This window comes from Anopheles gambiae, chromosome 3 (assembly GCF_943734735.2).
Source record: "Anopheles gambiae chromosome 3, idAnoGambNW_F1_1, whole genome shotgun sequence".
Taxonomy (NCBI): domain Eukaryota; kingdom Metazoa; phylum Arthropoda; class Insecta; order Diptera; family Culicidae; genus Anopheles; species Anopheles gambiae.
The window spans coordinates 54,239,539-54,311,627 of NC_064602.1; the positions used below are offsets into that span (position 1 = coordinate 54,239,539).

Below are 72,089 nucleotides of genomic sequence, written 5' to 3' on the forward strand. Positions count from 1 at the left end.
TGAGGATGGTTGGTGAAACACAGCCAAGTTGCGAGCAAAAAGTGACCAACACCCAGAAGAGCAAGACAGAGTGAAAAATTTTCTGAATGTTAGAATGAGAAAAATGATAGATACACATAAAAATCGCGCGATAATGCCGGTTGGGTTGTCCTGGGGGTCCCGCTTGGCAAAATGTCGCGCGACATGCATGCTTGGAATCGATGCTTCCCAACCGGCATTATCGCGCGATTTTTATGTGTATCTATCATTTTTCTCATTCTAACATTCAGAAAAATTTTCGTTCTGCCTCGCTTTTCTGGGTGTTGGTCTGGTTTTGCTCGCAACTTGGCTGTGTCACACCTACCAACCTCATGTGTCATATGGTTTTTCTCTTTCCATCGTTCGAGAGAAACTCTTGTGTCTCGCTTTTCTGGGACTTGTCCAATTTCGCTTGCTACACCAAGCGTTCACGCAAGCGATCTTCTCTCGTCCGCTCTTTGTACCATTGTACAGGTACTCCCCGATATACGCTATTAATGCGGACCGGAGGCAATAGCGTATCTCGAATATAAGCAAATGTCGAGTTTTCAGTCAAATTATAGCTAATTTTCGTATAATTTTGCTTGAAGTGGTAGGATTTACCACTAAATTAGTTATTATATCTGATTTCAACTGAAGATTACAATTGTACACCTTTTGAAATGGTTTTTAATATTCGACCAAAAGGGAATTTATTTTGAATTTGATATTCGATATGTCAAATTTGTACAATTTGCTCAAAAAACTTTCAAATTTAGACAAAAAAGCGTACAGCTAAATCGCATATATCGAGGATGGGGCGTATATCGGGGAATACATGTATAGCCACCCGAGGAAGACGCTGCTTCACGTTCACATGAAAATGTGGTAGTGTGAAATCAAGTTTACAAGCGGTAGGCCGCATCGATACGTGCCCGTTTTTTTCTCTCGTGAAATCAGTACGGAAAACATTATTTGGTAAGTACAGCTTTTAATAAAGAATTATATCAATCTGTATCAAACTGAATGGTATTAATAATTGGTGATATCAAATCAATTTCGTTTTCTATAGCAAATCGTAACACACGCACAAACGGAAGTGAGCACGGACCACGATAGAAGTAATCAATTGGTTGGTAAGTATTATGCTTCGCGTTAAATGGAACAGCGGTTTTCAAAATAGATAATATTTCCCTCTTTCATCAGCAGTGCCAAAAACAAAAGGACAGGAGAGGCAGGAACGATCATTCAACGCGTTAGCGCCGGACGAAGGAGAAGCGGCAGGAAGGCAGGAACGATCCTCCAACGTGCTACCGCCTGGGAGAGGAGAAGCAGCAGGAAGGTAGGGACGATCATCCAGCACGCTAGCGCAGCATCTGGGAGCAGCGAGGGGGAGGCAAGCAGGAAGAATTTTTAACGCGAAGACAACGCTGGATGAAAGGAAGAACGAGGAGAGAAGGCAGGCAAGACGGGTACGTGTGTATCCCGCAACGGGTTTTCGGCAGTGTGAATTGTGTGAGTATTGAAAAGTGTATGTGTGAGTAGAGGTAAAGTGGTAAAATAAAGAGCGAATGTGTGGAATGGAAAAATTAGAGAGAGTCTGTGTTTGTTTTGGGAGAGAGGAGAGAATGAAAGAAATTGAACAATAATTTAGCATTCAGAAACTACATGTATGATACACGCTGTCGCACCGTTGCAGAAACGTGCTCTTTAGTGCTGGTAATGAGCACGATTTGAGAACGTTTTGAGCCCGTTTTTTCTCATACAAAATTGGAAATTGTCGCGCGATAATGTCGGTTGGGTTGTTAACATTTTATTTCAAGCATCGTGAGTGTCCCAGCGTGAGCGCGTGAGTGGATGTGTGAGTGTGTGTGGTTCGCGGATCTCATTTTTCCCCGTTTGCTTTTGCATTCTTCTCCCTCGCCCCCTCCTCCCCCTCCCTGTTTCTTTCTTTCTGTGCACATGTGCCGCTGTGCCCCATCGCGAGCACACGCAATTGTCAACAAAAAATTCTTAGAACGTGTAATATACACGGTTTTTAGTTTTTTCTCAAGGAGTTTATTGTAGAAGGTCTTTTCCCCAAGGCTTATTTCTTTTTTCTCCTTTGACAGCTCGCACACTGTCACTTCTTCGGACATCGTATTTGTCAAAACCCAAGATGCTCACAAACCCAAGACTACTATAAACTCAAGATGTTTACAGCTCGGCCTTTCCTGACATGATAAATTGCCCTCAATTTAATTATAGACTAAGTGTTGCCAAAGATACGCAAAAGGAAGTCAATCACTGCCCGGGATCGGCACAATCCACGTTCTCAACTTATTCGCCTCCAACACTCCGTCATAAGGAAGTTGGATCTGCTGGCACCCATCGATGTCCCGAACAACATAACGATCGTTTGGAAGCCGTCTGTGTATGACATAGGGGCCCTTGAATCTAGGGATAAGCTTTTTGTTTGAGTTTACCGTGTTATCTACGTTTCGTATTACCACAAATTCTCCTTCTACAAATTCAGGGGCTGGTTTGCATTTCGACAGGTGTTGGTGCTCATTAACTTGTTGATGTTTCATTATGTTTATTATCTCATCCAAATGATCGGTTAATTCATCGATCACTGGACCTCTCTGTTCAATGCCAAATAAAAGAACTGACGGAGCAAAATGTGTAGATGTGTAAGTAGTATTATTAAGAGCATACTCTACGTTAGGAATTTGAGCGCTCCAATCCGCATGGTCTACCGGGTTTGAAAGTTTGCTCAGTACTGGTCGTAGGACACGATTCACCCTTTCAACCTGTCCGTTCGCCTGAGGTGATCCTGTTGCATTTAAAATATGAGTAATACTACGCGACGTTAGGAAATTTGAAAAAGAATCAGATGTGAAACACGTTGCTCGATCGCTAATGATGCGCCTAGGGCGGCTGTAGTACATAAAATATTGCTTGAGAGCATTACAAACTTCACGTGTGTTTGTAGAAATCGTAGGATACAGTTTTGTAAATTTAGTAAAACTATCTATTACTACCAGTAAGGGCTTCTTTTTTGAATGAACAGATGGTAAGGGGCCTAAATAGTCAATGTGCAAAGTATCGAACGAAATAGGTATTTTAGGTGTACTGTATAAATTTCTATTGATAACTCTTGCTAGTGCAGAATACATTACACATTTCAAGCAATTTTTTATGTAATTAGTGATCCTTGTTTTCATTTGAGGGAAATAATAATATTTGGAAATCTGCATGAAACACTTGTCTACGGCAAGGTGTCCTATTTTTTCATGAATGTGTCGTATTAAGTTATTAATCATTTCTGATGGAACATACATCTTTGCTTGTTGGTGATTGTTTGAATACTACTCCATCTCGGATTGTGAAGCCGCTCACTCCTTTAGATTCTATTTCAGGTTTTAAAGATTTAATTTCAACATCACGTGCTTGCGCTATACGTAGTTGAAAATCTATATCTAAGTCATTAATTCCTGCAACCTGTTCTAATCGACTAAGCGCATCTACATGTGGCATTGAAGACCCAGGGCGATGATGCATGGTGTAGTCATAATCTTCAAGAAACAAGGACCAACGAGCAATTTTTGCTGAGACATTCCGGTTTTTTAAAGTTTGTACCAAGGAGTTACAATCTGTGATAATCTTAATCGGAATCCCGTGGACGTAAGTATGGAACCGCTTCAGCGAGTAAATTACTGAGAGCGTCTCTAGTTCGTAGCTATGCAATTTAGCTTCATCTGCTGATGTTGTTTTAGAGAAGTATGCTATTAGGTGATACTTTCCATCATTTTGTTTTTATAGTAGTACAGATCCAAAGCCTGAAGAGCTTGCATCACAATGCAATTCAGTCTCACGGCTTGGGTCATAGATCGATAAAACAGGTGATTTTATTAGTTCATTACGTAATGTTTCAAAAGATTTGAAGCAGGTTTCCTCAAAATTGTAAACTATGTAAATGTTACCTTAGTTTTATATACGTCTCAGAATCATACGTCAACCATTCAGAACCTTGATTCTGCTGTCACACTGACAATTGTCGAAACGCAACGAAGAAGAACAATAAAGATGGACAGATCGAGTTGAACATTCGAGCAAGAAACAACTTCAGCCTTCCGTTATTATCTTCAGTAATTTTATCACCTTTTACAACTCAGAAGTGGGATATTCAAAATGCCTACCAAAGAGCAAATGCTGAGTGAAATTCAGTCTACCGGAACGCGTGTACCATCGGCAACCACAATAGAGCAAATCCGGATGTTATACGACAAAATTTCTCAAAAATGTGAGCCAAAAGATCTTGTGGACAGAACAATAGCCGGATCGTCCAAGATGGCCGCCTTAGCTTCCCATGAAGCCCCTATTATTCCCATTAAGATCGATGATACAACCGCTGCCCTTGCTGGTGCGACAGAAGAAAACAACATTCCTGAAATTGCCACAACCGATGCTGCTGCTCGTGCAACCATTGACCGAGAAATGATACATTCGCACAAAGTGAACCCCAACTCTGCTTTGGAGGAGCGCATACACCAGTTGGAACTAGAAAAAAGCCTACTTTTACTCCAGAAAGAAATGGCTGAGCTGAAGGCAACGACCGCTGGCGGAACGAGTGCCGACGTAAATGCACTCGCTCCAGCGCGTGACGTTTTCGAGTGTGTTTCAGGCATGGTTGCGCCGTTTTCTGGCGACAAATCAGAAAGTATCACTCCTTGGTTTGAGGAACTCGAAAAGGCAACAGGCATACTTCAACTTCACGACATATCGATGTTAATTGTTACACGCCGGCTTTTAGTTGGAACTCAAAGTAAAGCTAACCACAGCTTTCGGAAAAGGCCCTTCATTGGAATGTGTTTACGCTGAATTGCGACGCCGGCGCCTTCTACCCACTGAAACAACATTTCGATATGTATTGGAAATGGAAAAGATAGCTAAAAAGGGAGCTGTACCCGAAGAAGAACTTATTACTATCATCATCGAAAACATGGGAGATGCAAGCAACACGAGTGGTATGCGTTACGCAGCCAACACACTGGAGGATCTGAAGAAGTTGTTGGGCAAATACGAACAACTGCGTATGCTAAAAGCACCACCGTCAACTCGTGCTTCACCACGACAACCCGTCGGCAGTCTAGAAGCTTCAGAAACTCGATGCTTTAATTGTTCGGCTTTTGGGCATTATCGTGATAAGTGCCCGAAACCGCCTCGTCCACCAGGAGCCTGTTTTCACTGTCATCAGAGGAATCACACTTACAAATACTGCCCAGAAAGGAACAACACTTCAACAGCAGCAGTTTTTACAACCGATAGAGACTCCGTCGTTACACTGCAAGAAACACAAGAGGTGAGTGTTGCCTTTGAGTTAAAAGATTGTTGGAGCAATGTGACTGACTGTGTGCGTTGTCTTTTTGATTCAGGAAGTCCAACATGCTTCATTGATGAATCACTGGTCCCAAAATCCTGTCTAAATGCTATCAAAACATTAAATTTTCGTGGTTTAGGAAATAATCAACTTAAAACACGTGGCCAGTTGAAGTGTCGAATTAAATTCAATGATCAAACTAAAGAACACACATTTCACATTCTCAGTGCAGGAAGCATGGTTTGGCCATTAATTATCGGACGTGACTTACTTATGAAATTTAATATCCGTCTCACACAAATCAAATTTAAATACAATAAAGATGAATTAATGAATATAAATAAAAACATAAATCTTCCCGTGTTACAACCACACATGTTTTCACTGCTTCAACACATCGGTATTTTAAAACAAACAAATATTACTGAGTCGTGGAAAGTTGCACACCATAGTTTTATTGAACAAGAGTCAAATCGTTATGATAAATATGAAGAATGCCCTTTCGAGAAAAACAAAAACTTGGTTTTTGCAGAATTTTGCGCTATTGATATCTCTGAGAGTAAAACACTTAATATAAACCAGAATCTACAAAAAGATCAAATTGATGCCCTAAAAAAAACAATAGCAGACAATTACATTAACGTTCCCACAAATCAAATTAATTATCCTGAACATAGCATGAAAATAAGCCTTACTCATGACACCCCAATATACTGCAAACCAAGACGCCTCTCATACGCTGAACGTAACCAAGTTAAGGAAATTGTCAAAGATCTTCTAGAAAAAAAGATAATTCGTCCAAGCAATTCTCCTTACGCTTCAGCACTCGTTTTAGTGCGCAAAAAGAATGGAGAAATAAGAAAATGTGTTGACTATAGACCTATAAATAATATAACAATAAAAGACAACTACCCAATCCCTCTAATTGACACGTGCCTAGAACATTTAAGTAATAAGAATTTCTTTAGTTTATTGGATTTAAAAAGTGGGTTTCATCAAGTGAAGATGCACGAAAATTCTATAAAGTATACTTCTTTTGTCACACCAGATGGGCAGTATGAATACCTAAAAATGCCATTTGGATTAAAAAATGCTCCATCGGAATTCCAAAGATTTATAAACTCCATTCTTAGAGAATTCATAGACTCAGAAAAACTTGTCGTCTACTTAGACGATATAATTATTGCTTCAAAAGATTTTCAAACACACCTTCAAGTCTTATCGGCAGTTCTTAAAAAAATTCGTCAATGTGGTTTAGAACTGCGTCTTGATAAATGCTATATAGCTCATCAAGAAATTGATTATTTAGGTTATAAAGCTAATTCGAACGGAATATGCCTTAGTAATAAGCATATTTCAGCAATCAAGAATTACCCTATTCCCAAAGATATTAAACAAGTCCAGAGATGTCTTGGACTATTTTCTTATTTTCGTCGTTTTGTACCTTCATTTGCTAACCTAGCCAAACCATTGACAAATATACTACGAGCAGAAAAGCCTTTTATTTTCAACTCAGATTGCCTAACCGCATTCAATAATCTTAGGCAGAAGCTAATTGAATCCGCAGTTTTATCCATATTTGATCCCACCCGTGAAACAGAGCTGCATTGTGATGCCAGTGCTACTGGTTTTGGTTCCGTATTATTGCAAAAACAAGACGATAGCAAATTTCATCCTATAGCCTATTTTTCCAAAACAACTTCTTCGAATCTAAACTACATAGCTATGAACTAGAAACCTTATCGGTCATTTATGCACTCAAACGCTTTCACAGCTATGTTCATGGTATCCCGATAAAAATTCTCACTGACTGCAATTCCCTCGTAGAGACATTGAAAAATCGAAATGCCTCTGCAAAAATTGCACGTTGGTCTCTTTTCTTAGAAAATTATAACTACACAATGCAACATCGCCCGGGTACCGCCATGAGTCATGTGGATGCTTTAAGCCGATCATTTTCTGTAAATTTAATAGAAGAACTAGACATTGACAGTCAGTTACAAATAACCCAGTCTCGTGATCCAGTCATAGAAAATTTGAAAAATGAACTTGAGTCCAGGCCTGTGAACGGATACGTTTTTCAAGATGGATTAGTCTACCGACAATCACCTTCTAACAAATTGCAACTTAACGTTCCTAGGGAGATGATTGATAAAGTGATTCGAAATATTCATGAGAAAATAGGCCACTTAGGAACCGGGAAATGCTGCGATCAGATTAGCAAACACTATTGGTTCCCGGTAATGAAGACAAGAGTCGAAAACTTTATAAAAAATTGTCTGAAATGTATTATATATTCCTATGTATTAGTTGTAATCGATGCATTTACAAAATTTGTCAAGTTGTACCCAACCACAACAACCAATGCACGAGAAGTTTGTAATGCTTTACTCCAATATATGGCTTATGATAGTCGACCTAATCGAATCATTAGTGATCGGGCCACATGTTTTACATCTGCCCAATTTATCAATTTTTTAACATCCCGCGGAATTTCTCATGTTCTAACAGCAACTAGCTCACCTCAAGCAAATGGGCAAGTTGAGAGAGTCAATAGAGTGCTGCGACCAATTCTTAGCAAACTTTCAAGTTCTATCGATCATGAAAATTGGAGCACCCAACTAACTAAAGTAGAATATGCCTTGAATAATACAATTCATGCGTCAACCAAATATTCCCCATCAATCATGCTTTTTGGAGTTAAACAACGGGGTGCAGTAATCGATGAGCTCACTGAATTTTTAGAAAACAAAAATACTACACCCTGTAGAAACTTCGAATCAATACGTCATCAAGCTTCTGAGAACATACATAAGTCCCAACAAACGAACGAAAGACTATTTCTTAAGAAAAATAACCCGGCTCCAGTTTATAGCGCAGGAGATCATAAAAACACAGACACGTCGACTAATACAAATAAGAAGCTAATCGCCAAATTCAGAGGTCCATACATTATTCATAAAGTACTTCCAAACGATCATTCCGTGGTGCGAGATATTGAAGGTTATCAAGTAACCCAAATACCTTACGATGGGGTCTTAGAATCAGATAAGTTAAGACTATGGGTGCAACCAACTACGACTCAAAATACCGATAAATCCAGGCAACACTCAGCATTGCTCCCTCTGAATCAGATAGAATTGAGGTCAATTCGGTTTTTCAGGATGGCCGAGTTGTAAACTATGTAAATGTTACCTTAGTTTTATATACGTCTCAGAATCATACGTCAACCATTCAGAACCTTGATTCTGCTGTCACACTGACAATTGTCGAAACGCAACGAAGAAGAACAATAAAGATGGACAGATCGAGTTGAACATTCGAGCAAGAAACAACTTCAGCCTTCCGTTATTATCTTCAGTAATTTTATCACCTTTTACAAAATCAAAATTTACTTTATCTTTGAATAAGTTTGTTAGAGGCTTTGCTATGGTTGAAAATCCTGGTACAAATCTAGGGAAAAATGAGAACAATCCTAAACATTGTTGAACTTGTTTTTTAGTCTTTGGAACGGGGTAATTCTTAATTGATTCGATATGATGGTCGCTAGGAAGAATGCCTGATGCATTAGCTTTATACCCGAGATAATTCAACTCATTTTGAGCTAATTTGCATTTGTCCAATCGCAGTTCTAGACCATTTTTGCGTAAGGTGTATAAAACTTTCCCAATCAATTCAATATGATTGTCAAAATCATTCGAGGCTATAAGAATATCATCTATGTACACCACCAACTCTCCACGATCAATGAACTCACGGAGTATTGAGTTGATAAAGCGTTGAAATTCTGCTGGTACATTTTTCAGCCCAAAAGGCATGCGCGTGTACTCGTAATGTCCATCTGGAGTAACGAACGCTGTGTATTTTATAGATTCCTCTTGCATGGCCAATTGATGAAATCCACTCTTGAGATCCAGAAGCGTAAAATACTTCTTGTTTCGCAGATGTTCAAGGCAATTGTCGATAAGGGGTAATGGGAAATTGTCTCGGATTGTAATTTTATTTAATGGCCGATAATCAACGCATTTACGAATTTCTCCGTTGCGCTTGCGAACTAGAACTATTGCTGAGGCGTATGGAGAGTTACTTGGACGGATGATGTTCTTTTCTAACAGGTTTTTTACTATATCTTTGACTTTAGCTCTTTCGGCGAAGGACAAACGTCTAGGTTTGGTAGAAATGGGTGTATCGTGTTCCAAATTATTTTTTATTGAATAAGCTGGAGAAGTGACTTCTTCAATAGGAAATTTGTGATAATTTTGAATAACTGAATTGCTTACTAATTTGATTTGATCTTCCGAGAGGGGAGTACCAATATCAATCACACTAGATTCATCAGTAATCTCTATCATACACAGACTCCCAAAGGTGTCGTTGATGTCACATAAATCACGCTGTTTAGAAATCGGCAAAATTGGCATATTGTCTTCCCCCGAGCGCACGATGGACTTCCGATGTATGTTTAGTGTATGGAACTTTTCGATTATATTCTGATCTAGATAACTAACCCTGACATTTTTATTCAAATCTTTAAGTTTTTTCATGTCATAAACGTATTTAAATTGGGTAAGGTGTATTTTAAACGTCCGCAATGCATCCCTGCCTAGAATCAGAGGCCATGCCATGTAATGTTTGGGTAGAATGATAAAAGGGTGTTCTATTGTAGTTCCATTAAGTGTGATACGTAATTCAAGTTTTCCATATGATTTGAGCTCCTGGCTACCTATTCCACGCATATTTGAAGGCTGTGGCTCACCTAACAAGTTTTCCGGAAGTAGTCCTGCATTGATAAAGCTCTTAGGACTGCACGTGTCACAAAGAGTCAATGATTTTAAATTAGTGCTCCATACATCATTACATTTATAGGCAACACTTACCTCCTGATGCGCATTCATCTTAACAATGGTTTGGTTATTGTGAGGTTCTTCCTCTTCCGAATCGATAACGTGCATGGTTGCTGCAGCTTGTTGTACGCCTTGGGGGCAGTTTTGATATATGTGGTCTTCTTTGTGACATCGAAAACACGGACCGGGTGGTCTGGCTGGTAGTCGACACTGATTCTGTGTGTGTCCCATTTTTCGGCAATTGTAGCATCGGGGGGCTGCATAATTCTCCTTACTAATGTCATGCTGTTTGTTGACAATTTTAGACGATTTTTTGGCGAAGTTCAAGAATTTCCAGTTTGGTGCGAAGAGTATGAATTTCATCACGGTCGCTCATGATTGCTACACTCGGCGTTCTTCCTACATCACTGGCTGTTTCGGCATTGTTTCCTGTATCACACATGATGGCAGGTGCTAGCTTCTTCTCTCCCGCTTGAGACGCTTCGGGAATCTCATCGCGGCCATCTTGCTTTTCACTGCGAACACATGGCGGTGCGTATGGTTCGAACAGCTTTTTTATCTGCGACATTGTTGCTGTAGGTGGCACTTCAACGCCATCTTTACTTTACTTTGTAAAGTACACACCATTTCCTCCTTTGTCGGCATGTTCTGAGGTGGATCCCACTTCTGAGTTGTAATATACACGGTTTTTAGTTTTTTCTCAAGGAGTTTATTGTAGAAGGTCTTTTCCCCAAGGCTTATTTCTTTTTTCTCCTTTGACAGCTCGCACACTGTCACTTCTTCGGACATCGTATTTGTCAAAACCCAAGATGCTCACAAACCCAAGACTACTATAAACTCAAGATGTTTACAAACGGTTGGCACGTATGGCCGCGGGGCCATGGGGCTTTCTCAAGCTGAGCACCTCAAGCACCTAATGTATCGAATGGAATGGTGGTTAGGATAGAGTTGCTGACAAGGGATTAGGATGGTAAATGTATGGCCACTAATTTACGTTTTATGTTTTGATGCGGTAGTTCTACCCGTTGGCGAGGAGTGTTATTTTTTACTTTGTAAATGTGTAAACTAGTGGACAATAATTCTATTTCTGAAATATGGTCCTTTGTAGAAAGCTTGAACATCTCCTGTTTCGACTCATACTGCATACCAACGACAACAAAAGAAGAATGTGTCTCCTTAGCTTCCACAAACTGGCAAATATAATTTGTGTCACTAAGAAACCATTGGTTTCTAAAATTGGCTTTTAGGCTAAAGTCGGCTCTAACTTGCAAATTAATACCATTAGGCATCAACTGCGGATAAGTTGGAGCGGGAATGTTTTTAGCTCTTTTTATATGTTGAAATTCCTTGCATCTTGTTATAACCTGTTCCATACATCTGTTGCCTGACTTACAACTACCTTTTAAAATCTGTAAATGATTTTCAAAATCATATGCGGATATATCATTAACCGCTCCAAAATTATCTCCATCATTATAAATATGTATAAGGCCATGTACATTAGTAGTTAAATTAATTCTACCATAAAAATTGCAAAATTTTTTACGTAAATATACATTAATTTTTTAGCAAACGGCCTAAGAGGTTTGTGATGATTAGAGGAAAATATAGTCATAGAACAAAAATAAAGCAAATAATGACTAAATGCCTCCTCCCACAGAAAATCTCTATTCACAATAATACTAACGTAATGTAAAAATGTACGGAACTCTGTCGCCTTCCAAAATTTCATAAATTTTACGTGCCGCAATCTCCTATTGAATTCTACTGGAAGCCTCTGTCCATTTGGGGAATTTGGGAAATTTATGCTCAAGAAATCCTATAGCTAATTTTTTTGAAATGCCCAAATCTGATTGATGCATGCGTTCTGCTATGATTATATGATCTACAATGTTAAAACCCACCACATCTTCCAAAGGTGACTTCCAACTTGTGTGATGTTCCTTATCCGTCCTACCTTTAAAGCTTTCCTCAGCATCCACATCATCAAAAATTCAGCATCCAATTCAGCATCCACATCATCAAAAATGTCTTTTTTCTCTTCTTGTACTCCCACGCATGTACATTTATGACAGCTGTGTTTGCCAACGTAGCTTATGGTAGCTGAAATGTAAAAAAACGGTTTTAAAATTTGTTCGTTGCTTTTTTATAGTACATTTATTACTACAATTACCTTTGACAGAGCAGCGGGCGGGTAAATCAGCGTTAAATATGTGAAGTTTAACACCCACCGTCTTGTCGCCGAACCGCAAGCCGCTTGATTGAAGCTTGTTTACTTCATCAACGAGAGGCCACAAAAATCCTTCCACGTGATCCGGTTTTGTGAATCCACAAAATACACCGGCATGCATCACCGGTGCATCTGGTAGTTCCTCTACCTTAAATAGAATCGGCCATAACTGCCTTGCCGAATTCTTGTAAAGGGGTAATCCATCGATGAAAACCTGCAAAGAAAAAAGATCAACATGCGATATAATCTCCCTATCAAAGATATTCGTATATAGCAAATTATATTATCTAATAAGCTTTATAAAACTTTAGCAAACGTGCACTCATTCAAAATGTTCTCTTATCACGGTCTCTATTCCATGATTCCAAAACTGCCTACCCAAGATTGGTTGGATTTCCATCCCGACCTTGGTGGACGTTTTTAAGCGGGTTCGAGCGTCAGCAGGAAGGCAGAGCTTCAGCTTTCTTCGCAACAGACCCAGAATCATGTTGACCGTAGATCGGGACAGATTTTTCGTTACGGCAACATAACGAAGTCCTTCCTGCAGCGATATGTTGTCAAAAAACTGGTAGTTTGTATCTCTTTCCATGTACACATCTTCCTCATCTTCCTGCCAATCATTTTCCTCCTGTAAATCGAATTCGGCTTCCCGTTCCATGTCACCATAGCCACCATCGCCGTCAGACGCACATAGCTCCGCTTCGGCGTTAGATTCATCAACTGTAAAGATATGTACACGGTTCACATTTATTAGCTTTAACAACTTTAGCAGCTATGTATTTACATTTGCTTACCATTCATGTTGAGATTCGGCTCCTGTCCGCTACGCCGTTACTCCGCTTGGACCCGGAAGATTCGGTTGGTGCTGCTCCGCTTGCCCCTTCGCGTTCCAACTGCTCCAAATACTGTTGGCGTTTTTTCGAAAGACTGCCATCCATTCGCATTTTTTTTTATGCCATTTTTACACGGCTTCACGATAAATTCCTATATCACCGTTATATTAACAAACCAAATACAATTATAAATAGGACCGACACTTTTCTTAACTAAGCTTCTTTTGGTGTGGAAACTTACCAGCGATCTGGTTCACAACACTATCCACGGCAATCAAACACTTTTAAACCGGCACATACACTTTTTGCACACAGTAATCACAGCACAACTTTATTTAACACTTAAATACCACAATCACAGCTAAATATATTGAAAATATACACGAAAACAAGTTAAATTTCGTCAGCTTCTTTGATAAAACAAACCAAGCCAAACCAAGCCAAACCAAGCCAGCTCACTTTGCCAAACCAAGCCAAACCAAGTGCCAAATGTTGAACTCTCAATGTGTGAGAGAGAAAGAACAACAATGTGGAACTGTCACTATGGGACAGCTCGAATCAAATGTCATAATTTTTCGTGCAGAATATATTATAACGAATAATTGTCACAATAAAATTACCAAGCTAAAGACCATTATGCTTGAAATATTATGCATATTTTAATAATCCTCAATAAAGTATTCAATTAATAGTATTTCATAAATCATATATTTGTACATAAAACTATTTTATTTTCCTACCCTAAAATGTCCATAATGTCTTCCGTCCATAGTGCCTCTGGCTAGAGCGGGATCTCGCGGTTCATAACTGATTTTAACCAATACTAATGAGGAGGGAGCGTACATACGTGGGGGATGTTGGTGGCGAATGGAAAATTGCGAGTGTGGGTCTCACGATCAGAGCAAAAATCAGCAATCATCGTAACTGTGTGAGCGTTCAGGAATTGGGGGGGGGGGGGGGGGGGGGGGGGGGAGGGAGTGCGAGAGCTGTATCCCATGCACACAGCGAAATTTTGGTAAACACCTCGATGGTGGGAGCGTTTAGGCATGGGATGGGGTGGTGGAGTGCGAGTGTGTCGCATGACTGCTTCAACACTACCACGCAAACAATGAGACCCCAAATTTTGAGTGATTCAGGCCGAGGGGTATGAGAAAGCTTGAGGAAGCACGGAGAAACGCGCTGCGATGAGAGTTCGCATTCTGTTTTACACGCGCACTTCACTAACACCAATACAAATACCGTGCTTTGACGAGCCGTCTGTGAATGTGTGTGTGTGTGTCTTTTTTCAGCGAGCTCAACTTGAAGCTGCTCGTCACATCGTGTTGTCTCGCTTACACTACAGCATCGAACCATCGCTCCGTATGTCCCCCCTTCTACGCGTACAAAACCACCAGTACAGCGCGACGCTTTGTCGGAAATGGTTGTGCGCGTTTCGTTCTAAGTCCCGCGCGCAGTGTTTGTGCGTTGATGCACATTTCGTTATAAGTCTCGTGCGCCGGTGTGTTTTGATAAAGTGTGAAGTGAACAGTGTGTACAGACGCACATGCAGTGCGTGCATCGACAGGTAAGAATTTGCTGAACAGAGGCAACGCAGATTGTCGACAAGTTTCCCGCAGCTTGGCTCGACCCGGTACTTTACAGTATGACGCCATTCGTGAGTATGAAGGATTCTAAATGTGTTGTGAAAGTGTAATTTATGTTTCAATAAAGTGTTTAATGTAACCAAAAATGACCGTGTTTGTGTTTCTTGTTAGAATAAGTGCGTATTTGCGATCGTGGCAATGCATGAAAGAAAACGAGAAACGAAAGAAACAACTATCTTTGGATGTGTTGGTAGCATGATTGGAAAGAACACAACACATTGAGTACTGTAGAGTGCACCGTGCGTTACGGGTGGGGAGGGGGACCACGCAAACAATGAGACCCCAAATTTTGTGTGATTCAGGCCGAGGGGTATGAGGAAGCTTGAGGAAGCACGGAGAAACGCGCTGCGATGAGAGTTCGCATTCTGTTTTAGGCCGCGGGGCCACGGGGCTTTCTCAAGCTGAGAAAACGTTCTCAAGCACTTATTTAAGTTTCTCAAGCACTCAAAACTTGTTCTCAGACTCAAGCCCGTGGCCGTCGTCAGTTTTTTCTCACCCTGAGAGACTGATATAGACACTCAAGCTTTATTTAGAGCTTTAAATAGAAAAACAGTTTTTAATCGCATATTTTCTTTAACGTTTTCAATAATAAACATTGAATACATTTTCCAAAGTGATTTCCGATAAACAAATAGCACAATTCTCCATATTTCAGTTAACCGATCGCTGCATCGTCAACTTTCTCAAAGATTCTCAAAGATTCTCAAAACCGATTTTGTTCCGATTCGACAAACGCTGAGAACGAGGTTTTCTCAAAAGCACTTATGAGTGCCTGAGAAAATGAGCGTTGAGAATCCCCATGGCCCCGCGGCCTTACACGCGCACTTCACTAACACCAATACAAATACCGTGCTTTGACGAGCCGTCTGTGAATGTGTGTGTGTGTCTTCTTTCAGCGAGCTCAACAACTTGGAGCTGCTCGTCACATCGTGTTGTCTCGCTTATACTACAGCATCGAACCATCGCTCCGTATGTCCCCCCTCCTACGCGTACAAAACCACCAGTACAGCGCGACGCTTTGTCGGAGATGGTTGTGCGCTTTTCGTTCTAAGTGTTCTAAGTGTTTCGTTTAGAAAGTCGTTAAATTCCGGTTCCTTTCCAATGTTATGGAAATGTGCATGGCTAGTGCCTGTACACAAGAAAGGCGAAAGAACTAATGCCAAAAATTATCGCGGGGTGTCATTACTTTGTGCTTCGGCCAAGATTTTCGAATATGTTATTCACTTCTCATTCCTTAAGCGTGTAGTGCATTATATTTCACCTCACCAGCATGGCTTCATGCCCAAACGATCGACCTCTTCTAATCTCATGTCCCTAGTTTCGTTCATTTTCAACAACATGGCTTTTGGTCGTCAAGTGGACACGATTTATACTGATTTCAAGGCAGCATTTGATAGCGTTCCTATCAATTTGTTATTGGCCAAATTTGCTAAACTGGGATTTAATGAATCTATGGTCGCCTGGTTGAAGTCCTATCTAGTTGGAAGATCTTACCGAGTCCGTGTCGTAAATTGTCTATCAAACCGCTTTGTGGGCCTGTCTGGTGTACCGCAAGTGAGCGTTTTAAGCCCCCTTTTCTTTGTCTTGTTTGTAAATGACTGTGTAAATGTGCTTCCCCCCGATGGTCTTCTTATGTATGCGGATGACCTAAAAATTTTCTTTCCTGTCTCTTCTTCTGAGGATTGTTGTGAACTCCAAAATGTACTATCCTCTTTCTCTGTTTGGTGTGAACATAATGGCTTGCGTCTTTGTCCACTAAAATGCAACATCATCTCGTTTGGTCGGTCCACCCGTAAGGTACTTTGGAACTACACGTTGAGAGATATTCCTATCAATCGTGTAACTTCCGTCAAAGATCTTGGCGTCTGGTTGGATGAAAAGCTTACGTTCAAAGACCATATCGACTTTGTCACAAGCAAAGCTTACCGTACTTTGGGCCTTATTACCCGTCTGTCTCATTTTATCCGTGATCCCTTGTGTCTCAAGTCTCTCTATTGTTGCTGGGTACGCCCCATTCTCGATTACGCTTGTGTGGTTTGGTCCCCCAATAATGTGCAGGATATTGCTAGATTGGAAGGTGTTCAACGCAAATTTACACGACTTGCCACGAGGCGTTTTCTTTAGGGTCATGATAATGCAGTAATCCCGTCTTATCCACATCGTTGTCGACTCTTGGGTCTGGACTCGATAAAAACTCGCCACTTGCACTTGCAAGCTTGTTTCATTGCCAGCGTCATCCTTAATGAGCTTGATGTTCCTTATCTCTTATCTGCCATTTCCTTTTATGCCCCTTCCCGCCATCTTCGCAATAGGCCACCTCTCTATATTCCCACCCGGCTAACTCGATATGGGCAAAATGACCCATTCCTTAAAGCTCAGATTGCATTTAATTCATACTATCATTTGTTCGATTTTAACACTCCTTTATCCCTCTTCCGTTCTCGTCTTCACTCTTCCTCATCCTTATCCTTTCCTTAGTAATTAAGAAACATTATTAAGCCCTCGAGTGGGACATTTTTAGAAATAAATAAATAAATAAAATAAATAAATAAAGTCCCGCGCGCAGTGTTTGTGCGTAGATGCGCATTTCGTTTAAACTCTCGTGCGCCGGTGTGTTTTGGTAAAGTGTGAAGTGAATAAACAGTGTGCACAGACGCACATGCAGTGCGTGGATCGACAGGTAAGAATTTGCTGAACAGAGGCAACGCAGATTGTCGACAAGTTTCCCGCAGCTTGGCTCGACCCGGTACTTTGCAGTATGACGCCATTCGTGAATATGAACGATTCTAAATGTGTTGTGAAAGTGTATTTTATGTTTCAATAAAGTTTTTAATGAAATAAAAACTGACCGTGTTTGTGTTTCTTGTTAGAATAAGTGCGTATTTGCGATCGTGGCAATGCATGAAAGAAAACGAGAAACGAAAGAAACAAAAAACTTTGGATGTGTTGGTAGCATGATTGGAAAGAACACAACACATTGAGAACTGCAGAGCGCACCGTGCGTTACGGGTGGGGAGGGGGAGGGCTCGCGCGAGGGTGTAGCCCATTCCTCTAAGAGTAACTGCTAACGGGGGACGGTACTCAAATCACTAAAAAAATACACTCATTTTGCCGGACGGGAATACAGTGTCTCTTCGACCAATGAGTTAAACACTCACGCGAGCACTCCCCCACCCCACCCGCAACGCACGGTGAGCTCTGCAGTTCTCATATAAATACCTCGCAACCGTTCTCATATAAATTTATTTGTATGTTTTTCGGGGGTGTACCACTTACATTTTTGATTTCCATTAAGACCTATTTAATGGTTAAACTAACCGTTTTACAAAATGTTTTGCAATTGCCTTCTAAGCATTAATATGTTCTGCTCAATACATTGGTAGGGTGTTTGAATCCGTAGAATTTTTTTGTTTAATATTAATATCTTAATATGTAATCTATTCTAGCTTACCCTACCCTACATTCGATTTATTATGCCTGGACGGGGCTATTTATTGAAGGAAAAGTCGAGACCGAACAGCGATTGTACAGTTTTTCCGACTGATTTTGGATTTCTTCTTTGAAGGGAAGAACACCAGCAATGGTGTATAAATCTGCATTCCTTGTTAAGCGGCTTGTGTCAGTTATCATACGTAACAATTTGTTAAGCATGATTTGTAGCCTACAGACATGAGTTCCCGCACATGTACTCCATACTGGAGCTGCATATGTTGCAACTGGTAGGATTACCTGTTTATAAACTGCCAATTTATTTAATTTTCGATAAACGAGACCTACGACTGATCAGTGGATAAAGGCATTTCAAAAGAAGATTCCCTCTTTCTAGGATGGATTCGACATGTCCCCTGAAGACCCTCTTGTAGTCTATCGTAAGCCCCAAATATTTTACCGACGGCGACCATGGTACAGTCGTTCCATCAACTAAAAGCCCCGGGCTCAGAGGTGAAGTCAGCGTTTTCTTAAAACGATGGGGAAATACAATTGCCTGGGGTTTGGATGGATTGATTTTGATCTTCCAATCTGCAGCAAATCTCAGGAAGGCATCAAGACATCGTTGCCATCTGCTCTTTTGTTCAATCATGTTTCTACCTTTGACTGCAATGGCAGTGTCATCTGCGAACAGAAACAGCTTGCCATCACAGGGGAGGGGAGGGATATCCGTAGTGTACAAGATGTAAAGTAACTGGGCCAGAAGGCTCCCTTGTGGTACACCTGCTGGCACTGGATTTGGATCAGGTAAGGCAGAGTGCAAGGCCACTCTTAATGTTCTGTGTTTTAAGTAGCTGCTAATAATTTTAACTAAATAAACTGGAAGACCAAAATCAACCAGCTTGTGTAAAAGCCCACCATGCCAAACGCTGTCGAATGCTTTTTCAACATCCAACAGTGCTACAGCTGTGGATTTTGAATCTGCTTTGTTTTGTTCGATGCAACCCTTGACTCGTAAAAGCTGATGAACTGTTGAGTGTTCTTGTCGAAAACCAAATTGTTCCGGTCGAATGAGATTAAGCTCAGATACCCAGTTCGTAGGCGGTCAAGAATTATCCTCTCAAAAAGCTTACCCAACGAGGGGAGCAAGCTGATTGGACGATAACTTGTCGGAAGCGTGGGGTCTTTACCGGGTTTGAGTATAGGCACAACCTTGGCACACTTCCATGTGCTAGGGAAGTAACCTAGTTTGAAACAAATGTTAAATACCTTTGTGATCAGGCACAGTGCCTTACCCTGTAAATGTTTGATAAGGATGTTAAATATCTTGTCAAATCCGGGAGCCTTCATGTTTTTCATGCGACCGATAGCAATCCGTACGTCAGTGATGGTCACTTTTTCTTGTAGAGGTACAGTAAAAACTGAATCTTCCAATCGTATTAAGGTGGTAGCCACTTTAGCCTTGTTGCGACTCGCCCTATTAATACCAACCGAGTGAACATTGGCAAACTGGCTGGCTAAAGCATTACTTTTTTCGCTAGGAGTAACTTGGATTTGGATCTACAGCCTGAAAAAGCAGTTCACCTCAAAGAACCTGTCGCGACGGACGAAGCTGGGACTATATAGTACCTATATAGTACCAGTACTCACATACGCCTCTGAGACATGGACACTGTCCAAATCTGACGAATCCCTCTTAGCCGCGTTCGAGAGGAAGATGCTCAGAAGGATACTTGGCCCCGTATGTGTGGAAGGACAATGGAGGAGCCGCTATAATGACGAGCTATACGAGATGTACGGCGACCTCACTGTCGTACAGCGTATAAAGCTCGCCAGGCTCCGGTGGGCTGGCCATGTTATACGCATGGAAACGGACGACCCAGCCCGTAAAGTCTTTTTAGGCCGTCCACAAGGACAGAGGAGGCGTGGTAGGCCCAAATTGAGGTGGCAAGATGGCGTGGAGGCGTCCGCCATTAAGGCCGGGATAACGGACTGGCAGACGAAGGCGCGAGACCGTGAGCGGTTTCGGACACTCCTGAGGCAGGCCAAGACCGCAAAGCGGTTGTAGCGCCGGATAAGTAAGTAAGTAACTTGGATTTGCCCAAGAGAGGTCAAAGGGGGGACAGGCTTTGGCCTCTGTTTGAGTATCCTTGCCAGTTTACAGAAAGCTGGAGCTCTGGTATCCATTCTTTGGATGGAACGACCAAAATTTTCATTTCGTATTATTTCAACCCGAGCGGATATTTGTTTAGCCATAGTCGACGCAAGTCGCTTGGCAGTGATATCACCTGTATGTTGAAATATTCGCCGGAGTCGATTTTTTTCTTTTATCAGTGCTAAAGTATGGGAATCCATGTCCGAAAACTCACCCCTGATCATTGATTCTTTGACACAAGCCGCTTCTGCGGACCTGACAGCTATTTCAAGATTAGCGATTGCTATGTTTACTTCTGGCACGGAGAGAATTTCCGTCGATTGAATTTGATTGTCTACCAGGCGACCGAAGCGCTGCCAGTTTACATTTTGGTAGTCTTTACGACGTCGGATGGTACCCGCGGAGACGGAACAGTCTACCTCTGACACAACCGGAAAGTGATCGGAAGTAAGATCATCCAGGGTTTCAGGTTTACTGATTTTGACATTAGTCAAAAATAAATCCAGAGTGCTAAATCCCGCAACCCCGCTGAGATGTAGGTTGGAGAATCCGGAAAATCGACTGTGAACCGTCCTGTCTCTGAATGGCGAAAGAGTTATTACGTGGTTCAACCATGAGTGCTTTTATTGAACTGCCCATATAATCTTACACTAACCTGAGCCCTAACACCGATCTCACTAACACCTAGTTACATGCTATAATTTCGCATATGTATATATACTACAGTCTCCCCACTAAACGCAAACTTACGATTAACTATTTACAATATTTCAATCGCGGTTGACCTTTCAATCTATCTGATCTCCTAATGGGTGGAGATTGTGATTCGCTACGTTTGCGTTTATAATTATTCTCTGTATTCAACAATGTATCATTTTGGGACCAATTCTTTTCAGTAATATAACTATAATTCAACTTGCGTTTCAGCTTCCTTAATTGGTTTTTGTGTACTAATCTGATATTTCCATTTATATTAGCAGTGTAAGTAGTATAACTAACTTTCTTTATAATAGTGGCTGGAATCCATCGCACTAAATCCTTAAAATGGTTTCTATACACTACCTTTTCTCCGCTTTTAAAATCGATATACTTATTTTCCTTTCTTATGTTATGAATACGGACCGCTTTACAATTATCTTCGTTATCCTTATTTTTTTCTACTTGCTTTGCATTTAATTTATTTAAAACAGTTACTGGAATGTAAGCAAAAATTCTCTGTGACGGCGTTTCTTTAGTAACCGTAGTGGGCGTATTCCTATAGTGCAACAGAAATTTGCTTATTTTGCGGCTCAAAGGCAAAAATTTATATTTAGAATCTAACAAAAACTTTTTTAATACTTCTTTTACTGTCCTCACTCCTCTTTCTGCTAACCCATTTGATTGAGAGTGATACGGTGGTGATTTAGTTACTTTTACACCATACTCTCTCAAAAAATTCACAAATAATTCAGAATTGAACGGCGGACCGTTATCAGTAACCACTTCCTGAGCAATCCCAAAATAACCAAAAAAAGATTCTATCTGCTCTATGATGTCGTTAGCTTTGGCCATATTTAACAAACGCACATCTATAAACTTCGAATACGCATCTACTATTATTAATAATGTTCTAGATTCAAAATAAAATAAATCTATATGAATCCTTTCAAACGGAATTCCACATGAAGGCCATTTTGTTTCTACTATCTCTTTGCTAACTGGTTGACAAGCTTGACAAATCGAACATTCTGTTACAAAATCCGAAATATGCTTATCCATTCCCAACCATCAAACAAACTTCCTCGCACTAATTTTCATCTTTACGATACCATCGTGATTTGCGTGAAATTTGTTGAGTATATCATTTCTAAACCTTTTTGGAATCACTATTCTATCATAGAAAAATAATATTCCGTTTTCTATTCCTAAACGATTTTTCACTTTGTTATAAACTTTCAACCCTGGCTCTAAATTATTTTTCCATCCATTTTTCACCAAATTATAAACATTCCTGATTTCACCATCTTGTAATTGGTGTTTTTTTATCACCTCGATTTCAATTTGTGAATTTTCTTTTAGCACATTTACTCCCAAATTCACATTTTCTAGTTCATTTTCTTCAGGCAACGGTAATCTAGACATGGCATCTACATTTGACATTAACTTCCCTGCCTTATGTTCGATCGAATAATTATAATTCGCTAAAAATAAAGACCAACGTTGCAACCTTGCTGCTGTAATTGCAGAAGTTCCTTTCGACGGATTGAATATTTCCTTGACGCCACTGTTATCCGTAATTAGTTCAAATGCCCTTCCATACACATATTTGTGAAATTTTTTTATGCCGAATATTACCGCTAATGCCTCCCTATGCACTTGTGCATAATTCATTTGCGCTGCAGTTAACGTGGATGATGCGAACCCTATTGGTTTTTCCTCACCATCGATTATATGGGATAAAATTGCTCCTACACCATAAGGACTGGCATCCACTTGCAATAGCAACGGTTTGCTCTCATCATAAGGTATTAACACTTGATGATCTACTAACTGATTTTTCGACTTATCGAACGCTATTTGACACTGCTCCGTCCATTCGAACTTAGTTTGTTTCCTCAAAAGGTTATACAAGGGATGTAATAAATTTGCTAAATTGGGTATGAAGCGATGATAATAGTTCACCAACCCTAAATAAGCTTGCAGTTGCGTTACATTCTTTGGAACGGGTGCGTTAACAATCGCTCTCACTTTAGACTCGTTAGGATGAATACCCTTGTCTGATAATATATATCCTAAATACTCAATACTTCTTTTGAACAAGACTGATTTGGCCACATTGATTTTTACATTATACGTATTCAATTTCCACAAAATTTTGTATAAACGCTCTTTACATTGCTGCATATCGGTACCTCCTACCAAAATATCATCGATATACGCGATTCCTTCTGTATCTTGCAATACTTGATCTATCAACGATTGAAATATTGCCGGTGCTGAATGTATGCCAAAAGGCATACGAGTATATTGAAATAATCCCTTATGCGTATTTACCGTACATATTTCACGAGACGTTTCCGATAATAACACTTGCAAGTACGCACCCGACAAATCTATCTTGCAAAATACCTTCCATGCTGCTATTTTAGCAAAAATATCTTCCACTTTCGGTAACGGGTAATGTTCCACTGATAATTGCCTATTCAATACCACTTTCCCGTCCAAACACAAACGTATACTTCCATCTTGCTTCTTCACTATAACAATTGGACTTGCCCATTTTGAAAATCGTGTTGGCCGTAAAACACCTTCTGCTACAAGCTTGTCTAAAGCTTCTTCTACTTTCGTCTGCATTGAGTATGGCACTGGGTACGCTTTATGAAATACAGGACCACAACCTGCCTTTAATACTAAATCCGCCTTGAAACCTTCAATTGTTTCGTTCTCTCCTGATTTTATAACTTTCGGAAATTTCTTTGCTATTTCCATAACTAGATCCGTTTCTATTACTTTTATCTCAAACACTTTTCTCCAGTTTGGAAATAATAAATCCAACCCATCTCGTCCTAATAAAGGACTTACTTCCCTTTCCGTAGGTATAATCACCAACTCTAACTTTTCTTCTTTTTCCGCCTTCGGCATCCTAATCTTCACTTCAATTTTACCGATGGGTTTTAACGATTGACCCGACGCCGATATAAAAGACATGGTGGTCGGCTTCACCTCTACTTCGCTAAATACATCCGTATATGTCTTTTGCGAGATCACACTCGCACACGCACCACAATCTATTTCAAAAACTAACTTTTTTCCATCGCACACTAACGTGATCATTTGCGGTACACTTGTATTAGTTCCTTCTACTTTTCGTACGCCTCTCTGATACGATCGACCACGACACACTTTCGCTACGTGCCCTTGCTTCCCACACACATAACACTTCCAGGTTCGCGCAGGACAGTTTAACGGGTCATGACCTTTGCCGCACCGCCGACACATCACCTGTTGCCCTCGCTGCTGGTTCACCGGTTGCTGCTTTGCTGCTTTCTGCATGGCCGCCAACACGTTTCTCTCTCTGTCGGTCATTACCTCGTTCTGTTCTTGCGCTGCTTCCCAAGATCGAGCGATTTCACATGCTCGCACGAATTTTAAATCTTCCTTCTTCAGCAGCCGTTTGCGAAGCTCCAGATCGTACACGCCAGCCACAAATTGATCTCTTAGAGCGTCTGATAAGAAACTGCCGAAATCACACGTCTGTGCCGCTGCCTTCAGCTCAATGATGTAATCAGCAATCGACTGTTCCGCTGTCTGCTTACACTTTCTGAGTAGATAACGCTCGGACACAACGTTCACGTTGGGCTTGAAATGCTTCTCCAACACCTTCACTAAATCTGCATACGTTTTATCTCGTGGATCATCCGGTGCACACAACTTTATTGCTACCGAATACAACGACGCACCAGCCATTGTGATCAACACTGGTACTTTTTTTTCTACCGCAATATCATTGACGGTGAAATACATCTCCAGCCGATGAATATACTCTTTGAAACTTTCTCCCATTACGTAGGGCTCTATGTTTCCTATTTGACTCATCTTTTTACTTGCGGATTCTCTGCTGTGACCTTTTTTATCCTCGTCGCCAATATTACGTGGTTCAACCATGAGTGCTTTTATTGAACTGCCCATATAATCTTACACTAACCTGAGCCCTAACACCGATCTCACTAACACCTAGTTACATGCTATAATTTCGCATATGTATATATACTACAAGAGTAATTCACCGTTTGTATTACGTCGGAGGTTGTTCCATGCTTGATGGCGTGCATTAAGATCCCCACCAACGATGAGCCTTTGGTGAGAACGGGTGATGATGTTGAGATCATTTTTAAACGCGGCGGCTTTGCCATCGTTGCGCCTGCACTGCATCGGACAGTATGCTACAATGATTTTAAGCAACCCGATTGATAGTTGCACTTCTATACCCAGAGCTTCAATGACCGTGGTGTTCAGGTGCGATATTTGGTTGAAATTTATACCACTACGAACGATGATAGCAACCCCTCCGCCTCTGGTAGTAGTGCCTTGGCGGTCCAGTCGTAGGAAGTGGTATCCCTTTAAGGAGAAATTAATGTCTGGTCTAAGGTGTGTTTCACTAACAAGTGCAACGTCCACTTTTGTCGAAAAAGGAATTCCATCAGGGGTATTTTCTTAGCAGCGATTGATCGCGCATTCCACGTAACAATGCGGAGTTTAGCATCCATAACGAATGTCTAATTCCGCAATAACGGCGAATTTTTCATAACGATTTCGGCAAAGACGGAAGCGTTGTGTCATAATTCGTAGTATCTCAACCCATTCCTCTATACTGAAGTCGCCTCCTTGATCTCCTGGTTGTGCTGAAGCAGTAAAGTTGTGCGATGATGTTGCACGCATAGCAGAGCCATTCATTGGTTGTGTACGCATGATGGTTGCACGTGTGGTGGATTCTGTAACAGCACGATCTCTGGGTAGCCACGGGTTTGTAGTAACGTCAGGGACAGTATTTGCTGCTGTTGTAGTTGCAGCTGTATTATGATTGGCGTTGGGTGCATTGGCAGGTGTAGGCAGACCCAAATGCTTAAGAGGCGGAAAATTGGCATTAGTTAATGCCGGTGGAGGTTGCCCAGGGGGTTTTGGTTGCCTTTGGGTGATGGTCGAAGTTTTTTGACGACTTAGATTGTAGTATTGTCGACTTGGACAATCGGGATCAGTACTACGGTGGCTACCGTTGCATTTTGCATATTTAGTAGCCTGTGGAGCTTTGGTAGGGCACGTTTCAGAGTCGTGTTCCTCAGAGTAATTTTCACATCGTTTCCTCATAGAACAATTTCTTGTTCCATGACCGAAGGCTTGGCAACGATGGCATTGAACAATACGGCGCTTACCACTGCGATGTGCCTCCCACGAGACACGAATGGAGTCAACCGTGCGGATGCACTTGAGAGCGGCCAGTGTGATGGATTTGTGAAATGGACAAGGTAAAGGCATGCCTGCCTGCTGTGCCCCTCGTAGTGTTTTTTGGATATTTTGTTCAAGGGTTCAAGGGATTGCTCGCGTAAAGCGGTGATAATATCCTCTTCGGGAAGATGCGGGAGACCACGGATTACTGTCTTGAAGGGTTTTTCTGAGCGTAGTTCATGGGTAAAGAACTCCTTTCGATTTGCCTTAAGTAACGTTAAAACTCGGTCACGAGTTTCAGCAAGGCTAATTATTAGTTTCACATTTGCGCCAGCAAATTGATAGACAATACCGGGTATACCGGCAAGTTCAGCGCGAAGAGTGCTAAGGTGTGAGTTAAGATCGGTGAAGGCGATGATAATGTCATCAAGATAGACGACTACTTTGCCATCATCAATAAATTCTCTTAAAATAGAGTTGATAAATCGTACGAATTCGGAATGCTCGTGCAGAGACCAAAGGGCATTTTCAGATATTCGAACTGACCGTCTGGGGTTTCAAAAGAAGTGTAAGGGATGGATTCCTCACTCATTGTGACTTGGTGGAAACCGCTTTTTAAGTCCAGTAAACTGAAGAATCATTTTCCACACAGATGCTCCAAACGCCTGCGAACAAACGGCGTCCACGGGCCTGCCCACGCCCGAATGTAGAGCCGATGACATACGATTCTATCTTCACCATTAACATGAGAGGGATAGAGCGTATACCCCGAACGTACCCGAAAGGTATGCATGCTTCACTCATCAGGATCTAAAGGCAAGGACAAGGCAAAAGAGACACAGAAAAATTTCCTCACGGCTACACATGTCCTTTTGATGCGTTGTCTATGCGTCTATGCGCTCGATATCACAGCGGCATACGACAGGTGAGCAGTACAAATGCTGCTACCTGCTACGCACACATGTTTATCGAACACAACTTAATGCTGCTGGCGGATGTGTTGCTCCGTCGCAGCGCCCAACGCCGGTGCTTTACACCGAGTCGGGTATATTTTTCCTTCGTCGACCGGAGAGTGCCTCCGACTATTAAGAAACGAGCGATTCTGAGGTTTGTGTTCGAATGCGCTTACTTTATTTAGGTTTTCATCTCTTATATGCTATTTAGTTGCTGACCGCATATAGGTCAGCTAACTGTAACTATGACTATTTGATAACAAGTTTTATTTATATTTAATGCGACATTTAACATGTTTTATGAATTGCGTAAGTTACTTCCTCGTTTGAACCGTGAGAACGGTTGACTACCTGTTTATGTTTGTTGCGTTTCTGAAGCGCGCGCGCGCTATTGCTTGAGACGTGTTTTGCTTGAACTTTGTTTTAACTTGAGATGTTTTAACTTGAAGTGTTTTACTTCGCCACATCTGCATAAATGCTTTTACTTCATAATGAGGTCGTATGCAACACAACTATTCGGTTCGGCTCGGTAAACTTCACGAGGACGCCGGAACACAAGGGCGCAGACATTTTCATGATTTTGTATGACTTCGGGTGTTTTGGGCCGCACGTGTGGGCGCAGACAACAAGTCTCGATGAAGGGTAGGGGTTAATTATCCCGAACGGTGTTGAGGTAATCCACTACATACGAACGCCGCTCTTTTTCCGAACGAGAACTAACGCAGAAGCATAAGGAGAATTTCTAGGTCGGATGATGGAGTTTATCAACGATTTGTTTCACCTGTTGTCTTTCGCCATAAGAAAGTCAGCCCGGCTTAGTGAATATTGGTGTATCGTGGGTGAGATAGATCTTCATAGGATGTTTGATTGGTTTAGTATTTTAAATATATTTGAGGTATGAATTTTTGATAATAGAAATAACAATTGAAATAACTGCTCTAAGGATAGAGTATTTCGGCTACGTCAGTTCATTTTCGGCTTCGACTACGTCGAGCGAACAAATACTCCTAATAGCATCTTCTAATTTTTCTGGAAGAATTGTGTCAACTTCTTTAAATTCCGTCAACGGAGGTTTGGTAATACATGATGTTAAAAAAGATGAATAAGTATGAAAAATGTTAAGAGAGTTCAGTAAATCGCGACCAATAATGACAGGCCACGTAATTCCCGGTAATATAATAAAAGAATGTCGAACAGAATGACCCCTAAACTGGATTGTACAGTTAATTCGTCCTCGGGAATATAGTGGTCCCTTAACCATAGAGCAGCATTCAGTTGCGGAAAGAGGTCGTAGCAGCCTAGCTGGTACTACTGTGTCACTGATGAAGCTCACAGGACTCCCTGTATCAAGAAGGGAACGGACGCGGTTGAGGGTGGTACGCTTAATAGAAGGGTGTAAAAATGTCAAACTCACCTCTTGGTTTGTGCCGAGAGTATCGTTTTGAGCCCAACGGGACAAAAGTAGAAAGCTTGGAGCAAAATAATCGTTTGTCTCCCTCTATCTATATCGCGCTTGCTTGCACTCATGCGCGAGCGCTCGAGTATATTCTCTCAGAACTGAGTATTCGCAGTTCAACCCGTGCAGTGAGAATGTATGTGTTAATGTGCAGCGAAATTTGTCTTTGTATCTCATTCCCCCACCCCCAAAAAACCACATTCACAACACAATACAAAAGGTCGTTTTAACCGCGCGCACAGATCAAAGTCGCGATGGTTCAATCGGAACGCCGACACTCCAAGTTAGAGATTAGGTGTGAAAGAAAAAGTTTTTCTGACCAAATCGACAACACACACTCGACGACACACATCGTCACATCGACCGCCGTCGATGGAAGTGATGTTCTAAAAATAGATCTGTGGGGCGAGTGAGGCCGCGGGGCCATGGGGCTTTCTCAAGCTGAGAAAACGATCTCAAGCACTCATTTAAGTTTCACAGGCACTCAAAACTTGTTCTCAGGCGAGAGCTCGTGGCCGTCATCAATTTTTCTCACTCTGAGAAACTGATAAAGCCACTCAAGTTTTATTTGGAGCTTTAAATAGAAAATATGTTTTTGATCGCATTTTTGATTTTTTTTTTCAATTATAAACATTGAATACATTTTCCAAAATGATTACCGATAAACGAATAGAAAAATTACTGATATTTCAGTTAGCCGATCGCTGCATCCTCAACTTTCTCAAAGATTCTCAAAGATTCTCAAAACCGATTTTGTTCTGATTCGAAAAACGCTGAGAACGAGGATTTCTCAAAAGCACTCATGAGTAGTGTTGGGTTAAGAGCGAAAGAGCTACCTCAATCGCTCCGCTCTTCTTATTGTGCGCGCTCACGCACTGCCCGCAGGAAAACGAGGTAGTTCCGCACAGAGCGCTGCACACTGGAGCGATTGTGCGATGCGCTCCCAGGAGCGAAATTTCCCACCTCAGGGAGCGCTGCACACAGGAGCGATTGTGCGATGCGCTCCCAGGAGCGAAGTTTCGCACCTCAGGGAGCGCTGCACACAGGAGCGATTGTGCGATGCGCTCCCAGGAGCGAAATATCGCACCTCACGGAGCGCCGCACACAGGAGCGAATATGCGGTGCGCTCCCAGGAGCGAAGTTTCGCACGGTACTGTGCGCTGCACGCAGGAGCGATTGTGCGATGCGCTGCCAGGAGCGAAGTTTCGCACTTTTCTGTGCGCTGCACGCAGGAGCGATTGTGCGATGCGCTCCCAGGAGCGAAGGTTCGCAATTCACGGTGCGCTACACGCAGGAGCGCAGTTTCGCACCACAAGTAGCGCTGCACGCAGGAGCGATTGTGCAATGCGCTCCCAGGAGTGAAGTTTCGCACCATACGGAGTGCTGCACACAGGGCTGCGAATGTGCGATGCGCTGTCAGGAGCGAAAATGCTCTCCGCCAGGAGTGCTGCTGGATAAGTTGAAACAATGAGCTAGAAGATGTGCGCTTGAAAGCTTCGTACAGAAAATGATGGCTTGCATAAATCCAGGCTTTAACTTGCGGAATGTGAGCGGAATGCGCCAATTATTTTTACTTACCTGTTTGAAAGACAATATTTTCTTATGAGTCGAGTGACAAAAGTTTATATAACGTAATACATACATAATTGACCTATTCCTTTGCGGGCCGGATTTTAAATAAAATTTATTTTGAATATATTTAGTGTGTTATATGAGTGTTTATATGAGTGCGAATATGTTTATTATAATTAAAATTGAATACAGTAATAGAAAATAATTCATTGTACAGTCATTATATCTTAGTCCATATCCGCCTCTGACTTCCGCATTCTCCTTCTTTCTTACATTTTGTTTTGCTTAATAAACAAAATTTTGCTTAGCTTACTTGAATGCAATCTAATTCGTTTACAAGATTCAATGTCGCCTGCCTTTGAAAAAACCCTTTCGCATGGCACAGAAGAGGCTGGGATGCAAAGAGTGCAAATCATTAGGTCGTATAATCTCGGATACTTGTTTTTGTGTAATTTCCACCATTCAAGAGGGTTGTCCGCTCTATGTCACAATGGCTCGGCCAAGTAATTGTCTAGTTCCTTCTGAGTTTCAGTTCGCGTATGTAAAATAACTTGGGAATCATTTTGTTCGGTATAGAAATCTTTCCAAATACTATCGGTAACGAGATCCTCACTAATTGCATCTTCAGTTTCGTTAACAGTTTGTAGTTGAAATTCATTGGTTTGTGTAGGCAATGTGTCTAGTCGTAGCAATATATGTTTGCAGCTTTGCTGAAATTCTGTGTCGCTTTGGAATCCTTTTTGTTTGAACCGGGGGTCCAAAATGGTGGCTTGGTTAACAATTTCCCTGTCTATGTAAACAAATTTTTCATGTAATCCATCACTCAATAATTTGATTAATTTTTTCACCTCATTCGTTTCACAGTCTGAATTGCATTCTAATTTCTTAATCATTAAAGATGTAATTACACGCATTTTGGACAACGTTACTGTTTGTTCAGCAGAAATTTCTTTAGTTACTAAATCAAAAAACTTCAATACATTAGATGCCTCATTCATAATGGTCCAATCGTTTTCATTTAGATGCGAATTATAGCTAAGAATAGCAAGTGAAGATACAATTGGATCTTTATTGGAATAAAAATGTTCCAGCATATGGAACGTTGAATTCCAGCGTGTAGGAACATCCAATATAAGTTTAACTTGGACTCGATGTAAATGTTCCTGCAGTTCACGCAGTTTCAACGAGGCCGCTGCACTTTTTTTAAAATGTTTCACGATTTCTTTTACTGACGTTACTGTGCTTTGGATGGAATTCGATATGGCACATTGAACAATCAGGTTAAGTGTATGAGCGTAGCATGGAATATGTTCTATTTTGGCCAGCTGTACTGCGCGTTTCATATTCGCAGCGTTGTCAGTGACTACGCAAACTACTTTTTTGGTGATTTTAAAATTATCCATTGTTTGTTTCATCCACACTGCAATATTTTCCGAAGTGTGTTTGTTGGAAAACTCTTCGCAAGCTAGCAAATAGGTTTTTTGTTTGCATTCGCTATCGATAAAATGAGCAGTGGCCGCCAGGAAACTTTCGTTATTAGAGTTGGTCCAACCATCTGAAGTTAAACATACTGCTTTGCAGTTAATTAGTTCTTCTTCCACAGCTTCTAAGAGTTTTCCATAATTTACATTCAGTAGCGTATTGCTTAGAGTTTTTCTTGCTGGAAGCGTATAACTTGGGCACAAATCTCGAATTAAATCTTTAAAATCGTCTGCCTCTACCAATCGGAATGGTAGGGCATGGCTACATATGACATTCAACAGTTTATTGTCTATGGCCTTTTTTCTAGCAGCACCTAACGGTTTTGTAACACTCACGAATTGCTCCAAGGATTTTTGGCGAACAGGTTGTTTCTGCAATGTCGATGTTGTCTTAGAAACGCCGTCATCTGGGATATCGCTCGTAGAAGAATCACTGATCTCTTTGCCTGAAGATTTTGATGCCGATGGTCGCTCAACTTCTACCGTCGGATGCATGTTTTTGAGATGACGCTTCAAATTGAATGAGGATTTATTGTTGGTAGTCAATTGCGCCTTGCAAATGACGCAGCGCATTTTATTTGGCACAGCAGTACTTTCGAAGTAATTCCAAACATCACTCACTTTTTTGTCTGACATCGTGTCAAATTCAATATTGTCTTTGCTTTCAGTAATAAACTTTGATCCAATCTGAAGACACAGGAAACAGGAAATTTTAATTCTCAAAGCCAAATTTTAGCCAACATTGTTTCTTCGATAAACACTTTGATCACTGGCGACTATTTTTCCCTCTTCATCCTTATGTTAAGTATGACAAATTATTCTGCACAAGGTTGAGCCATTTTAAGTCCCCGCACAACAAAATCGACCAGTTTTTGAGCTCAGTTTCTAGCTCGCTTTCCGCCGAAACCGATCGAGAAAGCGAACAGAAACTTCCGAAGAACCGATCGAAGCTCTTGATCGATTGAAGCGTTTACGGTCGTTCGAGAATGCGCGCTGTATGTGTTTGTCTCTTTCTGACCAAAAGGCTCCGGTAGGCGACCGTGTTGGCGCAAAAATGATAATGGCCGAAAAATACTTCACACCGACGATCTTTTTTCCCCTCCTCCTCTCTTCACCATCCTTTCACCTCGCTTTATCATTACTGGTTCTAGCTCTCTAGCTACATGGACCGAGAGGCTGAGAAGTTTTCGATCGCTTTGCGCAGCAGGATCTTTTGACATAAGCTAATCGATTAACCCTATTGTCAATGACAGCCATCCTGGGTCAGTTTTTCATTTTTATTTATTAATTTCTTTTTGTAGGAAATTCGTGCATACTTGAAATTATTAAGTCTACGGAAAATTAAGCGTAAACTTGAGCGTAAACTCATAATTTGGGCAAAACATCTGTCAAAAAAATTACGTTTCGTTTACCGGGGGTTTGTAAATTTAAAATTAAAATAACAGTTTCAACGTATTTATGAAAATGTTTCAAACGGGCTACATATTCCTAAATGATAATTGGATATTTAATACACTCTTCATGTGTTTTGTTTCACTCTGCTTAAAAATCAACCCGTCAAAAGTTTAAGCTACAATTTAAAATCTTCAGGTAGAGTTTGTGCCTTTCCCTCCAAATCAAGCGATAACTTTTTGAGTTTACGAATAATATACCGTAGGCTTTAGAATGCCTAGAAAAGTATATTTTTTACTGTTTCGTACGAAATATTTTAAGATTTTTTTTTTTATTGAACAAATCAATCTATTGATATCCCTTACATCTACGACCGCTTAGCTGTGTAGGCCAAACGTTTTTTTTAACCGCTTATTATGGCACTATTATAGCCGGTCTCGTAGTACAGTCGTCAACTCGTACGATTTAACAACATGCCCGTCATGGGTTCAATCCCCAAATAAACCGCGCCGCCATACGTAGGACTGACTATCCTGCTATGGGGGGGAATCAATTAGTCACTGAAAGCTAAAACCCACAAGTGGGTACAGGCAGGCCTTGACCGACATCGGTTGTTGAGCCAAAGAAGAAGAAGAAGAATTATGGCACTATTGCGGCGAATTTATGGCGAAAAAACCTGAATCTTAAGGCATCTTTGACAATAGGGGGTAGAGTCGTCTAGAACAAATTTGTAATTTCTACACCAAAATTGACGTGCAATCTCATTAGTAAAATCCAATTGATTTCGCTTGCAACTAGTTACATACGACATATAAACGTAGCAGTTCTGGGTTAGTGTTTTGTTGGGCTGCAGGGTTGTATTTTATAGTGATGTGTTATGTTGAGCCTTGTATGTGTACGCAGTTTTAAGCTGTAAAGCCTACGGTACATTATTCGTAAACTCAAAAAGTTATCGCTTGATTTGGAGGGAAAGGCACAAACTCTACCTGAAGATTTTAAATTGTAGCTTAAACTTTTGACGGGTTGATTTTTAAGCAGAGTGAAACAAAACACATGAAGAGTGTATTAAATATCCAATTATCATTTAGGAATAAGTAGCCCGTTTGAAACATTTTTATAAATACGTTGAAACTGTTATTTTAATTTTAAATTTACAAACCCCCGGTAAACGAAACGTAATTTTTTTGACAGATGTTTTGCCCAAATTGTGAGTTTACGCTCAAGTTTACGCTTAATTTTCCGTAGACTTAATAATTTCAAGTATGCACGAATTTCCTACAAAAAGAAATTAATAAATAAAAATGAAAAACTGACCCAGGATGGCTGTCATTGACAATAGGGTTAATCGATTAACTTATGTCAAAAGATCCTGCTGCGCAAAGCGATCGAAAACTTCTCAGCCTCTCGGTCCATGTAGCTAGAGAGCTAGAACCAGTAATGATAAAGCGAGGTGAAAGGATGGTGAAGAGAGGAGAAGGGGAAAAAAGATCGTCGGTGTGAAGTATGTTTCGGCCATTATCATTTTTGCGCCAACACGGTCGCCTACCGGAGCCTTTTGGTCAGAAAGAGACAAACACATACAGCGCGCATTCTCGAACGACCGTAAACGCTTCAATCGATCAAGAGCTTCGATCGGTTCTTCGGAAGTTTCTGTTCGCTTTCTCGATCGGTTTCGGCGGAAAGCGAGCTAGAAACTGAGCTCAAAAACTGGTCGATTTTGTTGTGCGGGGACTTAAAATGGCTCAACCTTGTGCAGAATAATTTGTCATACTTAACATAAGGATGAAGAGGGAAAAATAGTCGCCAGTGATCAAAGTGTTTATCGAAGAAACAATGTTGGCTAAAATTTGGCTTTGAGAATTAAAATTTCCTGTTTCCTGTGTCTTCAGATTGGATCAAAGTTTATTACTGAAAGCAAAGACAATATTGAATTTGACACGATGTCAGACAAAAAAGTGAGTGATGTTTGGAATTACTTCGAAAGTACTGCTGTGCCAAATAAAATGCGCTGCGTCATTTGCAAGGCGCAATTGACTACCAACAATAAATCCTCATTCAATTTGAAGCGTCATCTCAAAAACATGCATCCGACGGTAGAAGTTGAGCGACCATCGGCATCAAAATCTTCAGGCAAAGAGATCAGTGATTCTTCTACGAGCGATATCCCAGATGACGGCGTTTCTAAGACAACATCGACATTGCAGAAACAACCTGTTCGCCAAAAATCCTTGGAGCAATTCGTGAGTGTTACAAAACCGTTAGGTGCTGCTAGAAAAAAGGCCATAGACAATAAACTGTTGAATGTCATATGTAGCCATGCCCTACCATTCCGATTGGTAGAGGCAGACGATTTTAAAGATTTAATTCGAGATTTGTGCCCAAGTTATACGCTTCCAGCAAGAAAAACTCTAAGCAATACGCTACTGAATGTAAATTATGGAAAACTCTTAGAAGCTGTGGAAGAAGAACTAATTAACTGCAAAGCAGTATGTTTAACTTCAGATGGTTGGACCAACTCTAAGAACGAAAGTTTCCTGGCGGCCACTGCTCATTTTATCGATAGCGAATGCAAACAAAAAACCTATTTGCTAGCTTGCGAAGAGTTTTCCAACAAACACACTTCGGAAAATATTGCAGTGTGGATGAAACAAACAATGGATAATTTTAAAATCACCAAAAAAGTAGTTTGCGTAGTCACTGACAACGCTGCGAATATGAAACGCGCAGTACAGCTGGCCAAAATAGAACATATTCCATGCTACGCTCATACACTTAACCTGATTGTTCAATGTGCCATATCGAATTCCATCCAAAGCACAGTAACGTCAGTAAAAGAAATCGTGAAACATTTTAAAAAAAGTGCAGCGGCCTCGTTGAAACTGCGTGAACTGCAGGAACATTTACATCGAGTCCAAGTTAAACTTATATTGGATGTTCCTACACGCTGGAATTCAACGTTCCATATGCTGGAACATTTTTATTCCAATAAAGATCCAATTGTATCTTCACTTGCTATTCTTAGCTATAATTCGCATCTAAATGAAAACGATTGGACCATTATGAATGAGGCATCTAATGTATTGAAGTTTTTTGATTTAGTAACTAAAGAAATTTCTGCTGAACAAACAGTAACGTTGTCCAAAATGCGTGTAATTACATCTTTAATGATTAAGAAATTAGAATGCAATTCAGACTGTGAAACGAATGAGGTGAAAAAATTAATCAAATTATTGAGTGATGGATTACATGAAAAATTTGTTTACATAGACAGGGAAATTGTTAACCAAGCCACCATTTTGGACCCCCGGTTCAAACAAAAAGGATTCCAAAGCGACACAGAATTTCAGCAAAGCTGCAAACATATATTGCTACGACTAGACACATTGCCTACACAAACCAATGAATTTCAACTACAAACTGTTAACGAAACTGAAGATGCAATTAGTGAGGATCTCGTTACCGATAGTATTTGGAAAGATTTCTATACCGAACAAAATGATTCCCAAGTTATTTTACATACGCGAACTGAAACTCAGAAGGAACTAGACAATTACTTGGCCGAGCCATTGTGACATAGAGCGGACAACCCTCTTGAATGGTGGAAATTACACAAAAACAAGTATCCGAGATTATACGACCTAATGATTTGCACTCTTTGCATCCCAGCCTCTTCTGTGCCATGCGAAAGGGTTTTTTCAAAGGCAGGCGACATTGAATCTTGTAAACGAATTAGATTGCATTCAAGTAAGCTAAGCAAAATTTTGTTTATTAAGCAAAACAAAATGTAAGAAAGAAGGAGAATGCGGAAGTTAGAGGCGGATATGGACTAAGATATAATGACTGTACAGTGAATTATTTTCTATTACTGAATTCAATTTCAATTATAATAAACATATTCGCACTCATATAAACACTCATATAACACACTAAATATATTCAAAATAAATTTTATTTAAAATCCGGCTCGCAAAGGAATAGGTCAATTATGTATGTATTACGTTATATAAACTTTTGTCACTCGACTCATAAGAAAATATTGTCTTTCAAACAGGTAAGTAAAAATAATTGGCGCATTCCGCTCACATTCCGCAAGTTAAAGCCTGGATTTATGCAAGCCATCATTTTCTGTACGAAGCTTTCAAGCGCACATCTTCTAGCTCATTGTTTCAACTTATCCAGCAGCACTCCTGGCGGAGAGCATTTTCGCTCCTGGCAGCGCATCGCACATTAGCAGCCCTGTGTGCAGCACTCCGTATGGTGCGAAACTTCACTCCTGGGAGCGCATTGCACAATCGCTCCTGCGTGCAGCGCTACTTGTGGTGCGAAACTTCGCTCCTGCGTGTAGCGCACCGTGAATTGCGAACCTTCGCTCCTGGGAGCGCATCGCACAATCGCTCCTGCGTGCAGCGCACAGAAAAGTGCGAAACTTCGCTCCTGGGAGCGCATGGCATAATCGCTCCTGCGTGCAGCGCACAGAAAAGTGCGAAACTTCGCTCCTGGGAGCGCATCGCACAATCACTCCTGCGTGCAGCGCACAGGACCGTGCGAAACTTCGCTCCTGGGAGCGCACCGCATATTCGCTCCTGTGTGCGGCGCTCCGTGAGGTGCGATATTTCGCTCCTGGGAGCGCATCGCACAATCGCTCCTGTGTGCAGCGTTCCCTGAGGTGCGAAACTTCGCTCCTGGGAGCGCATTGCACAATCGCTCCTGGGAGCGCATGGCACAATCGCTCCTGGGAGCGCATCGCACAATCGCTCCTGGGAGCGCATCGTACAATCGCTCCTGGGTGCGCATCGCACAATCGCTCCAGTGTGCAGCGCTCTTTGCGGAGCTACCTCAAGCGCACCGCACACTTTAGAGAGCGAGAGCGGTCCGCTCCGCTCTTGCAAAAGAGCTACTTGACCCAACACTACTCATGAGTGCTTGAGAAAATGAGCGCTGAGAATCCCCATGGCCCCGCGGCCTTACATGTCACATAAAATTATGTAATTTGGTTTAAGCTTTCCTATGCACGGCCATGGCCACCTATGTTGCGTGCGCTACTGTGAAGTAGGTGTACAGCAGCGTGAGCTAGCGATTCTGTGGTCATTTTTACATTGCAGCGATTGAACTCATAGCACTTTTATGGTTTGATTTGTGAAAATTAGACTTCACCGCCATAATGTTTGTTAACGGCTTTTTTTAAGCACCACAGCAACTCATGGGCACGCGAGAAACATATAGAGCTATGGAGGGAAAAGCACAGACGACGCCTGACAGCAATTGGCTGTCTGGCGCACGAAGGGCTTGGTACTTGTTCCGACGCAGCGTATCGCAACGCATTGCGTGACGCAAGCTGGTATCTGTTCGCTGCGTTCTGCATGGATGTGTCAACACATTTTACAAAGAAAAACATAAACGAACAGCAATAATGCCTATTATTTATGGGTTCAGAAGAAATTATAATGTCAAATTACAACTGTGAAATCCTTTCCAGTTCTATCCAAAATAGTTCAAAGCATGTTTACGCTTTTTTATTGCATATTGGTACTGACCTACATACACTTGTTTTGCAGCAACTACGAAATTACTTTCTTTACATTCATTTTGTTTTGTTTATAAAATTATTTAGTAGTCCAGTTACACGCAAAACTGCGATCGAAAACATTTAACATGAAAATATATCGTTTTTCACTTGATATGGTTAAATCATTTTGACAGACGCATCACGACGTGCGTCGAAATAGATTTTTTTCTACTTTGACGCTGCGTAGTGCGTCGTTAGCGCATGCGTCTGTCAAATCCCATACATTTTGGCAAAATCGCAACGCATTGCGTCGGAACAAGTACCGCTTTCTAACACATCCATACCTTCGGCAAAGCGCTCTGGCGAGGGGCAGGAGACGGAGCAAGAGACGGGTAGCTCGACGAGCTGCTTGACAAATTTGCCATAGGATGGAAAAAAGGCATGAGAAAAGGCGCGAAAGGTAATGATTTCATCCGTCGCTTTGCCCAGCGGGGTATAATCTGCATGAGGTGCACATGGTGACAAAAGCACGTATTGAATTCAAGATAATGGTTGTGTAATGTCTCATACATCCTATGTTTACAATGGTTCAAAACAACAAGTAGTTCATCTTTCCTAACGATTTGAGATATGCAACCGAATGGATAAAGTAGTCCACAATTTGAGTCACAACTGTGTTAAAAAAAGTTTTAATGTGAAAAATTAATGTGTGAAATGGGCCATAGTTTATTGAAAAAATATAAAAAATATCATATTTGTGGTGAAATAAGGTAGTAAAACATCATAATTATGCTGGTGCTGGCAACAAAAGCCCAATCTATGAAGAATTTCTTCTTCTTCTTCTTCTTCTCCTTTTTTTTGGCACAACAACCGCTGTTGATCAAGGACTGCCTGTACCCAATTAGTAAAATGAGCTTGGCTTTCAGTGACTTATTTATTACCATAGCAGGATAGTCAGTCCTACGTATGGGGGCACGGTCTATTAGGGGCTTGAACCCATGACGGGCATGTTGTTAAGTCGTACGAGTTGACGACTGTACCACCAGACCGGCCCCAATGAAGAATTTAGAATGGTCAAATAAAGTTTTTCTTCTCATGTTTTGTAATATTTTTTAATATTTACCATGTAACTTGTGCATGAATTTTAAATAATATTGAAATAAGAATACATGAAAAAGTGCTCATATTACTCACAACCACCATAGCCGGCATCGCGAATAAATGAACTCTTTTTAACAGTCGTTTAAAGTTCATTTTGGTTTAACCGAGTTCATTTGTTGTTCATTCCTGTTAAAATAAACGACCGTCAAAACAGTTAACGACTGCTCGATATCGCATATAGGCATAGGTAATAGCTGGCATCACGAAAGAATTGGTTTAAAATTAACAGTCGTTAAAAATTAACCAGAGTCGTAAAAATTGCTAGAATTTGACATCGCGAACGCATTGAGTTCATTTGTTAATTTTAACGACTGGTCCTATGCCGCCGTTAAACAAACGACTGTCAAGAGCGTATGCGATACAAATTAACAGTCGTTTAATTATACTGCTCGAATTTTTTCCCCGTGTTTGCCTATATGCGATATCGAGCAGTCGTTAAATGTTTTGACGATCGTTTGTTTTAACAGGAATGAACAACCAATGAACTCGGTTAAACCAAAATGAACTTAACACTAGAACCGCCAATGGGATTTTTTTGTCCCATCGCACTCGAAAAAGGGGTGTTATTCCGCTTGCCGTTGTGACAAACCAATGAAATTTTCTGACTTTTATTTATTTTGCACGATCTTTCGAATGAGCTAATAAAAATAATTGTATTCCATATGGTTCTTTAAAAAAATCATTTTTATCCTAGAACCGCCATATGGGACATTTTTGTCCCATAAGCAAATTTAATTGTGATGGCTGGCATCCCTGCTGTCAACGAGTGAGGGGTGTGCTTCTGCAAGTCTGGCAGCACTGGCGTGTACGCATTTTGTGACAAGGCATGTCAATACGAATAAAACAATAAAAGTGCGCGAAAGTATTTAACTACATACTAGTGATGGGCGGGTCGACCCGAACCTATCGGGTCGGAGCCATCCGTAAGCGACCCGGAGTCGTTCGGGTCGACCCGAAAGGTACAAGTAGGTTCAGTAGGTGCAACGACTCCGGTAGGTGCGAGAAAGCATAAGCGACTCCGACCCGTTGGTGCAACGAGTTCGGGTCGGGTCGGGTCGGATTGAACCTATCTTGACCCGACCCGACCCGAACTCGTCGCACCAACGGGTCGGAGTCGCTTATGCTTTCTCGCACCTACTGATCTATCGGGTCGACCCGAACTCGCTGCACCCTCGGGTCAAACTGAACCTACCGTGACCCGACCCGACCCGAACTCGTTGCACCAACGGGTCGGAGTCGCTTATGCTTTCTCGCACCTACTGATCCATCGGGTCGACCCGAACTCGCTGCACCCTCGGGTCAAACTGAACCTACCGTGACCCGACCCGACCCGAACTCGTTGCACCAACGGGTCGGAGTCGCTTATGCTTTCTCGCACCTACTGATCCATCGGGTCGACCCGAACTCGCTGCACCCTCGGGTCAAACTGAACCTACCGTGACCCGACCCGACCCGAACTCGTTGCACCAACGGGTCGGAGTCGCTTATGCTTTCTCGCACCTACTGATCTATCGGGTCGACCCGAACTCACTGCACCCTAGGGTCAACTGAACCTACCGTGACCCGACCCGACCCGAACTCGCTGCACCAACGGGTCGGAGTCGCTTATGCTTTCTCGCACCTACTGATCCATCGGGTCGACCCGAACTCATTGCACCCGCGGGTCGGATTTGATTCCGACTCCGACCTAGCGCACCCGCTGCACCCACGGGTCGGAATCGATTCCGACTGGCTTGCACCCGACTCCGGGTCGGGTCGTGAAATGAATCGTATGACCCAACACTACTACATACGTGCTTTTACTCTACATACATCGTTTGTGCTTATGTTTTCGCTATATTCAATCGGCTAGTCTATAAAAGCATTCTACCGTACACTCTAGCGCAATTTTATTAGTAGCACTGGTTCGTCGTCTTATAAAGATTTATTATACCTAATTATGGAGTTTATTAATTATTTTACCGCATGAAACCCTTAGGAAATAATACACATGTCTAAATATGTACACATAACGAATGGGACCAAATTGACCCATATGGCGGTTTTAGTAAGGTTGAAAAGTCCGGCGGTTCTAGTGTTAAACGACTGTTAAAAAGAGTTCATTTATTCGCGATGCCAGCTAATAATTATTTTGATTACAATTATAATTATAATATGAACAGTGAACATAAAAATATTTATATAAATACCGAGGATTACATTAAAAATATATTTCATTTTCAGTGACGAAAAATTATCAACTATGAGCGATAAAGTTCCATCATCTTTACGGTTTGTATGCATCATATACCGTATTCTGTACGGTATTGTTTTGGATAGATTTGATGTACCTTCGGTGGTAGAAGTAATGCAATACTACAAACCTGTTACAGATGTGGCCTCTGTGAGTATACTTTTTATAAAAATTTTAATTTTTTCATATTGATAATTTATGTTATTGCTTATATTCTATACCAACCATGTCTTAACAAAAGAAACCCTAAAGATTTATCCTGGTTTGTTATAAATTCTAACGTAAATGAAATAGCTATTTTTTTAGGCTGGTGGACGCCTACGAGAAAATAGTTTTATTTTTCTTTTATCGAAGTCGTGTTCGAAAAAGGGTCGAAATTTGGCTCTTTTCCCCTTTTATCTGTTTTTGTGGCCTTCGTCGTATTGACAGTTAATCTCAGATTGCGTATAGATTAGTTTTATCTATATAGGGGAAAGCGGGGCAAAATGGGCATGTGGGGCAAAATGGGCACCTTCAATTTAAACATTATTTGACTACAAAGATACTTTCCAATGCTCAAAATGTATTCATTAGAGTGTTCTATGAACACCATATAAGTTTCATAACCATTGCATAACAAACAACCAAGAAAATTGCAAAATAAGGTTTAGTAGCAAATTGATGTAATTTTTGCTACTTCGAAAATAAGCTTAATTTAGTGTCACAGGGATTCGTTGAAGGTTTGCATTATTTATTTTTAAAGATATGATAATTCTATACAATTTGTCTGAAGAAATCAAGGCGATTGAATGAGTATTTTTACTAATATAACAAAAAATACAAAAATGCTTCACGTGGGGCAAAATGGGCAGTTACGCTTGGGGCAAAATGGGCAGATGCTTTTGACATACGGCGCTTGGTGAGGCTATTTCGTTGTATTTGTCGCCTCAATAAAGATAATAGGCACAGCTTCAAAAGATTCGATTTTGTAGATTTAAACGTGTAAAAACTGTTTTAATTTTGATAACATATTTTTGGAACAATTTTAAGGGCTTTCCTGACCTGCAAAACAAAAGAAAGAACAAAAATACATTTCACGAAACGTGCGCAAAAGCATAGACCATTATCTAAGCGCAGTTGTTGTTGCCCATTTTGCCCCAGTGTTTTGACGTTTCACAATTTGTTTACATATGCCCATTTTGCCCCAGGGCTATGCCCATTTTACCCCGCGTGTCAAAAAAGCTTCTCGTAAAACATCAACTTTTATTTTACATTGTTTTCATGATTTTAAGTTGTTTTCATCCTGTTTGGCAATTTCAATCCAAAGATAAAGGGTGGAGGCATACACTAATGAAAGAAAAATTGTGTTTTGTGACATATTCAAAGGAATATTCAGTAAACTGTTTAACATGCCCATTTTGCCCCGCTTTCCCCTATATAAAAATCTCGTGTCACGGTGTTTGTTGCGAGCAACCTCCGAAACGGCTGGATCATTTTCAACGAAACTTTGCACACACCTTATGGTGGTATGAGAATAGGTTTTAAGACTTAAAAATCGTTCAGATGTTACACTAAACTTAATTTAATAATGATTTACTAACTCCCATACAAACAGCAGGATGGTTGTTGTGTTGTATACAGCACTTTGACACTTGGTGTGAGGTGCCTGGCGGTTTACACTCGATGATCGGATCCTGAGGGGATGCGGGCACAATACAACTATCCCAAGTAACAAAGCAATAAGGGAATATTTTAGTTTTTTTTCAATAACTCACTTTGTCGGGCCATCTAGTAAAAAAATAAAAGTGACGTTAATTGGAGAAGCGTTACACGCCTTATAATATTCCCTAGCAATATTTTTACTGTTGTTTTGGCCACGCTCGTCGACCGGTGTAAGTTATTTTTATATTTTGAAAGATATTTAAACTTTGATACGTATAAGTTTTTTGTTTTAAGATTAATTGATATCAACAAGATTAAATTATTATTCAAGTTAACTACAGTTATATTTTTTTTATTATTGCACTATGGTTTATAAGAAAAAGCCATCGTAAAGTAAATATTTATATTGGAGTAACTTTCCCATGGAGTATAAAACATAAAATATTTCAAATCAATTTAAATATATTCATAATCATATCAGTTTAAGCTTCTTACCATTTTGAAGCATAATTAAATTAGGTACAAGGGCGTTAAAATTAGGGCGCTGTATTAGTAAACACTTTTGTATATTGATTATGACATAAATGTCCTAGATTTACCAATTGTTGCGTTCTGAAACTTTTTTTCTTGGCCTTATGAATTAAAATTGACACGGTTTTAAAGCACCTGCAACTTCTAGCAAAAGGTTCGACTTTTATTAAAAAGTTGCAAATGCCCAAGCGAAAATTTTCGGACGATAACTCATACACTCTCATAATTTAACAAGCAATATATGATTGTATGTGTGGTTCTTCCATTCGTAACATTTCGCTCTCCAAGCCAAGCGTTGAAGCAGGTTATGTGTATTTCTTTTTGTGTATTACGTTTAGTTTGCATCAGTTGTGTTCTTTCGTATCGTATCATTCATATAAATACCAACAATTTAAAAACTATTTAACCTCAAAATGTGTAACGCTAGACGTGCAATGAAGATAGCAAATATGCCATTGCACGCTGTTGTGGTTATGTGCCGAAAAAAGTCTGAATCTCGTACACTGTTTCGTTTGTCAAATCGTGCACGAAATATCAATCGAAAAAACAGCCGAAAAGTGACATTTTCACGCGTTTGGGTATGTGCCGAAAAAAGTCTGAATCTCGTACACTATTTCGTTTGTCAAATCGTGCACGAAATATCAATCGAAAACACAGCCGAAAAGTGACTTTTTCACTCGCTTGGGTGTGTCCCTTAAAAATCGTGGGCGCGAGAAAATCACCGCCCTAGCTCATCTTTGCGCATTTTGTAAATTCGGATAAGACCGAAAAATTATTGGAGCGTAACGTTCCGCGACTTTTTAATGGAGTCATACTTCACACACACACACACGCACACACACACACACACACACACACACACACACACACACACACACACACACACACACACTTCCGTCGCTGTCCTAGCGGCATAAACAATTGGGTTTCCGACTCTACAGGGACCGCTGCTATTTGGGCTTCTGGTAGATTTCCGATCCAGCAGATCATTTCAAGGCATGGCGGGGGGTATGTGATTGCAGTCATTAACAAAATAACTTCTGCAGCTGCTATGCTCCGCCAAGGTGGGATCTAGAGAAATTCGTAGAAATGCTTCAGAGGATTTCAGATGAGGTTTACGATGTTAATCCTATCGTTATTTCAGGAGATTTTAGCGCTTGGGCCACGGAATGGGGCAGTAAAAGAACAAACGCTGGAGGAAACGCCATGTTGAAGCATTTTTCTAGACTGAACTTAGCACTGTTACTTAGAAAATGTTGGCTCCTGTCTCACATTTGTAAGGAATAGCAGAACTTCCATTATAGACCATACGTTCTGTAGTCGTCCAGCATTGGCTTCTTCCATGAACTGGAGGGAAAGCAACGCCTTCACCCTCAGCGACCACCGAGTGATACGCTACACGGCAGGAAGCAAGTGCCAGAGAGTTGCCCAGGGCTCCGGTTTTCCAGCCTGGAAAATACAATGCTTCAACGAAGAACTGTTTATTGAGGCATTGAGGTTTGGTGATTTCTCAAACACCTCGTCAGCCTTGGAGATAGCGCTAGCGATCGCCAACGCCTGTGACACCTCTATGCCACGACGGAGAGCTTACTGGTGGACTACCAAAATAGCCCAGTGCCGAAGCCATTGCATCGAAGCACGCAGAAAGATGAATCGAGCCAAATCCTCGGAACAAAAGGGAGGATCTGAGACGTTTGTACATCCTGGCACGATCAAATCTAAAACGGAAGATTAAGACAAGTAAAAGGAGATGCCCTATGCGATGAGGTTGAAAACAACCCGTTTGGTGCTTACCGAACGCTAATGGGTAAGATAGGGACCTAGGGGAAGGAACCCAACCGTGCTCAAGTCTATCATTGAACAGTTGTTTCTTATCCATGAGCCACAAACTTCACGTGATATACCCCGCAATCCTGATGTTGAACCTGTGTCAATATCCGCTGATGAACTACAGAAGGCTGCAGACCATCTCAAACTGGGGAAGGCACCTGATCCCGACGGTATTCCCATAAAGGCGATCAAAGCAGCTGTCAAAGCGTATACGGAAGCATTTTTATCAGTGTTCCAGAACTGCTTCGATACTGGTTTTTTCTGATACCCTGGAAGCGACAAAAACTCGTTCTTCAACCAAAGCCTGGGAACAGTGTTGGGAACGGTGACGTTCATCGACATAAAATTGTAAACATTCATTCGATTTGAAGCTTCCCATTCCCATCTCTCTCTGTCATTTGACATTCCCGTCAAAAAATGTCATTTGACATGAAGACATTTATTTATTTATTTATTTATTTTTATTTTTTTAATTGCTCGGCCACGTTGGGTTACAGCAATAGTGCTTACTGACTATAGTATACAATTATTCACGAAGGAGTTGGAAGGAGTTTATGGTACGGAAAAGGAGCGAAGACGGGATCGGTAGACAGGATAGGATATGTTGAAATCGAACAGATCAGAAGTACTATTAAAAGACGACATAGCTCTTACAAAAGGCTCATTGCGAGCAAAACGTGTACGACATATAGGTAACTGGAGACGAAAACGATAACGTAAGGTGCGACAAGGTGCATACAAATGTAAGCGCGACAGAAGTGAAGGGGTATCAATCGTATTGAGCAATATGCCAGCGACGAAAGAAGCCTGAGCGACCGAGAAGCGGTGCTCCAACTTGGCAAGGCCTAATAGAGTGCATCTATCGTCATACGAAGGAAGCGGAATAGAGTGATGACCCAGCGACCTACGAAATACGATCCTTGTAAAACGTCTCTGGATCCTCTCAATCCTTTGGAGCAGAGATAGTTGGACAGGAGACCAGATGACACAGGCATATTCCATTACGGAACGGACCCAACAACAATAAAGGGACTTAAGACAAAAGGGATCACGAATTTCAGTGGACATGCGACAAATATAACCAAGACTTTTGTTGGCCTTGTTGATGACATAGTCCGTGTGCTCCTTGAAAGAAAGACTCGGGTCAAAGAAGACGCCAAGATCCTTAGACAAGGACGCACGGAGAATAGGGGCATCACAGACACTATAAGCATGAGTTATACTTGTAGAAGATCGGAAGAAAGACAAGACAGAACATTTTTCAGGACACAGGACTAAACCGTTAGAAGCACACCATGTAGAGAATTTACAGAGCCAGGATTGAAGGACTAGACAATCAGCTGTAGAAGATACAGGAAGAAAAATTTTAACGTCATCCGCATATAGCAAGAAGCCGTTAGGAGGAAGGATCGAAGTACAGTCATTGAGGAAGAGAATGAACAGTAAGGGACTAAGGACACTACCTTGAGGGACACCCGAAGAACTAAGAAAGCATTCAGAGAAAGAGCCACAGATTTTAACTGCATAAGAACGATTCTCAAGATAGGAGTTGAACCACGGCAATATAGAGCCACCGAAACCTAGTTTTCGAAGCTTAGCAACAAGTAATGATAGAGGTATACTGTCAAATGCCGCTTTGAAATCGGTATAGATAGTGTCTACTTGCTTACCACTAGACAGATAGTGATATAGAGAAGACAAAAAACACATTAAGTTGGTGGACACTGAGCGATTGGGCATAAAGCCGTGTTGTTCCGTAGAAATATAATTTTTTATACAAGGCATTACAAATAAATGGACAATTGACTCGAGGATTTTAGAACACGCACAAATAATAGAAATGCCTCTGTAGTTTGATGCTAGTGTGCGGTCACCTTTCTTATAAATGGGAACAAGCCAAGCTAGTTTCCATTGACTAGGAAAAATCCCTACACTAAGCGAGCGAGAAAAAAGACGAGTGAGAATAGGAGTGAGGGTATTGCCACATTTTTTCAAAACACAGGCAGGGATGCCATCGGGGCCTGGTGAAAACGAAGTTTTAAGTTTGGATAAAGCGGATTTTACTAGGCTTTCACTTACAACGACTGAATTACATGATATCACATCAGAGGGCGTGTAAGACAAGCCTACGTCCAAAGGAACCTTAAAAGTACTAGGATCGACAAATACACTAGAGAGATGTTTGGCAAATAGGTTACATATATCAGGATTGGACGTAGCAGAGGACAGATCAAGAAACAGGGTGGATGGAAGGCTAGCAGAGCCTCGCCGAGAGTTCGCAAAACGAAAGAATGACCCAGGATCAATAGTGAAGCGCATTTGAAGACGCCGAACGTAGCGACGATACAGATGGCGATTAAGAAGACGATAAGCCTTAGCCGCATATTTATATACACAAAGATTGTGTAAAGTATTATTTAAACGGTAGGCGCGTTGAGCGCGGTTTTTGTCCGATTTTAATAGACGTAAAGCTCTGTTCGACCACTTAGGATTAGGAGCGGGTTTAAGGAGAGGACAGCAGGAAGGGAAGGCGGAAGTGATTACATTAGTAAACGCTGCTACAGCTTGATTAATGTCACAGTCAGCATTAATAAAGGACCAATCGGTATCGGCTAATATACGATGAAGCTTTTGGTAGTCCAATTTCCTAAAATTGAACATACGAGCCGTAGGTATTCGTTGGGAGGGTGCAGGGCGAGAGTGCGTAAGGAGCACGCTTGTCTCAAGAGGAGAATGATGATTGTCTAGCGCGACGAGTGGAACAGGTGAAGCTATGACGGGGGAGCAGCATTCCAAGAAGCCAGCATTGGCAAATAGAAGATCTAATTGTCTTCCACGTATATTTTTTATGCCGGATAATTGCAGCAAACCGTTCACCGACATTCCATCAAGCAGAGAAACATTTTCACGAGATACACCAGTAGGAATGAACTGATTAACGCACGATGCCGACGGTTGCCAGGAGAGTGATGGTGAATTAAAATCACCAAGTAACACCATAAGATCATTTGGTTTAAGTTTGCCCGCAACGAAACTAACACTCTCATGTAAAACGTCAAGGACTACTTCGGAAGAACGCAAATCGGGTGGGATGTAAACGGCGCCGATATAGATTGCAAGGTTTTGAAGCTTAACAATTGTCCAAACAGACTCCAGCGAGTCGAACGGCAGTGATAAAGTTGACGTGTTCAGCACGGAAGAGCAGGCAATGAGTACACCACCACCACGGCAACGGTTACTGTTGAGAGAATTTCGGTCGCAGCGATAGATGACATACGCATCCTCCGAGATAAGAGAGGACGGAATTGAGCCATCGAGCCATGTTTCAGTTAACACCAACACATCCATATCAAGCTCGGATAGAGAGAGGCGTAACTCGTCTAGTTTTGTGCGCAATCCTCTTACGTTTTGATAGTAGATATTTAGTCGATCGATCGAAGGAATTAGAGAGCGAGATGCGCCGGGAGTGCTCTCGCTGCAAGTTATTAACGGCGGAAGAGAGTCGGACGGATTGTGTGTATTAGATGCAGGGTTAGCTTCCATCAATTCGGGTAAAGTCGGTAGTTCATGAAAATCTTCAGCCGGATCAGCCGGTTTACGCTTGCTGAAAGTACTGCGTATAAGGCAAGCTCATAGGACCATGATCGGGCGAAATAGTGAAATCAGCGTTTCGCAGTTGTGTCGTGTGGTTGATAAAAGGTGGCGATGAATGATGATCCGATTCACGGGTAACAGGCGCAGAAGGTGCATGGGATGCTGCAGTAGTAGGTCGCCAAACATTGACGGAGCGGGGATTAAGGTTGATGAACTCCTTAAAAGAGATCCCGCGAGGCCAGGTTGAAGCAGCCAAAGCAATAGCCCGGTGCGAATCCGGTACAACAATTTTAAAAGATACGTAGGAGAGCGTAGAAAGATCCCGGTCGCGTCGTACAAGGCTGTATACCAAGATGTCGTCTGTCCCTATGTTGGAACAGGCCATTTCACGGATCGCTTCAATCGGAGTATCAGGAGCAATACGGGAGATAAAGACCCAAGTACGGGGTGGGCGTTCAGGAACGGTCGTAATATTGTTGTAGGACAACCCTGTACCCGATGACAGCATAGCGCGTGTAACGGTATTGGTAGGCGACGAGTCGGGAGAGCGATCCATCAATCGACGTTTGGAAGGATTCTCACCAACAGCTTGATGGGTGAGCTTAGAGGCCGCAACTGGATTCGTGGTCGTTGAGTGCGTAGCAGGAATCGCGGAATGGTGAGCACTCGATGTAGTAGTATGCGTGGCAAGATGAGAGTTGAGCTTGTTCATTAGTGAGTTGAAGGAAGTGAGAAACTCACGGTGCATGAGATCAAGCCCCTTGATGCCATGCTTAACTTCATCAAGCGTTGTGAGTAGTGGAGCCTGTGAGTAGTTGCGTTCCATTGAGTGAGAAGCAGTAAGTGAGTCGATGAAATCTTTCACGGAACGAATTGATGATGCTGATTCCTGTTTCATCAAAGCTATCTCGTTTCTAAAACAATCCAGTGAAGAGGAAAGTTCGAGTCGCAAGCCAGCTGATGTCGCCTGCACAGAACGTGAGGAATCGCGGAAATCGGACTGCAACGATTCCAACAGGTAGGCAGCATCACGAGAAAGGCCGTGCGAAAAGCGTAAAGTGTCAACGGCCCGCAAACGCTGAGCACAATCCGCGCAAGCCCAGAATAAATTTTGTGACTTCTTAAAATCACGCAGGAGCGGGGTTGAAAGTCCAATGCACTTATCGTGGTAATAGTGTTCACACAGACCGAAGCACGGAATTGGATCGTTGCTAATAGCACCTTCACATTTCTTACAGATCACGGACGCCATCGCAAAATAGCGCAAAGTTCAACTGCACAGTGAGTGGTCACAACAACCGCAGGCGGATCGCAATGTTTATTTGTTGAATCGTCCAATACACAGGTGCCGCACAAATTTGTGATACGTGAACGCGCGAGTGCAAATTAACCGAACTAAAACAGTTCAAGCACTTAAACACCAAGAAAATCGCGGTAAAAATCAACTTGGAAATAGCAAAGTGAGAAAGCACAACCAGCTGCTATGAGTGACAAGTGACAAGATACATTCATATGACAAGATACATTCATTTGTTTTCAAGATACATTCATTTGACATTCGCCAACCTGTATGAATCGTGAACTATGTCGTATTGCAAACGGCTGTATTCATGTCAAACTACAACAGAGCGTGCGGTGCAAAGGCTTTCGTTTCACTAGTTTTTGCTATTTCACTAGGATCCCCATATTCAGCGACGATACACTTCATAATCCTCCGATCGTATCGATTTGTGTTGTTCAAAAAATGTCAAATGACATTCAGACTACATTGTTTACATTTCATGTCATTGCATCAGCCCTGACGGTAGCGACACGAATGAATTTCGTTTAATGACAGTCGTGTCGTGGAAGCATTGAATGTCATCAGCCAAAAATTATTTTGACCGGCTGTTTACGGTGACTGTCATGAAAAATGTCAACAGTTAACAACACTGCCTGGGAAGCCCCCCGGCGACGCATCAGCACTAAGGCCTTTAGGATTGATAGACAAATTCGCCAAGATACTAGAAACCCTAATACTCAACCCATTAGTTGTCTATACGGAAGGCGAACACGGACTGTCGGACAGACAGTTTGGTTTTAGAAAGGGGCGGTCTACTGGTGAAGCGATCGCAGCTGTTTTACAGAAAGGGCGAAGCGCATTGCTAAAAAAGAGGATTGGAAACAGATACTGCGTGATCGTTAGGATTGACGTAAAGAATGCTTTCAACAGTGCCAACTGGGAGGCCATACATGTAGCTCTCTCCAAGATGATGGTTCCACCGTACCTCGGTAGGCTGCTGAGAAGCTATTTGGACCACCATGTGCTTTTATACGACACACATCAGAGAATTAAAAAAAATGAGCATTTCCGCTGGCATTCCTCAAGGTTCGATTTTGGGTCCAACTCTCTGGAATGTTATGTACAACAGAGTTGTGTCCCTAGGGCTTTCTTCGGGAGCTGAAGTGATAGGTTTTGCTGATGATATTGCTCTTACTGTCCTTGGTGAGTCAATAGAAGAGATTGAACTCCTCACATCCGGCTCCGTAAGCAGAATCGAGTCGTGGATGCAACAAATGAGGCTAGAAATCGCCCATAAAAAGAAAGAATACCTCATCATAAGTAGCCACAAGACAGTGCAGTCAGGTAGCATCCAGAACGGTGATTAATGTATTGAGTCGATACGTCATCTAAAATGTCTTGGTGTGATAATCGATGACCGCTTAAGTTTCCTGAAGCATGTCGAGTACGCCTGTAACAACGTCTTTAAGGCAGCAAACTCGTTGATACCAATAATGCCGAACATTGGAGGGCCCAAACTGCAGACAACTCCTAGCTGATGTGGCCATCTCACGGTTGCGTTATAACGCTACGATCTGGGCACATGTTCCAGTGCTAAAGTAAAATCGAAATGCTGAAACGTGGGAAGTCGTAGCAAACGGCATGCGATCAATGCTGCAGGCCTCATGGAAAGAGGATCAATGACTTGGGCGTGCGTAAATAAGGGTTGTGCGTATTATGAAAGTGTTTAGTGTATCTGTGCACGAATTGAAGTGAGCCTGTAACTCTGAGCCTGTGAGCGTACTTTCTGTGCTTTTGTGTGGTAATACGAGTGTCTCCAAGACTGTCATTCTGTCTCGCGAATATGGTCCATGTTGCAATAGTAAGATGTAATGCTAATGCATAGCCCTTCCCCAATAAGCATACCGAAAGGTGGACCCATGGGGAAGGATAGATGGTCCAAGGAAGGTTTACCGGGTAAAAATCCTACGTCAACAACCTTACGACAACGGGAGTCTTTCGAAGATTCCCCCTCCTTGTAAACACAAAAAACACACACACTGTGTGTGTGTATCTTCAATTTTTAAAGCGGTTTAAATTAAAACAAACGTTTGTATTTTTTTAATTATCAGATAGGTAATTTTCAACTAAGTATAGTCGGTTTTCGAATTACGTGGTTCTCGACTTACGCGGATTCGGAGATACTATTTTGGGAGATAATTTTTGGTCCTTCACGATTCTAGCCCGCTTTTTGGATTAAGTTTGGCAGTTGGATACTGAAATCATGTTAACACTCCCTACAAAGCCACACATAAAACCAGTGGCGCGTTAAACGGTGGGCGGACTGGGCGGCCGCCAGGGGCCCCGGCGATCTAGGGGGCTCCGTCAATGTGGATGTTCGACTTCATGTGGATGTCGTGAAGCGTGCCTGCATTGAACGAAAAACTTAAATTTTCACTCGGGCCCTACTCAACTTTTGTTGTCAACTGACAAGTGGGGGAAATCGGGAAGAGGTGGTATTCATATGTCCAAAGGGGATCTGGGCCATGTTAATATTAAAATTTTTTGTCAATTTTTACAAACCACTTTTTTGCGTGAAGACAATATCAAAACCCGTTACAGCTATACTGAAGCCAAAACTCAACGGAGGTTTAGAGGGCCCCATCGATTATGTGGACTCTTCGATGAGGGGGCCTCGTGGGTAAGGGGCCCCGTCGGTAAGGGGCCCCGTCGGTAAGGGGACCCTTCGGTAAGGGGCTCCGTCGGTAAGGAGGCCCCGCCAATTAGGGGCCCTGTCAATAAGGGGCCCGTACATTTGGTGTCTTGGTGTAGATGGTCGGTGCATGAGCTCACCGAAAAAACGCGGAGACACTTGCTGCTAAAATCCAATCCACAGAACACATAACAGAACGCTGCGTTTAACCACCAAAGAAAACCCGTTACAACAACCACAAGCAAACATCGTACACAGACAAAAATTTAAAGGCCCCTACACAAAATTTCAATACGCGTCGCTTTAAAAATCCTAGGAAGGTCGTTTGGTCAACGGTCAGTTTGTTGAGGTTTCATTCGAGAAACGATTAAATCAATGTCATTGTGTGCGCTCTTGGCTGGGATGAACCGTTACAGCTGCATCTGCATGCAGCCTTACACAGCCATAATACAAAGAACAATCTCCATTGCATCGACCATTTGGGGGCCCCGTTGATGATTCCGTCGATTGAGGGGCCTCTTCCATTTGGTGTCGTCAACCCAATATACACATTTCCCCCCGGCGGCTATGTTTACTATCAGATTTATTATAACTATCAGAACTATCAGAAGCATATTTATTTTATTTATCAGAAGCATTGTATTATCATAAGCAGAACACATTTGCCGTTTTAAAATTTCCAATGTTTTTACCTTAGTCGGAAGCGCAGAACGCTGCGATTCATGCGCACAACTCAAAACTCGGATGGCTGGTGCATGAGCACCGAAACTACGTGGACATTTCCAGAGAAAATCGAATGCATTGAACGCTACGCACGAGTTGGGTAAAGCGAAAATCCAGTAAAGCGAAAAAAACAGCTGCCTCAAGCAAACTACATGCACATACGACATTAAAATTTTCCGAAACCAATCTCAACACAACGGTTTCTTAGCCGTAGAAATTAGCAAGAAAAATTGACTGACACCAAGCACGCTCTTTTTATCTGTTGAGGTTTCATTCAAGAATCGATTCTGATGTCGATGTGTGCGCTCTTTTATTTGGCCTGTGTCTGTGTTATCACGCAAAAACTAAGAACTCGTGCCCCGGCTAACTTTTGGGGCCCAGTCCAAATTGTGGACGGGACGAATTGATTGTTGAAGGGTTTGGGACAGATTTGGAAGGGTCGACGTAAAGGAAACGTCAATTTGAATGATGTTCGCGTAAAAATTGAACGCGAATTGTTCGCGAAAATATTTGCGCGATTTTGAAAGATAGGAAGATCCTATCCATTTAAAAATAACTGAACATATTTTAATATGACATTTCATATCGTTGAACCCTTCCAAATTTGATCACCATAACATGGATTGACAACCAATGAATTTGGTCAAATTTGAGGATAAATTTGAAAATAGAAACAAATATTTCCCAAAAAAATGATTTTGGATTTTAATGGACGAAATTAATGGTTTTTTTTTTGGACGAAATTAATGGTTACACTATATTGCTTTTTAAGAGTAGAACGATTTTCTAGGAGCTTTTTTGAAGAAATGTGCTATCAATTTGTCTGACCTGGCATTACTTGTCCGTAAAGCCTCATAATAGCACTGACCGATTGTACGTTTGTCTCGATAATTTTTCAGCTGTTAAGGTTTTTGTACAATCTTCAGAATATCCTGAAAACAACGAGCAAAATCCTGTTTGCTACATTAAAATAAATTATACATTGGTTAGACCGAATAAAATTCAATTAGTAAGAACATATAGAATTCCAAAAACTGCCTTAAGTGGTCGTAATTCGAAGCAAGACGGTACTTCAGTATGCATTGTAAAGGTAAACACCAACGTAAAAGCAAAATATTGTTTTCAGAATTTTGCCCGGAATTCAAAGGAAGATTGTGAATGAAGTTTAAAATTTTGGTCAGCTGTAACAAAATTGTGTTTTGTAAGTGTCAAGATTTTAAATCAAATCGTCCGTAATAAGAAACACGAGCTAAAAACTGTAAAATAGGAAAGAAAATATCGTTTAGAACCTCGTGCTTGCCAACAAAAGACAAACGTAACTAGCTTGGTGAAAACAATAGCTTCCCAACATACAACCCCGAACCAAAGATGCGAAACTACTAACTTCTATTGAGTATAAATAAAACCAACTCCGATTATGGCAGGTGAGATTTGTTCGGACTGTTAGGATACTGTCAGGAAACTCCAACGTTTCCAGTAAAGGAAACCTCCTAAAGGTTTCTATGATCTCCTGGACGATCAAGTGTCGAAAGTCCGTATTGGAAGTAGTGCAGTCAACCAGCTTGGTGTACGGTTAGAAACAGAATGAAATGTAATTCATACAAAAACTTATAGCTACACAAATTCATAGGTTACTATAATTAAATTACTCATAACCCAAATACGGTTTACTATAATTCCAATAGTCCGCTTCGAAACAGTATCCACAGTACCCAAAAATCTAACATACCACACAGCCTTTATGATATAACTGATTGTTCAGTAATTGATATCGATTGAAAAGTGGCGAAAAAAATATTTAAATGGGGTTTTTTATTGATATGCAGGGTAGCAGTCCGTTCTGCTCATGTCTCCCCGTCGATGGTTTTGGTTATGGGGCCCCGTCTACCATAACTCCTAGGTAGTGATGAGTCAAGTACCACTTTTCACTGTGTGGTGCTGTGGTACCACGCACAGTCTACTGTGCTGTGTGTGCGTGGTACCACACTTAATGTGTGGTCGCACAGTAGCTGTGTTCCCGCACAATTTTTGGAAAGTTACTGTGTTATCGCACAGTTAGTGTGCTTTGCACACTTTTTGTGCTCCGCACAGCTACCACACAGTTTGCACAGTTTGTGTGCTCCGCACAGTTTCTGTACTCCGCACAGTTATTGTGTGCTCCGCACAGTTTCTGTGCTCCGCACAGTTATAGTGCGCGCACAGTTACACCGCGCTCTCGCAATAATCGAAACACACATCATACGGACGTCACACGAGGCGTAAACTTTGACGTAAACTGGATTTAAGCCATACAACTCTATAATCTTTTGACGGGAAGTTTATGCTCTCCCATACAAATCAAGCGTGAACTTTTTGAGTTTACGCTTCGTGTGCCGCTGGTATAACCAGCAAATCAGAGTCGAACAAACGTGAGGATTTCCCGTCAGAAATCTCAAACAAACAAGACAAACATCGTCTCGAACCGATCAAATTCACAACAAATGTGGTGTCTTGTTCGAGCACACAAACTGTGCGGAGCACACAAACTGTGCGGAGCACACAAACTGTGCGGAGTTGCGAGTAAAATTATCATGAAAAATGGAGAACAGAAAATGTGCGGAGCACAAAAATCGTGCGGAACACAAAAAATGTGCGAAGTGTGGCACAACAATTTTATAAAATGTGCAATTGTGCTCGCACGTTTTACTGTGCTGTGTGTGCGTGGTGGCACAGTGCTACTTGACTCATCACTACTCCTAGGGCCTCGGACAGGCTTGATCCGCCACTGATAGCAGATTTTTATTAACAACTAAAAAATAATTATAGAATAGGTTCCCGATTTTCCGGGGTACGCTTTACTCTTATCTTATGCCTAGATCGTTCTATTTCCGCCCGTCTTATCCTTCTTTTCGCATGGAGTTTTTTTTATCGCGATCCCTTTTTGGCTCGCTTGGCCTGTTTAATTGTTTTACCCTATCTAATGTTCGCCGTGTGCGGGCGTGAGTTGTTTATGTTATTTGCCGTGAATGAATGCATGGATCGCTCTCGTATCCAACCTGTTGTTTTATTGCACCGACTTGTGCATATATAGATCGTGTTAAGCTTATTTCGTATCCTCGAAAGGAATATTGCTTATTTAGGATAGCGATCACAATCCCTAAGTATGATGTGTTGCTAGTCTGAACTTTTGATTGTTCTGAGCTATCCTGTTGCAAAGTTTGTTCGACTGAATTTGTTAGAAATCTGAACTTACTTATAATATGCGTTTTTCGTACAGCGTTTCCTGTCTATATTTTATTGCTTTGAGTAAACACAATCATGTGGCAGATCTTCGAGAAAATGGCTGACAAACACGACACATACCATCTCTTCATTAACTTCAAAGCCACATATGATAGTATAGCCAGGGTAAAACTGTATGATGATATGAGCTCATTTGGAATCCCGGCCAAACTGATAAGGCTAGTTAGAATGACTATGATCAACGTCACATGCCAGGTGAGGGTGGTTGGAAAACTCTCAGGACCTTTTGCTACTACCAAGGGTCTGCGTCAGGGGAACGGGCTTGCCTGTCTCCTATTCAATATGGCGCTAGAGAGGGCCATCCGTGACTCGAGGGTGGAGACTACGGGAACCATCTTCTATAAGTCTGGGTTGATCCTGGCATACGCTGATGATATAGACATCATTGGTGTGCAGCTCACCTATATAGCAGAAGCCTACCAAGGGATCGAGCAGGCGGCAGAGAACCTCGGATTGCAGATAAACGAGGCAAAGACCAAACTGATGGTGGCAACATTAGCGGACCCACCAACAAATAATCAGAATCTACGTAGGCGTGACGTGCCAGCGGTGGATCTAACGGTAGGCGGACTAGGCGGTCGCCTGGGGCCCGCCGATTTAGGGGCCCCGTAGATCGCCATTCTATAGTATGCCGTATGGACAGAGTACTAGCGACAAGGGCCCCCTGAAGGATGGCCGATGGGGCCCCGAGGTTGGCGAATCATTTGCACCCCCCCCCCCCCCGCCCCTCAGCAAAAATTGAAGAGTTTGCGACTGATCGAAGGGGGCCCCGACGGCATTTCAAGTTTACTGTTCAATCTCCCAACAGCAACTTTAGTGCCGCCCCCCCCCCCCCCACAAAATTTACCATTTACAGAGGGCCTCAACTCGTCGTTCCGCCTAGGGCCCCCGATACCCTTGATCCACTACTGTGACGTGCAGATAGGTGAACGCACTTTTGAAGTCGTCCCACAATTCATCTACCTTGGTTGAAAGGTCAGCAACGACAATAGCATGGAAGCTGAGTTGCGCGCAAGGATGCTGGCTGCCAACCGGTCATTCTACAGCCTGAAAAATCAGTTCACCACAAAGAACCTGTCGCGACGGACGAAGCTGGGACTATATAGTACCTATATAGTTCCGGTACTCACATACGCCTCTGAGACATGGACACTGTCCAAATCTGACGAAACCCTCTTAGCCGCGTTCGAGAGGAAGATGCTCAGAAGGATACTTGGCCCTGTATGTGTGGAAGTACAATCGAGGAGCCGCTTTAATGACGAGCTATACGAGATGTACGGCGACCTCACTGTTGTGCAGCGTATCAAGCTTGCCAGGCTCCGGTGGGCTGGCTATATTGGACGTATGGAAACGGACGACCAAGCTCTTAAAGTCTTTTTAGGCCGTCCACAAGGACAGAAGAGACGTGGTAGGCCCAAATTGAGGTGCCAAGATGGCGTAGAGGCGTCCGCCATTAAGGTCGGGATAACGGATAAGTAGACGAAGGCGCGAGACCGTGAGCGGTTTCGGACTCTCCTGAGGCAGGTCAAGACCGCAAAGCGGTTGTAGCGTCGGATAAGTAAGTAAGTAAGTAAACACAAAAAGACGGCTTGCGAAGTATGTTGATTTTATGATATCTAGGCTTATCTTTCTTCCTTGCATTCGTAAATTACCATTAAGTTTGAAATTTGATCGTCGTGGCGATTGCTCGTAAGAGAAATTGATTTTAATAAATTTAATAATATAAGGGTGTCATGTTTGTTATAAGTAATAATAAGAAAAAAATGTTATTTATGTTTACTTCGAGAATTGCTCGTTAAAGAGAATTATTCAAATTGAAATTTAATTATCGCTGTTGGCGGTTAAAGATTAAAAAAAATGCTCGTTAAAAATGATTAATTTAAATAAAGTTGTCGCGTTCGCAACACTTGCCGTCATGGTTTATGTAACCTCTTACTATCAATTCAACCTTGTCGTATAAACTTAACTTTTTCCCTTCAGAAACGTCACTATTAAAAAAGAAAAAACAAAATTTGTACCACAGTTCACTGTTGCCACGGCAGAACTAACCGAAAGAGGCTCAAGGCCTAGAAGATGGCACCGCGCAGCATACGCAAGAAGGTTATTGCGATCCTGCCAGGGACGTAGGCGTAGGGCATATCGCGTGAGCTTACGTTGAATCGTCTCGAGTCGAGCAATTGAAGAAGCAGTAGTCGGACTCCAGACTACGCTCGAATATCCCAGAACCGAACGGACGATATTGTTGTAGATCGCTTTAATGTACATAGGGTTGCGAAATTCAATAGTTGTCCGGATAACTACATCAGTAGTTGGTGTTCTCTGGCTACAACGTCATTGATATGCTGTTTAAAGTTCAAATAATACAACAACAACCTTGATCTTTCAGTCGGTTAGATACTTAGTGTAAATATCTAGACCTCTTTGTAAACCTCCTGAAAGATAACGGTACTGTCGAGCAGTGTGAAGTATGGCTGTGTCATCTGCGTACAACGAGATGTAGGAGTTGTTACGCAGAGTGGGAAGATCCGATGTATACAGATTGTATAACATGGGTCCCAATTAGACATGGACAAGAAGAACTTCATTCCAGAAAAATATGATTCGCCTGCTCGCATAGAAAAATATAAAAAAGCTCATTTCAAACTAGTTGCCCCGAGAAAAAAATCAAAATCTATAATACTGTTGGGCTTATACGGAATGTAAATAGCCGCATGTAATTACAGCAAAGATTTTTATTGTGGTGAAAACTAAAACTCAAATTAACGTTTTTATTAAAAAAAAAAAACATCACAAGCTACTGTCGTCGACCCACACTGTCTATTCAAAACACACGTATAAAACATCGTAGAGCGCGAGCGCATCGTATGTGCAAACATACAGAGAAAAACAGCCTGGCTTGCAAGCGCACTGCTTGTCCAAAGTACGTAGCGAGAAGATCAGGGTAGCTCGCGAGCGGCCTGTATACTTAAAATCCGTGCAGAAAAAACTGCTTAGCTCGCGAGCGCACTGCCTATCCAAAATCCATACAGAAAAATCAGCCTAGCTCGCGAGCACACTGCCTATCCAAAATTCAAGCAGAAAAAACAGCCTAGCTCGCGAGCGCCCTGCCCATCCAAAATACGTAGCGAGAAGAACCGGGTAGCTCGCGAGCGTCCTGTATACTTAAAATCCATGCAAAAAAAAACAGCCTAGCTCGCGAGCGCACTTCCCATCCAAAATACGTACCGAGAAGAACAAGGTAGCTCGCGAGCGCCCCTTCTCGTCTCACTACGTATTTTGTCCAGGCAGCGCGCTCGCGAGCTACCCGTCCGGCAAAATGAGTGTATTTTTTGAGTGATTTGAGTACCGCCCTCCGTTAGCAGTTACTCTCGGAGGAATAAGTTACACCCGTTTGAGAGCCCTCCCCCCCCCTCCCCCCTAAGGATTTTTATGGTGCGTTCCCACGCAAACAATGAGACCCCAAATTTTGAGTGATTCAGGCCGAGGGGTATGAGGAAGCTTGAGGAAGCACGGAGAAACGCGCTGCGATGAGAGTTCGCATTCTGTTTTACACGCGCGCTTCACTAACACCAATACAAATACCGTGCTTTGACGGGCCGTCTGTGAATGTGTGTGTGTGTTTTTTTTCAGCGAGCTCAACTTGGAGCTGCTCGTCACATCGTGTTGTCTCGCTTACACTACAGCATCGAACCATCGCTCCGTATGTCCCCACTCCTACGCGTACAAAACCACCAGTACAGCGCGACGCTTTGTCGAAGATGGTTGTGTGCGTTTCGTTCTAAGTCCCGAGCGCAGTGTTTGTGCGTTGATGCGCATTTCGTCAAAGTCTCGTGCGCCGGTGTGTTTTGATGAAGTGTGAATTGAACAGTGTGTACAGACGCACATGCAGTGCATGCATCGACAGGTAAGAATTTGCTGAACAGAGGCAACGCAGATTGTCGACAAGTTTCCCGCAGCCTGGCTCGACCCGGTACTTTGCAGTATGACGCCATTCGTGAGTATGAAGGATTCTAAATGTGTTGTGAAAGTGTAATTTATGTTTCAATAAAGTTTTTAATGAAATAAAAAATGACCGTGTTTGTGTTTCTTGTTAGAATAAGTGCGTATTTGCGATCGTTGCAATGCATGAAAGAAAACGAGAAACGAAAGAAACAAAAAACTTTGGATGTGTTGGTAGCATGATTGGAAAGAACACAACACATTGAGAACTGCAGAGCGCACCGTGCGTTACGGGTGGGGAGGGGGAGGGCTCGCGCGAGGATGTAACTCATTCCTCCAAGAGTAACTGCTAACGGGGGACGGTACTCAAATCACTCAAAAAATACACTCATTTTGCCGAACGGGAACCCGACTTATAACGAAATGCGCATCAACGCAGAAACACTACGCGCAGGACTTAGAACGAAACGCGCACAACCATCTCCGACAAAGCGTCGCGCTATACTGGTGGTTTTGTACGCGTAGGAGGGGGGACATACGGAGCGATGGTTCGATGCTGTAAAACAGAATGCGAACTCTCATTGCAGCGCGTTTCTCCGTGCTTCCTTAAGCTTCCTCATACCCCTCGGCCTGAATCACTCAAAATTTGGGGTCTCATTGTTTGCGTGGGTTACTCTTGGTGGAATGAGTTACACCCTCGCGCGAGCCCTCCCCCTCCCCACCCGTAACGCACGTTGCGCTCTGCAGTTCCCAATGTGTTGTGTTCTTTCCAATCATGCTACCAACACATCCAAAGATAGTTGTTTCTTTCGTTTCTCGTTTTCTTTCATGCATTGCCACGATCGCAAATACGCACTTATTCTAACAACAAACACAAACACGGTCAGTTTTTATTTCATTAAAAACTTTATTGAAACATAAATTACACTTTCACAACACATTTAGAATCCTTCATACTCACGAATGGCGTCATACTGCAAAGTACCGGGTCGAGCCAGGCTGCGGGAAACTTGTCGACAATCTGCGTTGCCTCTGTTCAGTAAATTCTTACCTGTCGATGCACGCACTGCATGTGCGTCTGTACACACTGTTCACTTCACACTTTATCAAAACACACCGGCACACGAGACTTATAACGAAATGCGCATCAACGCACAAACACTGCGCTCGGGACTTAGAACGAAACGCGCACAACCATCTCCGACAAAGCGTCGCGCTGTACTGGTGGTTTTGTACGCGTAGGAGGGGGGACATACGGAGCGATGGTTCGATGCTGTAGTGTAAGCGAGACAACACGATGTGACGAGCAGCTTCAAGTTGAGCTCGCTGAAAAAAGACACACACACACATTCACAGACGGCTCGTCAAAGCACGGTATTTGTATTGGTGTTAGTGAAACGCGCGTGTAAAACAGAATGCGAACTCTCATCGCAGCGCGTTTCTCCGTGCTTCCTCAAGCTTCCTCATACTCCTCGGCCTGAATCACTCAAAATTTGGGGTCTCATTGTTTGCGTGGTATACTCGAGCGCTCGCGCATGAGTGCAAGCAAGCGCGGTATAGAGGATAGAGGGAAACAAACGATTATTTTGCTCCAATCTTTCTACTTTTGTCCCGTTGGGAAATCGGCCCATCGTATGAAAGAGAGAAGATGATCGTGCGTTCCAGACTGGATCGAAAAGAACGCTAAAAGAAACAGGTTTAAATTGAACCGGCAAACCGGCTCATCAATACAAAGAGAGTAGAATGTCGTGCGTTCTACACCGAATCGCAATAAGCACTGAGAGCAACCGGCCCAGCACGGATTGCAAAGAACGTTGAGAGCAGCCGGTTCAGATCGGATCGAAAAGATCGTTGATAACAGCCGATTCAGGTCGGATCGCAAAGAACGGTGGTAGCAACAGGTTCAGTTTGAACCTGCTTGGGTTAAAAATAAGGATCGCGGTCCGGATGCTTGCATGCTGGAACGGATCGCACCTGGCAGATTCGAAACGCAACGTGCATCACTAGTATGTTGGACAAGCAGTGTGCTTGCAAGCCAGGATGTTTTTCCTTGTGTGTTTTGCACGTACGATGGATACGTACTCACGCTCTACGTTTTTTTACGTGTGTTTCGAATAGGTAATGTGATGCGTCGATAGTAGCTTGTGATTTTTGGTAAATATGAAACTCTTATTTTAGTTAAACTTAACCACGTAAAAAATATTTTAAATTTTTAACGCAGCTATTTGAATTCCGTATAAGCCCGACAATGTTATAGAATTGGAATCTTTTTTCTCGCGGTAACTAATTTTGACCTTAATTTTAAGCCGGTCTCGTAGTACAGTCGTCAACTCGTACGACTTAACAACATGCCCGTCATAGGTTCAATCCCCAAATAGACCGTGCCGCCATACGTAGGATTGACTATCCTGCTATGGGGGGAAATCAATTAGTCACTGAAAGCCAACCCCCACAAGTGGTAGTACAGGCAGGCCTTGACCGACAACGGTTGTTGAGCCAAAGAACAAGAAGAAGAAGAACTAATTTTGAATGATCTTTTTTATGCGAGCATATATTTTGGTTTGTAATGAAGAGCTGGGGAAATTTTAGCAGCATAAAATGGACATTGGAAAACATACCGCGCCTCGAGCGTACGAAAGAATCACCGCACCTGATCTCTGTAAAGAATCATATTTCCCATGACTTATGTGTAGGGCATTCGTCATCTCGGAGGACTCAACAACATGCCCGACATGGGTCCAAACTCCGAATGGACCCTAGGACTGACTACCCTGCTTTGTGTAACCAATAGGTAATTGAAAGCCAAGCCCAATTAGTGGTACGGGCAGGCCTTGGCCGACAACGGTTGTTCTGCCAAATAAGAATTAGAAGAATATGTAATAGGATGATTCTCATAAACGATATATCGAACGAAATGAAAGAGTACATAACATAAATAATAAACAACTTGGTTACATATGCCATTTTAACTAAAAACAAACAAAAATAAGACCATGAAAATGTAAGTAATGTATTGTAAATGTTTGTTTTACATTGACCTCTATCATTATAGTTGGTGTTTTAATGAAAAGAGCAGCCTCCTGGTTTTATTTTTGTTGTTGTTCTTAATGCGTTTAAAGCGTGTTGTATTTATTTAATATTTGTTCTCTTTCAGTATATTTACATGATTTAGTAATGATTTTTTTTCAATCATTTCTTTGTAGGAATCAATCTGTTCCGACATTGTCTCATCGCCCATAGCAACCTCTAATATGAATGATAGTTTAATTGTGCATCCTTCAGTAATTTTATGCATGCTGAAACTACTACCATCGATTGGAAAGCCCAATTCGTCAGATCTCGGTGATCAAACAATATGTTGGAGAAGTTTCACTAGAAGCGCAATCGCACTACAGGTTTTTTTAGCCGATGTAATTAAATCGTTAGTTCGTACTGAACGTAATCAACAGATTATGTGTGAAAACGGATTAAATGAATATATTGTCTGCTATTGCAAGGAATTATTGATCAATGAGCAACATCCCCTTCACGCATCGCTGCACTACATCTTCGAACGCTTAGCTGTCCAGAAATTAATGACTAAGGAATTGCGAAATTTTCTTCGTTTGGGTCTTAAATGTTGTAATGAAAATTACACCGACCAATTTGAAAAAAATATACTTCCTGTGCCGCTAACTCGTGTAAAAACGCTTGTGTCGATTACAACGCCACGTGATTTTAGAAGCCAATTATCATCCACAATGCCATCATTCATCGAAATGGACATGTCAAGCGAAGGATTTGCATGTTTATACTTTCCGAACATTGCGCCAAGTCATCTACAATATCAATCAAAAACACTTCAGCGCCTGATTACTCCAGTAGCGACAGCGCAGAGTACTAGCAGAACCAGTATAACTGGAATGAGTGTAGGGTCACTCACTGGTTTTCATTCTAATATCAACAAAAGTATTTTCTCTCGATCCCCAATGGAACCTGCGGTTGGCGGTGGCATCGGATCTGGTGATAGATCATTTCCATCACCTAATGGATTAACTTTCAGCACATGGTTTTGTCTTGAGCGTTATCCACAAGAGCATATAGCAGATGATAACCCAATAAGACTTATACATATCGTTCGCTCGAACGATAACTTAAACGAGGAAGCAGTGATTATATTCAGTATTTTTATTTTGCCCAGCGACAAATCCCTCTCAGTTGCAACACAGGAGTTTCCTTTCTCACAAGGTAAGCACAGATTTTTAAAACAAGTTTGATTAATTTATTTATTGAAATCGCATCCCACGTGCAAAAAAAAGTATAATCCTAAGATAACTTTATAAGCTGTATATATGAATAAGGCTTTAAACATTTAAATTTAGTTACAGTAATATTTAAATTGAAATTATTATAGTGTAATAATGCCCTAACGCTTTCTGCTGCATGAGCCAACATCGACTCGCAGGTCGACTCGCGCGATCGCAACACGAAGCCGAAGCGAAGACGATTATAGTGCGAAGGGCATAAGTACAGATGTGAGGTACGCCATCGCCCTTTTTCTATCGTTATCGGAATAAAGACACGTTCTTTATAGTTTTTTGTCATAAACCAAATTTTATAAAACGTGTCAATTAATTTACCATATTTAACACTAAAACAACTAAAATTACCTCAATCTTCTCGTGACAGCCGAAGAGTGCAGACGTGTTCTACCTCGAGCTCCTCGACTGACCCGTAATTTATACGCCCGTGATCAGGGAAGTACAGAATTACCTGTGTCCATGGCGAGCGCCTTCTCGTGTGGTCCAAAACAGCCGAAGTCATAGAATCCTATGTAATCGGTTCTGCATTCGAGCGTGGGAAGGCCCGTGGAGGCTGTCTGTACGCAAACATGCAGTGCAGTTACGCTGTTCGCTTTTCTCAAAGCACTACGTAAGGCGGCGCTCTGGGATTAATCGAACGAGACAAACAAACACGATTCTGTTCGATAGGTGCTCTGTTAGCTGTTCTATGTTTTATAGACCTGTCATGATACACTGCAATACGTCTATCGTTTCATCTCGAAAATGAAGCATTTTCATAGTTTAAATTAATATCCGTCTGCAGGGGAAAAAATCAACAAATCATTTACTAGTCATTTACATCAATAATAATATAAAAATCATTCAAATTTTATATTGAAAAATGTAAACAAACGTCCATGCCAAAACACATACAGTGCATACACGTGCATAATGTACACGTAATAGTTTTATACGTTTCAAACCTGTATATTTGATGTTATAATTGATTGTGAAGCATAACAATCATTATTAACAACTATATTAAAAGTTTTGCACGCAATTTTAAGAAAAAAAGAGACAAAATACGTAAACTACTAGGCTACAAGGCTACAAAGTCCATGCATTTTTGATCTCGGTACCTGAGAGACATTACAACCATTGAATTGGCACCACCATCTTTGCGACCGGCTTTGCTATTGGGGGTATTAAAAAGGCACACGATTGAAGCAAACGTGTATGAGATATGTAGCACATTTTTTCCAATTGAGGTAGGGGCCGCAGAGGAACTTACTTACTTACTTATCCGGCGCTACAACCGCTTTGCGGTCTTGGCCTGCCTCAGGAGTGTCCGAAACCGCTCACGGTCTCGCGCCTTCGTCTGCCAGTCCGTTATCCCGGCCTTAATGGCGGACGCCTCCACGCCATCTTGCCACCTCAATTTGGGCCTACCACGCCTCCTCTGTCCTTGTGGACGGCCTAAAAAGACTTTACGGGCTGGGTCGTCCGTTTCCATGCGTATAACATGGCCAGCCCACCGGAGCCTGGCGAGCTTTATACGCTGTACGACAGTGAGGTCGCCGTACATCTCGTATAGCTCGTCATTATATCGGCTCCTCCATTGTCCTTCCACACATACGGGGCCAAGTATCCTTCTGAGCATCTTCCTCTCGAACGCGGCTAAGTGGGTTTCGTCAGATTTGGACAGTGTCCATGTCTCAGAGTCGTATGTGAGCACTGGTACTATATAGGTACTATATAGTCCCAGCTTCGTCCGTCGCGACAGGTTCTTTGAGGTGAACTGCTTTTTCAGGCTGTAGAATGACCGGTTGGCAGCCAGCATCCTTGCGCGCAACTCAACTTCCATGCTATTGTCGTTGCTGACCTTCAAAAGTGCGTTCACCTATCTGCACGTCACGCCTACTTAGATTCTGATTATTTGTTGGCGGGCCCGCTGATGTTGCCACAGGGGCTGCAGAGGAAACTACACTTGAATTGAATTCATACAAAAGAGGATTCGGGTTTTGTTTATTACGGTGCGCGTATGGTGCTGCACCTGTCCGTCCAGAATCTGGCAGCTCGTTGACTTGGAGTCGGTATCATGACGCCGAGCGACGGGCACCGCCTTGAAATGGGTTCGGCTCGGTAAGTTCATGTTTTGGTCGAGTGCATTCCGTGCATTTGTCGCGCCACAGCAGTAGATCCTACAGCAACAAAGTCAAGACAAATTCTTCCCCGGAGGTGGACTGTTATGCTAAGTTCTTCTTCTTCGTCTTATTATTATTATTATTGTCATTACGGCCTACGCAATCATGCCGGCCTTTTCAGGACTTGAATAGCATGTAGCCGGATAGTCAGCCCTTCTACGGCGGACGGTTCATACGCGGTTAGAATCCACGACGGGCATGATGTTAAGATATGCGGAATGATGGCGGTGCCGCGAGACCGCTCCTATCCAGCGGGCAACTTGCATACTGCCACACTGTCTCCTGCCCGATGCATACGCTGCAGGCAGGGGGAAGGATGCACCTCCACAATAAAAAAAAAATCCGTCATGAACCAGCGGCGGATCTAACGGTAATTGGACTAGGCGGTCGCCGAAGATCTCTAGTCTGTAGTATGCCGTATGTCTACAAGTGGACAGAGTGCCCCGTGGCTGGAGAACCATTTGCCTCCCCCCCTCCCCCTCATGCCGGCAATAATTGTAGGACCTGTGACCGATTATCGTAGGGGTCCCATGGTCGAAGCCCTCCCCCCACCGACAATTTAAGTGTACTGTTCAATCTTCCAACAGCTGTGTGCCAATACCCCCTCCTCCCGGTCATCCCGGGCTTCAATTCGTCTTTCCACCTAGGGCCCTCGATTCCCCCTAATCCGCCTGTGTCATGAACACCTTCTTTTCTTTGACCGATGGATCATAACATTGGATCGATCATTGAATGGATCGATGGTTCATAACGAAAGCAAAAGCTTAGGGTAACAAAGTTATGATTAATGCTTAGCACGTTCAGTGCGATAGAAGGCCCCAGGGACTGCCAGTGAACTTTCCAGTATACCGGTTTCACAATCAGCTAGCGTTCTAGGTGCTGGTGGAAAGGAAAGTTGATGAAAATCAGCGCAGGGATGAACGTGTTAATGCGAATTAGGGTTCTGCGCGTTGCACATCAAACCCTCCAGCGTGAGCTAGCGATTCCATAGTCATTTTTACATTGCATCGTTTGAACTCATTGCGCTTTTTTGGTTTGATTTGTGAAAATGCAAATGCATCGCTGCAATGTGTGTTAACGGTTTTTTAAGCGCCACAGTAACTCATGAGCATTGACCACCAGCAAGAAAGAGACAGCGCTATGGAGGGAAAAAGCACGGACGACGGCTGACAACGATTGGCCGTCTGGCGCTTTAACACATCCAAACCTTCGGCGGCGCGCTATGGCGAAGGGTATGAAGCGGAGCCAGGGACGGGTAGCTCGACGAGCTGCTTGACAAATTTGGGTTGGAGAGAAAAAGAAGGCATGAGAGAATTCTCCGAACGGCATGATTTCTTCCGTCGCTTTGCACAGCGAGAGGCAAACATATACATTACATTACATTACGAAATATACATATACATACGATTCTATCTTCACCATTAACATGAGAGGGACAGAGCGTATACCCCGAACGTACCCGAAATGTATGCATGCTTCACTCATCAGGATCTAAAGGCAAGGACAAGGCAAAAGAGACAAGAAAAATTTCCTCACGGCTACACATGTCCTTTTGATGCGTTGTCTATGCGTCTCGCTCGGTATCACAGCGGCATACGGCAGGTAAGCAGTACAAATGCTGCTACCTGCTACGCACACATGTTTATCGAACACAACTATTCGGTTCGGCTCGGTAAACTTCACGAGGACGCCGGAACAAAAGGGCGCAGACTTTTTCATGATTTTGTATAACTTCGGCTGTTTTGGACCGTGCGTGAAGGCGCAGACAGTCAGGAAACGGCGCGAAATTATTGCCAAGAACAAAAACGTGAGAGACCGGACAAGTTAAAAATATAAAAATTTGCATCAAACGTTGAAGATCACTTTCTCATTTCAAACAGCCGGAGAGAAATTGTTACCGAAGTAACAAAATTTTTAATTTACACACTTGTATTTTCGCGAGTTATTAATTTACGGCATAAAAATGCAGAGTGAAGAAAATCGCTTCAATTGTGGTGCCTGCGATAAGGCGAACACCGTGGACGATATGGTGCTGTGCGACGGTTGCGACGAAGTGGTACCACTACGGGTGTGCTGGCGTCACCGAAAACGTAGCGAAAAGAAAGTGGTTCTGTGTTCGATGTGTGCATGTGATCAAGTGCATGTGATCGGGAAAAGTGAGGCAAACCCGACGCTACGTGAGGAGGTTAGTGCAAAAGACAACAAGTTCGCTGAAAGCTGTCAGAACGTAGAGAAGCAGGGAGCAGCTGATAGCGAGGCTGGGAGTTCGAAGCGAACCGTAGTGCAGGATAAGCCAAGTCCACCCCAAACGGCCAAATCTGAAGCACAAGACGGGGCGGCTCGACGTCTTCGCAATTATCCTTAGAGCGCCTGGCCAAGAAACAGGAACTTGAGAAGAAAATGGCCGAGAAGGAGTTCGAGACATTGAAGGCTCGGAATGTTCCAGCATAAGTGGCAAAAGTGTAAGAGCAAAAATTTGGGTATGGCGTACGCGACAATCCAGATTTTTTATATTTCTTTCTAACCATAAAATAGACTAAAATATGATAGTTCAAACGTACTCGAGAACAGACGAACCATCAAGGAGACAAACATAATGTAGTCCTCAACCCTTCAAGTAGGGCCATCTGGTATTTTGACCTGCATGTTTTAGCAGTCTATTACTTCAATTCATTTCGAACCTATGACGGTTAACTTAGGCTTACAGCATGCACGTGTGTCAAGCTAGTCCAATTCCGAGAAGCGTAGGAAAATTAAACATCCATTTTTCTCACGGCCATAAAATTGTTACACCTAAAATTGTTACCTAAAAATCACTCAAACGTAGATGCGCTAATAACACTAACCAGATAATGAATTCGAAAAGCAAAAGCATTAAGTACAAGTATTTGGCAATAATGCAATACATCCGGGACATGCACCACCGAATTCAAGTGTTAGGTACAGTTGCAGTACAGGCAATAAGATAGGACCCAAATTTTTCATCGCACCGTGCACTTGTTGTACCACGTTACTTGAGTGTGTGTATGTGTGTGTGTATGTGTGTGTGTGTGTGTGTGTGTGTGTGTGTGTGTGTGTGTGTGTGTGTGTGTGTGTGTGTGTGTGTGTGTGTGTGTGTGTGTGTGTGTGTGTGTGTGTGTGTGTGTGTGTGTGTGTGTGTATGTGTGTATGTGTGTGTGTGTGTGTGTGTGTGTGTGTGTGTGTGTGTGTGTGTGTGTGTGTGTGTGTGTGTGTGTGTGTGTGTGTGTGTGTGTGTGTGTGTGTGTGTGTGTGTGTGTGTGTGTGTGTGTGTGTGTGTGTGTGTGTGTGTGTGTGTGTGTGTGTGTGTGTGTGTGTGTGTGTGTGTGTGTGTGTGTGTGTGTGTGTGTGTGTGTGTGTGTGTGTGTGTGTGTGTGTGTGTGTGTGTGTGTGTGTGTGTGTGTGTGTGTGTGTGTGTGTGTGTGTGTGTGTGTGTGTGTGTGTTTGTGTGTGTGTGTGTGTGTGTGTGTGTGTGTGCAAGTGCGCGGGTTTTTGTCTGAAGAAACGTAGCTTCACATGGTTTCATATTGCGTTGAAAGCATTCTGATAATGTGTGTTATCATGTGAAACATCGTGCGTTTACACTAGGATAAAAACTAAAGTTTGCATCGACAGCAGCGCTTGTTCCTCGGACGAAAACGCAGGTGTGCTGTTTCATGAATTTCATTGCGACAGCGGTGCGAAATGGAAACGCGCACAATAGCAATGAACTCGGCATTCCCTTACAGGTGTTTCTCCAGTGCACGCCATTGAAAGGCCTGCGTGCATCTCTGCGTTGAACGTTGTGTGCGCATGTTAAACTTTGTGCGTGCATTAAGCTGGCGCGCAGTTGTTCTTTTCAATGGGCGTTTTGTTTCATGAGCGCGGCAGTATTCTGTTCTCGATTTAAATGGGTAGACGCTCACCTGCTTACTCATTGATA

At 42.2% G+C, this 72,089-nt stretch overlaps 2 protein-coding genes across 2 annotated transcripts; both read right to left on the reverse strand.

Annotated features, from left to right (window-relative positions):
• Nucleotides 1-11,940: 11,940 nt before the first annotated feature.
• On the reverse strand, nt 11,941-13,893 carry LOC133392959 (uncharacterized). Its single transcript, XM_061655619.1, has 5 exons — nt 13,508-13,893; nt 13,228-13,417; nt 12,812-13,153; nt 12,377-12,647; nt 11,941-12,306 (listed from the first exon to the last, which is right to left on the reverse strand). The coding sequence occupies exons 2-4, from the start codon at nt 13,232-13,234 to the stop codon at nt 12,583-12,585; spliced, it is 414 nt and encodes a 137-aa protein (XP_061511603.1). The 5' UTR covers nt 13,235-13,417; nt 13,508-13,893; the 3' UTR covers nt 11,941-12,306; nt 12,377-12,582.
• A 5,736-nt stretch (nt 13,894-19,629) lies between these two features.
• Nucleotides 19,630-25,111, reverse strand: LOC133393118 (uncharacterized). Its single transcript, XM_061656579.1, has 2 exons — nt 23,712-25,111; nt 19,630-19,634 (listed from the first exon to the last, which is right to left on the reverse strand). The coding sequence occupies exons 1-2, from the start codon at nt 25,066-25,068 to the stop codon at nt 19,630-19,632; spliced, it is 1,362 nt and encodes a 453-aa protein (XP_061512563.1). The 5' UTR covers nt 25,069-25,111.
• Nucleotides 25,112-72,089: the final 46,978 nt, after the last annotated feature.

Coding starts and splice junctions, on each gene's coding strand:
- LOC133392959 (XM_061655619.1), bottom strand. Junction 12,648..12,811: donor GGAAATCCAACCAATCTTGG/GTAGGCAGTTTT, acceptor TTTTCTTTGCAG/GTTTTCATCGATGGATTACC.
- LOC133393118 (XM_061656579.1), bottom strand. CDS start 25,068: ATGAGTCAAATAGGAAACATAGAGCCCTACGTAATGGGAGAAAGTTTC.